Genomic DNA, 71169 nt, shown 5'->3' on the forward strand with positions numbered 1-71169 from the left:
TCTGACTCAGGAAAAAAGATAATCCCCTCACAACACCCCGAGAGTTGTGATGGTCTTAAGAAGGATTGTCACCTTGCTGTGGTGAGGGGGCTTGCGTGTTCCGATGAACCTGTAGGCACAACCACTGGAGTGATGCACTCCCAGGAGTGGCCGCAGGGGAGGTTCCAGACCAAGCACAATCCGAAGACCCAAAGACCTCAACGGCGGAGCAGGCGGAGGATAACATGGTACATGTTACAACGGCTGTGAAGGCGGAAGAAGGCTGCAACAAACTGAGAAGCCACTCTCGTTGTGTTAACCACACCACTGCTGGAACCTCACTCTGTGAAGACTCTGTGTTGACCGGCCGTGCACCGATCTCCACACATTAAAAAAAATCACGCACAGGCGTCTTCCAACAAAAATAAAAACAAACCTACAAAAGTCCCATGGCAATCAGCGAGTGGCGACGGGGGCAGGACTGTGAAATCTGGAAGCCCCTAGTCACAGACTGGCACATGGGCGATGGAAAAGACGGGGTCAGAAACAGCAACTCGAATGGCATCCTGCTTCTCACCAAATGCGGAGAGCACAACCTTGTCATCACCAGCACGCTCTTCCGCCAGAAAAACAAGCTCAAGACATCATGGAAGCACACTCGGTCAAAGCATTGGCACATCTTGGACTATGTTATCACACGTGCCAGAGACCGCCGCGATGTGCTTCTCACAAGAGCCATGACAGGTGCTGATGACTGCTGGACGGACCACAGGTTAATCCGATCCACAATGGCTATCAAGATCGTCCCCAAGCGCAGACTCCAAGGAAGAAAAACAAGGCGCAAAATGAACACCCAAGCCCTTCAGGAGCCCTCCAAACGAGCCCTTCTCCAAACAACACTCAACGATCATCTACCCACAGAATACCCCGAAAATATTGAGGAACATTGGAACAAACTGAAGACCTCCATCATCACAGCCTGCAAAGAAACCATTGGATACCAATCTAAGAAACATCAAGACTGGTTTGATGACAACGACAAAGAGATCCAACAGCTAATTGATAACAAAAGGAAAGTCTCCCAAACATGGCAGAGAGACACCAACTGTGCTGCCAAGAAAAAGATCTATGCCAGTGCAAAAGCTGAGGTCCAAAGAAGGACCAGAGAACTCAAGAACATCTGGTGGACAAAGAAGGCTGAAGAAATCCAATACTTTGCAGAAACCCATGACGCTCAGGGAGTTTTCAAAGCCACAAAGATCATTTACGGACCAAGAAACCATGGCATACAGCCCCTATGCTCATCAGATGGAACCAAAATTCTGAAGGACAAAACATCAATTGCACTACGTTGGAAAAAGCACTACCAGAACCTGCTGAATCACAGCTCCAATGTGGCTGAAGAGACCCTCTCACAAATCCTGCAACAACAAACCAGGGATGAGCTTGCAGCACTGCCTAGTTTGGAAGAAGTCAGCAATGCCATCAGCCAACAAAAAAACAATAAAGCCAGCGGATCTGATGGGATTCCTGCTGAAATCTTCAAAGAGGGTGGACCTGAGCTGATACAACAACTCCACCAGCTCATTGAAAAGGTGTGGATGACCGAGAAAATCCCAGCAGACTTCAAGGATGCCACCATCATCACCCTTTTCAAGAAACGGGACAGAACAGACTGCAGGAACTACCGTGGTATCTCCCTTCTAACCTCCGCCGGGAAAATCCTCGCAAGAATCCTTGCAAACCGCCTTCTCCCTGTCTCAGAAGACATCCTCCCAGAATCCCAGAATGGCTTCCGTCCCTCCAGAGGAACAGTGGACATGATCTTCACTGCATGACAGCTCCAAGAAAAATGCAGGGAACAAAACCAACCTCTGTACATGGTATTCATTGACCTTGCAAAGGCATTTGACACAGTGAATCGCAGTGCTCTCTGGACCATCCTCCAAAAAATCGGATGCCCTGACAAATTTGTGAACATTCTGCGGCTCCTCCACAATGACATGATGGCAACTGTCACGACCCAGGCGGCAGAGGCACCAATAACCATACACAGAGGCCAGAATCTATCTAATATCTTTATTGAAGGAATATATAAAGTTAATAAAAACAAGTATAGAAAATAGTCCAGAATTAGACCCTTCAGGAAAGGTCAGAATTAGTCCAAAAAAGCAATGTCCAATAAGAAATATTAAGGTCCAAAGTTGTAATCCAATAACCGAAACACTCACTTTGACAAGCAAAGTGAGGGGAGATGACAAGGTCCTTTAGTCCATAAAACTTGAGCGTGGCTAGGAAATAACTTGATACTTGAAACAAGGCTTGAACGTGGAACAAGGTAACTAAGAACAAGAACAAGGTCCGTGGAATAACTTGGTAAAATCCGTGAAACAAGGCAAGGATTAGTCCTGGGAAACAAGGCAAAGTCCGTAGGTAAACAAAGGCTGGGAAGCAAGGCGAAGGCTGGATAGCAAGGCAAGGCTTGAGCTGAAGCGAGGCTTGAATCGGAGCGCGCTGTCCAGACACAACTCGCTCCGTAGGCTGACGAATTGACTCCGCGAAGTTGCTACGCGGGCAAAACACCTATATAGAGTCCAACTTTCTCACCAAAGCGGTTCTCTGGGAATCAGAAACGAAAGCTAAACTCTAAGACCAGATGTTAAACTCCTTAAAGATTCTCACGAGAACCAGTGTTAATTGGCTACATTCTTAGCTGCTATCCTCGCACTCCTGCGCGAAGCTGAATCCAAACTTCTCTGTTGTTTACAAAACTCCCGGCGCAAGAACACGGGAGAAGTAGGCTCCGGGGTTGTTTGACCTACTTCTGGGGCACAACTTTCTTGCAGGTGCAAGGTTCCCAGATCTGCCTGGGAAAGATCTGGCTGAGAGGAATCCAGTTCAGACTGGGAAGGTAAAAAACCCAAGTTTTCATCTTCATCCGGAATTACAATGTCCTGAGCAGGACTACAAGGCCCATGGTTCATCACACTATCCCCCTCCTCAGGGCCCCTCCCAAACTGGGATCCTCTCCCCGAGGCGCGAGGTCGTGGTTTGGTGGGATAGGTCAGATGAAAGCGACGGGTTAGATCAGGAGCATGGACTGTGGAGGCGTCTTCCCAAGAGCGTTCCTCAGGGCCAAAACCCACCCAGTCAATGAGATATTGTAGGCGGCGGCGATGAAAGCGAGAATCCAAAATGTCCTCAACCTCGAACTCCTCCTCCCCATTCATCAAAACAGGAGGGGGGGCCGGTTGGTCTGTATCAGGACGCACACCATCCGCCGGAAGGAGCAGGGAACGGTGAAACACTGGGTGGATGCGCATTGAACGCGGAAGTTGGAGTTTGAAAGTCACGGGGTTTAATTGCGCCACCACTGAATAGGGGCCAATGAAACGGGCATCTAACTTCCGGCAAGGGCGGTGGGAGGGCAGAAAGCGAGTGGACAGAAAAACCCGATCTCCTACCTTGATTTCAGGGCCCGGCTGGCGGTGTTTGTCAGCGTGGCGTTTGTAGTCCTCTTTGGCTTGGTCCAGTTGCTGGAGCAAAAGTTGTTGCACCGCTGTGAGTTCCTGCAGCCAATCCTCTGCTGCGGGAACTTCTGAAGTTTCAATGACAGGGGGAAAGAAACGTGGATGGAAACCGTAGTTTGCAAAGAACGGCGTTTCTTTTGTAGAAGCTTGAACTCCATTATTGTAGGCAAACTCAGACAGTGGTAACAGAGAAGCCCAATTGTCCTGTTGGTAGTTTACATAACAGCGAAGATACTGCTCCAAAGTGGCATTGGTGCGCTCCGTTTGCCCATCTGTTTGGGGATGATGAGCTGAAGATAAGCGAGAGTCTATGCCCAGTAGTTTTTGTAGTGCCTTCCAAAACCGAGAGGTGAATTGAGATCCACGGTCTGTGACTAAACTCTTGGGCAATCCATGTAGTCTGAAAACATGCTGAAGAAATAGATCCGCAGTTTCTTTGGCCGTGGGGAGGCCTTCGCAGGGAATGAAATGGGCTAACTTGGTGAATAGGTCCACCACCACTAAGATCGTGGTGAATCCACAGGAAGGTGGTAGGTCAGTGATGAAATCCGCGGAAATTATTTCCCATGGGCGAGATGGGGTAGGAAGGGGGTGTAAAAGCCCTGAGGGCTTCTCCCTTCGTATCTTGGAGCGCTGGCATACTGGGCAAGTGTTGACATATTTTTCCACATCCTTGCGGATCTTGGGCCACCAAAAATCTCTTAGGATCAAATGCATGGTTTTAAATAGTCCGAAGTGTCCTGCTGGTTTGCAGTCATGACACAGACGAAGCGCTTTTTCCCTGCCCGGTCCGGGTGGGATATAAACATGATTTCTATAGCAGAGCAGCCCATCTTTAAGCGAAAAGGGAAAATGCAGACCTTGGCGAAGTTGGTCCTGCGCCCAGGCATCTGCTTGCTGACTAGCCCTGATTTCTTGAGCACAGATGGGTCCTGGAGTAGGGGAAGTTGAACCAATGGGACTGGATTTGGTGTTCCCCACTGTGAGCGTGGCAAAGTTCTCAGGTTGTAGCAGTTGGGATTCAAAGGTCTCCTTGCGTCCTGCAGCGTATTCCGGTTTACGTGACAGGGCGTCTGCTTGCTTGGTTTGAGCTGGGGTCACATAATGGATCTGGAAGTTGAAACGTTCAAAGAATAAAGCCCAACGTTGCTGCCTCTGATTTAGTTTGCGGGCAGTTCTTAGATGTTCTAGATTACGATGATCAGTGTGGACTTCAATGGGGAATTTGGCCCCTTCTAGCCAATGTCTCCAAGTTTCAAAGGCTGCCTTTATGGCCAGTAGTTCTTTTTCCCAAATGGTGTAATTCCTCTCTGGTGTGGTTAGTTGACGAGAATAAAAGGCACAGGGGTGGAGGTGATCTCCCACCGGTTGTAAGAGTACAGCCCCAATTGCCACATCAGAGGCGTCCGCTTGCACCACAAAAGGGGTTCCAGGATTTGGGTGCTGTAGAATTGGCTGGGAGGTGAATAGTTTCTTCAGTTGCTGGAACCCTTTCTCTGCTTGATCAGTCCAGCGGAAAGGCTGCTTTCCACGGATGCAGCTAGTGATGGGGTCGGACCAGCGGGCAAAATCTGGAATGAACTTGCGGTAGTAGTTCGCGAACCCCAAGAAACGCTGCACCTCTTTCTTGTTAGTTGGCGCCCGCCATTCCAATACTGCTGAAACTTTGGCTGGATCCATGGAAAGCCCTAGAGGCGAGATGCGGTAGCCAAGGAAATCTACCTCTTGTAGATCAAAAGCGCATTTTTCTAGCTTGGCATAAAGTCCATGATCCCGCAATCGTTGCAACACCATTTTGACGTGGTTCTCATGTTCTGATTGTGATCTGGAAAACACCAAAAAATCGTCCAGGTAGATTATCAAGAATCTGTCTAGATAGTCCTGAAAAATATCGTTGACAAAATGCTGGAACGTTGCGGGAGCTCCGCATAAACCGAAATTCATAACTCGGGACTCGAATAATCCGAATTTAGTCTGGAAGGCGGTCTTCCACTCGTCCCCTTCTCTGATGCGAACTAGATTATAAGCCCCCCGAAGATCCAGCTTGGTGTAGACCTTGGCTCCTCGAAGTCGGTCCAGTAGATCCGAGATTAAGGGCAGGGGATAGCTGTTCCGCTTGGTGATATTGTTCAATGCTCTGTAGTCCACCACCAAGCGTAATTCCCCTGACTTCTTCTTCACAAACATCACTGGAGAGGCGGCTGGGGATTGAGAGGGTCTGATGAACCCCTTGCGAAGGTTTGTCTCTAAGAATTCCCTGAGAGCTTCTTGCTCTGGTTCAGTCAGGGAGTAGAGATGCCCTCGCGGGATCGGGGCCCCCTCCACCAAGTCAATGGCACAGTCATAAGGTCTATGTGGGGGTAATTTTTCGGCTTCTTTCTCATTGAATACATCCCAATACTCGGAGTACTTCTTTGGCAAGGTGATGATGGGCTCGGAGTCTGTGGCATGGCATACCTTGGCTACGAGGCAATGGTTTTGGCAGTACGGTGAAGCAAACTGCAGTTCTCTGTTGGACCAGGAGATGTTAGGGTCGTGGAGTGTCAGCCATGGAATTCCCAAAATCACAGGGAAATGGGGAACCTCGGTAACAAAGAAGGAAATCTCTTCCATATGTTCCCTTATCCACATCCTGGTGGGTTCCGACCACTGGCTTACGGGGCCCGTCTTGAGGGGACGGCCGTCTATGGCTTGCACCACACGGGCATTCTTGAAATCATGATATTGTAATCCCAGAGAGTCGGCATACTCTCTATCGATGAAATTGTTGGTAGCTCCAGAGTCTATCATGGCGTGGATCATGACGGGTCCCCTTTTTGCTGACCATAATGTGACCACGAGAAGGAACAGGACCCCGGTTGGCGGCTCTTGGATGGATTTTTTGACCGGGTTGGCGAGCCTCTCTACACCCGGTCGTTGGCTTCCCCCGCCGGCTGTGTGCCAGTCGGCTCAGACGCCTTCGACTCCGTGGAGGACGCCGCCGCAAGACGGGCGGCAGGCTTCCCTTTGGCTGGGCACTCTCTGGCGAAGTGGCCCCCGTTCCCGCAGTACCAGCAGAGGTTCAAGCGTTGACGACGGGCCTTCTCGGCGGCATCTAGTCTGGGACGCACATTGCCCAACTGCATCGGCACCTCCTCGCCTCCTCTGGGGTATGGGGTTGGCGGCGGGGGTCTCCACACCGGACGTGGCTGAACACTGGCGGGAGCGGGGGGTTTTGCCCCGGCTCTACCGCCCTGGCCTCGAACCCATTGTTTCCTGTTGGCAATCATGACTTCAGCCCGTAAACATTGATCAATGAGTGCCTCGAGGGTCTGGGGAGGATCCACCTTGGAGATTTCTTCCAGCATTTCAATGTTGAGACCCTCCCGAAATTGTCCTCTGAGGGCTACATCGTTCCAGCCGGTGTTGTGGGCCAGCACGCGGAACTCGGCTATGTACTGAGACATGGGTCTGTCTCCTTGAAGGAGGCGCCGGAGTTTGTGACCGGCTGCCTCCAAATTGTCCTCGATTCCCCAGGTCTCCTTAAGGTGATCCAAGAAGCGTTGTGCTGAACTTAGGTGGGGGGAGGCTTGATCAAACAGGGCCGTCGCCCAGCTAGCCGCTGGTCCGTCTAGAAGACTGTAGACCCACGCCACCTTGATGTCTTCTTGGGGAAACTCGGCATCACGGGCCTCTAGATAAGCTTGACATTGGCGGCGGAAAACATGAACCTTAGCAGCTTCTCCAGAAAACTTGGTAGGCAACGCCATGGCCGGGAGGCGAACTCCGCGCTCCCTCAACCCTTTTATTTCTCCATCCTGCGCGTTGAGTCTGTCACGGATGCGGTCCACTTCGTCCTTGCTGATGGTGTAGCTGAGCGGCTGTCCAGCCGGCGCGGCTCCGGTAGACATCCTGGCCTCGGTTAGTTGGTGCTTATGGTCGGCGGAGTCAAACTGTCACGACCCAGGCGGCAGAGGCACCAATAACCATACACAGAGGCCAGAATCTATCTAATATCTTTATTGAAGGAATATATAAAGTTAATAAAAACAAGTATAGAAAATAGTCCAGAATTAGACCCTTCAGGAAAGGTCAGAATTAGTCCAAAAAAGCAATGTCCAATAAGAAATATTAAGGTCCAAAGTTGTAATCCAATAACCGAAACACTCACTTTGACAAGCAAAGTGAGGGGAGATGACAAGGTCCTTTAGTCCATAAAACTTGAGCGTGGCTAGGAAATAACTTGATACTTGAAACAAGGCTTGAACGTGGAACAAGGTAACTAAGAACAAGAACAAGGTCCGTGGAATAACTTGGTAAAATCCGTGAAACAAGGCAAGGATTAGTCCTGGGAAACAAGGCAAAGTCCGTAGGTAAACAAAGGCTGGGAAGCAAGGCGAAGGCTGGATAGCAAGGCAAGGCTTGAGCTGAAGCGAGGCTTGAATCGGAGCGCGCTGTCCAGACACAACTCGCTCCGTAGGCTGACGAATTGACTCCGCGAAGTTGCTACGCGGGCAAAACACCTATATAGAGTCCAACTTTCTCACCAAAGCGGTTCTCTGGGAATCAGAAACGAAAGCTAAACTCTAAGACCAGATGTTAAACTCCTTAAAGATTCTCACGAGAACCAGTGTTAATTGGCTACATTCTTAGCTGCTATCCTCGCACTCCTGCGCGAAGCTGAATCCAAACTTCTCTGTTGTTTACAAAACTCCCGGCGCAAGAACACGGGAGAAGTAGGCTCCGGGGTTGTTTGACCTACTTCTGGGGCACAACTTTCTTGCAGGTGCAAGGTTCCCAGATCTGCCTGGGAAAGATCTGGCTGAGAGGAATCCAGTTCAGACTGGGAAGGTAAAAAACCCAAGTTTTCATCTTCATCCGGAATTACAATGTCCTGAGCAGGACTACAAGGCCCATGGTTCATCACAGCAACAGTCTTGGACAGCAACGGCTCCCAAAGTGACCCATTTAAGGTGGAATCAGGTGTCAAGCAGGGGTGTGTTATTGCTCCTACCTTATTTTCCATCTTCATCGCTATGATACTTCACCTTGTTGATGGGAAGCTTCCCACCGGAGTGGAAATCATCTATCGGACAGATGGCAAGCTATTTAACCTCAGCAGACTGAAAGCCAAAACCAAGGTCACCACAACATCTGTTATAGAACTCCAATATGCCGATGACAACGTAGTCTGTGCGCATTCAGAAGAAGACCTACAAGCCACTCTAAACACCTTCGCAGAAGCATACGAGAAGCTCGGTCTCTCACTGAACATCGAGAAAACCAAAGTGCTCTTCCAACAGGCACCAGCTAACCCCTCTGCAATGCCAGGAATACAGCTTAACGGTCTAACATTAGGAAACGTTGACCATTTCCGCTACCTTGGCAGCCACCTCTCAACAAAAGTCAACATTGACACTGAAATACAACACCGCTTGAGCTCTGCGAGTGCAGCATTTTCCCGAATGAAGCAGAGAGTGTTTGATGACCGGGACATCCGTAGAGATACCAAGGTACTTGTTTATAAAGCCATTGTCCTCCCAACCCTGCTCTACGCCTGCGAAACGTGGACTGTCTACAGATATCACACCAAACTCCTGGAGCATTTCCATCAGCGTTGCCTCAGGAAAATCCTGCAAATCTCTTGGGAAGACAGGCGGACAAATGTCAGCGTGCTGGAAGAAGCAAAGACCACCAGCATTGAAGCAATGCTCCTACGCCATCAACTCCGCTGGACTGGCCACGTTGTCTGAATGCCCGATCACCGTCTCCCAAAGCAGTTACTCTACTCCGAACTCAAGAATGGGAAGCGGAATGTTGGTGGGCAGGAAAAGAGATTTAAAGATGGGCTTAAAGCCAACCTTAAAAACTGTGGCATAGACACTGAGAACTGGGAGGCCCTGGCCCTTGAGCGCTCCAATTGGAGGTCAGCTGTGACCAGCAGTACTGTGGAGTTTGAAGAGGCACGAACGGAGGGCTTAAGGGAGAAACGTGCCAAGAGGAAGGAGCGTCAAGCTAACCCCGACCGGGACCGCCTTCCACCTGGAAACTGATGTCCTCACTGCGGGAGAATATGCGGGTCAAGAATCGGTCTCTTCAGCCACCTAAGAATCCACCCCCAAGATGGAAGACAATCGTCCTCGAGCTACGAGGGATCGCCTAAGTAAGTAACTTAAGAAGTGACACAGGTTTTTTCCAAGATATTATCTGGTTTATCCCTGGAAACACTTCTCAGTCCCAATCACCAGCTTAGGCCCCTTCTCTTGGAATTTCATGAAGGCTGTGGCAACACCCCAGTACTCATTGTGTGGTCAGCTGAAACTCATTGTCCAGTTCTGAACAGGTGGAAACAGGGCAATCAACCTCATTAACACCAGCCATACCCCACATTACTTTCCTCCAGCACCCCTCTATGGGCAAACCAAGAAACAACCACAAAACTTCAAATGAACCAATTAGTGTTTATTAATTTTCCCATCAAACCTGAAATCCAATCAGCAACACTAATGTCCAGGTGAATACATCTTCTCCAATCACCAATGGATTCAATTCAGCTCTGATCTGGACCTATTTTATTTTATTTTATTTTATTTATTTCCAATATTTATATCCTGCCCGTCTCACCCGAAGGGACTCAGGGTGGCTTACAACACTGGCAACAATTCGATGCCTACACAAAATCAGTATCAAACAATACATAAAATAAATTAAAACTATTAAATGCAATATAAAATTACAATGGATCAGTGGCCGGAGCAGCCAAATCTATTTTGAATAGCTGTTAAAATGCTATATATGCCATCACATCCAGGCACCTTTTTAACACTTTAGGATGTGCTTCTTCCTTTGCCCAGATGAACTGCGGGGGCCTTACTTAGAAGCTCTGGAAATCCCAGTAACCAAAGGCACTTCAAGCAGAACAATCCAACAAAATTTTATTTTACAAAGTCCTTGGCAGACTTGGCACACATAATTCAGGTTGCAAATAAAAACAGTCAACTTATAAACCTTGTAGATGTTCCTTGCTTGCTTTCTCCCTTTCAGTTGCTAGGTTAACTTCCACCAAAGGCAAAGAGGTCCTAAGATCCTCTTCACCCTAGCTCTGAGCTGCTATCAAAAGATCTATAACTATCTTAGCTCAAAGCTAGTTTTTGAGGCGAAGTTGGTAGGGCTTCCTCCAGTGGCAAAGAAATCCGAAGATGTTCTCTGCCCCAGTGCCAAAGCTATTAGAAAGAACTGGTCTTTCTCCTATCTATGCTTGGCACTGGTTTTAAAGGCAGGTCAATTGTTAGTACTTACGATGGCCTTTTCAGAGTTGGCCTGGCTTGGCCACACAAGTACATCTATGCTCTTTCTCCTTCAGTCTAGAAGGCAGAATAGGCTTCTCAAAATGGAGCCTTCTATCCCCAGGAAAAGGGGCGGTCTCCAGAACAAAAAGATACATTTGCAGGCTGCAAGCAGCAAAGACTTGCAAAAAGACTAAACTATCAGACTGCTGCAGAATCTGCAGCAACCCTGGAGCAAATGCAAACAGATGCTATTTCTACAACTATAAAAAATGCAAACCAAACCTCTGGGGGACGGAACACTATAAATAAACCTGTCTATTTTCAATGGCTTTTTGTCAGTCTTTGGAGTGCAGACTCTGATGACATTCACTTTGGCCAAGGTGGATGTTCTTTGTCTTCAACCTGTCCATGTCTCATTTTAATCCTTTGGAATTTGGTATGTCAGGCTCCCAAACCTACAATTCTTGCGGAGCTAAAATCACATATTATTTCTAACTTACATTATACAAGACACCAGATCTTCTGGAGAGTTCCATGACAAAAACTGTTTGGAAACCACTTGGCTAGAAGATCAGCATTAAGACTCTCTAGAAATCTCTCTCTGAAGGCCTGCCCATAAATGTATGAAGCCACAAGGATCCGGAGGAGGGCGACTAAAATGATCAAGGGTCTGGAGAACTAGCCCTATGAGGAGCAGCTGAAAGAGCTGGGCATGTTTAGCCTGCAGAAGAGAAGGCTTGGAGGAGACAGGATGAGGGCTGTGAGGGGAAGTCATAGGGAGGAGGAAGGAAGCTTGTTTTCTGCTGCCCTGGAGACTAGGATGCAGAACAATGGCTTCAAACTACAGGAAAGGAGATTCCACCTGAATATGAGAAAGAACTTCCTCACTGTGAGAGCTGTTCGCAGTGGAACTCTCTGCTCCGGACTGTGGTGGAGACTCCTTCTTTGGAGGCTTTCAAACAAAGGCTGGATGGCCATCTGTCAGGGGTGCTTTGAATGAGATTTTCCTGCTTCTTGGCAGGGGGCTGGACTAGATTCTGTGATTCTATGATTCTACAAGAAAACAATTTTCAGATAGAAAGGTGCCTTCAGAGGAACCTCTGATAAACCCCTGAAAAAGATTTGGCAAGAAACCCCCCATAATAGGTTTGCTCACTACAACAACACACTTATGATATTAATCTGCTACTGACTCTTTCAGAATTAATCTATATGAGATACTTTGTAAAAGGAAGGAGGAAATAAACACTTGCATGAATGGAGGAGGGAGGTTTGAAGACAGAGACTTGAGTAAACTTCCTTGGGGGCTTTTGCAGAAATGAGAAAGTGCCTCACTCCTTCTACACTGCCATATAAAATCCAGATTATCTACTTTGAACTGGATTATATGGCAGCGAAGACTGATATAATCTGGTTCAAAGGAGATAATGTGGATTTTCTGCTTGATAATCTGGATTATATGGCAATTTAGAAGAATAATACTTTTGTATTATTTATGTTTACTCATTAACCCAGTTCAAGTTTGCACTTTCTTAATACACTCAGGACAGAGTACAGTCATTAAAATCATCTGAAAAGAATTTAAAACAAATCCAGAAATAATTTTGAACATTTTAGAAACACTTGTCAAGAACAATTTAACCATTGTATTACAACTATCCCAGTTTAGAGAACAAGAGCTATGGGGTGGGCTTGGCTGCTTTAAGTGAGATTTTAAGACAGCCTTTGTTAAAAATGAATGGGAGTGTTTTGTGGACTGGTACTGGTGAAACCTTCCTTGGAGAAATAAGAAAGGGCATCAGTCAGGCTGGATTTACGCTGCCATATCATCCAGTTTCTGAATCCAGATTATCTGATTTGAACTGGATTATATGTCTACACTGTCATATAATCCAATTCAAGGCAGATAATCTGGATTCAGAAACTGGATTATATGGCAGTGTAGATGGGGCCTTAGTGAGAAATATATTTCAAGTTTTATATTATTTATATTTATTCAATAAAACAGTTCATCTCTCGCAACACACTCAGGGCAGAATACAGTCAATACAGTTATCTTAAAATAATGTAAAATAACATCAGAAACAATTTTCTACATATCAATAACACTTGCTGAGAAGAGTTTCACTACCCTATTGTAACCTTTAGAAAGCAAAGCTTGTGACCAGGCTGCTTTAAAGTGAGACTTTGAGTTGGCCACCTCTACCCACGTTAAAGAATGGGACGACAGTCTCTCCGATGAATGGGACATTTGAGAGTTTGTAGATCTGGTCTCCTGTATCAGCATTGTAAAAAGCCAACTGATTTACATCACAGTTCAGACACACTCTGACTCTCTTGATCTTTCCAGTCAGGGACAGAGCAGAGTTTGAAGGGTGAATGATAGCACGATAGCTTCCTGCCCAGTTGCCCAGAGCCCAGATCCCTTCCTTAGGACTAACGGTAACACGGCCTTTTCTCCTGACAGATTTCTTGGCTACCCCCACAGACCAGCCTCCTTCTGTTTCCACAACAACTTCCCAGAAATGCCTGCCCTTTGTGAAGCCCTCGTGTCCCAACACATAAGCCCGGGGGTTGAATCTCTCCGGATTGTCAGGCACGTCTTGATTCTTGGCTTCCCATCTCACTCTTTGATGATCTTCAGACACAACAAGATAGGAACATGCTGTGTCTGGATCCAGAGAGACATTTGCTGTTGGAGACAGAGAGAGAAAGATGAAGGAAACCAAAGAGAAGGAGCTGAGAGAAGAACTGGCACAGAAAATGGTATCAAAAAATACACACTTCCTCTAACATCCCAATGAAACAGTCTGTTACTTGTGACTACAGTTTATGGAATAAGTACTGTATTTCCATCATGAGAAGGTTCAAGTTCTACTTGTGTAGGTTCTGTCTAGAGAACAGGATTAGCACTTGTCTTTTCTCAGAAAGAAAAGGTCTTTTCTCAGAAAGAAATGTTGGCTTTATTTTACAATTACATAATATTTTGGGTATGATACTACATCAGGATAAGGTTTCTGGGGAGATAAAGGACTTATGTCCCTTCAATGTTTGTGTGGGCATAGAGGGGATAGCAAAATTGCATGTAAAATACTACAAGACAAATGTCATCGTTTCTCCTGCAATGTTAGTCCACTATTGGAAATTTACCTTTCTGAAGCTCTAGCTTGGGTAATAGAGTACCTATAAAATAAAATAAAAGTTTAGTGTCTGCCATTATTTCAAGCAATGTACTCTAAAGCATCAGTTCCATGTGAATTTGAGCAATTTCATCCACATAATGCTGTTTCACTTTGATTGCCATTGTTTCATCCTATGGAATCCCAGGATATGTAGAGTGATATGACATTAGATATCCCTGTGACAGGTTTGCCTTAAGTGTGGATGATGACAGAAAACTAGACTATCTGTTTTCTCACACCACTAGAATATATCAGGAAAATTTCATTTGAATTTTTGATCCTCCAATTTGGAGATTACCAAAGTTCTTCTTGGACCTATATACCATAAGTTGATTTTATCCACAGTCTGATTGTTCACACATGAATCTACATCACACATGCACGAATTAATACCAACTATTGATTCATTCATGCAAATATTGGGGTTAACATATTTATGTCTATCCGGTATTGAATTTTAATGCATGATGTAGAATCATGTGTCAACAATCAGACTGCTACATTTGTTGATCAGTTTATATAGGTCCAAGCAGAACTTTGGTAATTTCCAAATTGGTGGAGGATCAAACATTTCTAATGAAAGTTTTCTCTTTTTTTTTCAAAATAATTTTTATTGTGAGAATAGAATACTGTTTTTTCTATATTAAACACAGGGAATGGGGAAGAAAAGAAAGAAAAGAAAATTGGGTGTAGTCCAGAAAATAAAGTAGCATGCATTAGAAAAAATGCATTAAAAGAAAAAGAGTTAAAAAAGAGTTAAAAAAGGAAAAAATAAAAATAAAAATGGAGCTGACTTCCAATTTTCTCTGTGGGTTTCCACTTGTCTTATTTTCTAATTTTGCTTTGACGCTTTCCCCCTCTTCACGTCTCTTCCTCTAGTAAATGGGTTTTGCTTCAGTACTTAAATTCTTCTATCCAATTCATTTTTTCTTGTTTTGTAAACTGTATAATTAGTGACCAATCTGTTGTGCTTCTTTTCTGTGGTATTTTTTCTGATATATACTAGAAAGATGGGAAAGCAGATAATCTAGTTTTCTAGGAGCATCTCCACTAAAAAGATTGTGAAGGAGGAGTGGATAAATACAAACCTTTGGGTTTTTTTTTAAATCCTGTCAGAAGCGAATTGAGAATGTATTGCAAGTCACTTCTGGTGTGAGAGAATTGGCCGTCTACAGAGATGTTGTTCAGGGCATGCCTGGATGTGTTACTATCCTGTGGGAGGCTTGTGTCCCCCACATGGGAAGCTGGGGCTGACAGATGGGAGCTCACCCCATCTTACATATTTGAACCGCTGACCTTCAGGTCTTCAGCTCAGTAGTTCAGCCAGCACAAAGGTTTAACCCACTGTGCCACCTTTGGTGACAGGTTGCAGTAACATGTCTATAGAAAACAATGCAATTAAGCTTGATATAGAGAACAAGAATATAGTCTATCTGGTATGTATGTAAGTCTGAAAAGGTACATTTTTAAAGTGTAACACCAGCCAAATATATATCTGAATAGCATAGGGAAGTGCTAACACCCCTGTGGTGTTTGTTTTGCTGTCTGTGCCCCTGTTCAGAAAATTTCACCTTACTTTCTGTCCCTGTGAGAATTGGATTTTCAAAAACTTGGCTTGTTGTGGAAACAATGATTGGTGATAAAACTTCAGTGGAGACCGTTTTTTCCCCATGATAACTCTTTCAGGAGCGAATTTCCCTTCGGAAGGTAGATTCCCCTCACTTCCTGTTGTCTCACCCCAAACTTAACTATAAGTCATTTGTATGTCATATGTTTGTAACTTGGGGATTGTCTGAACTTGTAAAACCATTTAAACTAGTTGTTTGATCTCTCTATGTGTATGCACCATTGTCACCTTATTTGCCTGACCCCATCTCACAGTTTTGTCACAAAACAAAACTGTACCTGGGCCCTTCTGGTGGAAAAAAAGAAATTATGTCTGTTCATGGAGAAAGAAGCTTCTGCCCCAAGCTGTGATGCTAACAGAATAAAAACCACCTTCCCATGTTTCCTTTTGGGCCAGTGCAGTGACCGCTATACCTCCTTGCAGACACATTCTTTACCTCGGAATTGCTTCATAACAGCAGATAGACCAGAGTTTAGATCACAAAACTCCCAGACTTTCCATTTCAGCTTTGGAAGGAAAGCCACTCGTTTCTCAAATATTTTCTTCTCTTCACTCCTAATAGAGAAAAACAAGATTAACCCATCAAAAATCCAGTCCAGAATTTCCAAGTAAATTAAAATAAAGGAACTTAAGACGGGAAGTATATTCCACAAGGTTCAGGCAGCACACATTGAGGAAGAGATTCTTGGAACTCAATCATATTCTGCATAGGTTTATAGTCTTCACCAAAGAAATAGAGAGGCAGATGAGTTAGCTTGCATGGAAATTTCTTCCCCCCATTGTCCTCTTTGTCTGCCTCTCTCTTTCTCTCTTGTTGTCTCTTGTTTGTTAGCCTGGTACTTCTCAGGGGCATGTCTCTTTTTATTCAAAGTTTCTAGCCACATGGCAAGTCCCTGTGTCTTCCATTTTGTTCTTCTCCTTTGAGGATAGAGAGGAAAAAAACATGTCTCTGGATAGTTAGACAGACAGTTTGGTCCTAATTTTTCTATAAAGAAATATAGTCATTTCAATAAAGTATTTCATAACATTTAAAACTGGTCTCTGCTCCTATAATTGCTGAAGCTCTTTGCCTCTACTGCTAAGCTCAAAAAGCTTCTGATCTATTAAAACAGCTGTTGTTGCTGCTTTACTTTTTAAAATGCATTTTTCTTTTTGAAATTACCCAATAAGATCATTTCACAGTTTGGCAACCAAAATTCCAAAGCCAGGCACTGGAGGATGAGTAGAACAGAAAGCCTGTGGCCCTAAATGCTTACCAAAGCAATATGAGGAATAGAAAGAAGATGTTCTTGTAGGATCATAGATTCATGAAGTTGGAAGAGATCACAAGGGCCATCCCATCCAACCTCATTCTGCCATGCAGGAACACACAATCAACGTACTCTCAACAGATGGTTATCCATCCTCTGCTTAAAAACCTTCAGACTCCACTATACTCCCAAGCAACGTATTCCACTGTCAGCTCTTAGCATCATGATGTTCTTCCTAATGTTTAGGTGGAATCTCTTTTGCTGCAATTTGAATTCATTGCTCTGTGTCCTAGTCTTTCGGAAGCATCCAAAGACATTTCTAGGTTGCTTCCTCAATGGAGCCCACGAGATGCCATGATACAAGGTAAGGCTACTTCTGGCGGGGTGAGGAAGTATGCTAGGATGCTTCCCAGAGAACATGGGAGGCTTCACGTGTTCTCGCTGGGAAGAGCATGGGGAAGCCGAGTGGGAATGCCAGATTTGTCACACTGCAAGGCGAATCCCCCCGCTGTTGCCTGGCTTTGGACCTCGGTGTGATAAGGTCCTTAGTGTAACCACTTAGTATCCTAACTCTGTTCTCACCTGCCTTAACATATACAAAGTAACCACTCTTGAACAGAATCAAATCACCCCGCATTGCAGCTAGACCATGTGGTTGAACCATTGTCTTTTGATGCTACTGTAACTCTTATTGTGTGAACTGAACTAGTTCTTGTTTGCACCCACGCTGTAATCACCATTAGCTCATCAAACACTTCTAAATTTGCAATAAATCAATCAATAAGCTGCTTCTCTTGATTCATGAAACCTGGTTGGGTTCACAAAGGTCCGTCCGTGAACTCTTTGATCAAAGTCAAGACTGGATCATAAGCTTTTTCTGCTGGCTTAAAGGCAGACCTGACATTCCAGTGTCTGCTCCCTACAAAAGGAGGTCTCCTGAGTATCACTGGAATAACTTTCTTTTCAAAGAATGTTGCTGACATTTGTCAAGAAAAGACTGAAAGATATAGGTGCATGTATGTTTTTACAGGAAAAGTGTGAATGTAGCATTGTCCTGCTTCAGCTTCACTCAGTTTTTCCAGCACTGATGGAAAGGACTGGGGTCCACTTACCTCTGCAAAATGCTTCCCACATCCTAGAGGGAAAAAGAGAAAAACAAGAAGGCCATCATTGCTGATATATCCAATTCTCTGGTAAGTGAGGAGGCTGTGCCAAAGGATGCTTCTGTAACTTAAAAATTGGGAATAGTGCAAAATAGTGCAAAAATTGTGCAAAGGATTATGTGCCCTAAAGGGCAAGAGAGGAGAAAGAGACAGAGTTTGCTGGTGGATTTTCCCCTTGCCTAGTCTGTTGTGTCCATTCCTTGTCTACAGACTAGGCTCTCAGGTCTAAATTCTTTTCTGACCACTTCTCCACAGTATCCCTCCTGAGTGTTAATGGGTTTTCAAAAGAGAAATAGGGGACAGTTGAATCATAGAATCGTAGAGTTGGAAGAGACCTCACGGGCCATCCAGTCCAACCCCCTGCAAGAAGCAGGAAAATCTCATTCAAAGCTCCCCCGACAGATAGCCATCCAGCCTCTGCTTAAAAGCCTCCAAAGAAGGAGCCTCCACTACAGTCCGGGGGAGAGAGTTCCACTGCCGAACAGCTCTCAGTGAGGAAGTTCTTCCTGATGTTCAGGTGGAATCTCCTTTCCTATAGATTGAAGCCATTGAAATTCAGGAAATTCAGACTGGGTTCAGACAAGTTTATGTTCCACCAAAGTTACCCCTTTCATGCATTTCTCTGTAAAATTAACATATTACCCATATTCATAAATTAATTCATGTGCATGTTTTTGTCTTTATGATCAGGTCACACTAAAAATACAGATTTGTTTATTTTCTCTCTCTCTTTGACATCTTTAAATGTTTTTAGTTTTTAATGCCTTTTGTATTGTATTGTTGATGTGATGGTGTTATGATTGAGCCTCATGGCTCTGTTACGGACAGACGTGGGCGTAAGACTCCCCGAGAGTCAGATACTCTCGAGGAGCGAGAGAGAAAAAGACTGCGAGACATATTTGCAGCACCATCTGACGAAGAATCTTTCGAAGGGTTTACGGAGAGAATGGAGGAGGGGCTGGTTAGCTCAGAGGAGGATGAGATGGATTGGACTCGGGTGAGGGAGGAATTGGGTGCCACTGGCCATGATGGGACAGAAGATGAATGGGGACCTTCAGGATTAGACCCATGGCTTAGCTGGAGGGATGGGACGGGATCCACAGCTGGAGATGCTGTTGGGCGTAGTCAGAGGTGTTCCAGCTCTGACGAGGAAAGTGATGAGGAAACGCCCGGGTTAAGGAGGACAGCTGACAGTGATGAAGATTTGTAACTGGCATAAAATGGGGCTTGGGAGCAATTGCAAATTGCGTCGGGCAAGGTAATCTGGGCAAACGCTTGGGATCCGTGTGTGTGTGTGGGACGCTTCCCTGAAGACTTGTGTGCTTTCCTGTGCTGAGACGTAAGTTGATTGGAATCCAGGGTCAGACGGCGGGAGGGATTGTGTGGGCATTTGTTTGTGCAAACCTGTGCTTACTCTTACTAGCTTGACCTTCCGTCGTCTTTCTGACGGACGCCATCTCCTGCTTTGAGAACCCGGATTGAACTGACCACGGCTTGTCTTCCCCCCTTCTTGGACTTGGAAAAACTACAAACGTCTGCTTCTGGCTTTGATCTACGGAACGGAACTGGTCTACTCTACTTCTACAATCCTTGGCTGCGTCTGCTCGTGTTGGAGATCCTGTCTGCTGTGTGTGTGTGTGGGAGCGACGCAAGTTACTCTAAGCACAGTGTTGGCAGTAGAGAGGAATCTGCTGCCAATTAGTTGCATTCTTTGTATCTTTTGTTCTTTGGCTTTCGTTCTGTTAATACCTAGGCTGAAGCAAGCAGTTTGTTTTTAACCGGATTAAACTCCGGTTTAATCCGGTTTATCTTTTGAACATTTACTTTTGTCCCTTTTTTGCTCCTAAAGGCAAAAACTGCCTGGCCCTTGTGTTTTTACGGGCATTTTTGAGTTCTGTAATCTAATAAACTCTGTTACTTTGAATCTTGTGGCGTTCTGTCCTTGACAGATTGCCCGACGCCCATAAAAAGTTTATTGCAGCAATAAACCCGTCAGGAAGACGATGGATGAGTTAAGAGCCAAAGTAGACCAATTGCAAACGGACTTTACCGTAAGCCAAACAGCTTTTGCTGTGAAAGGACATGTTTTGACTCCTGAACGCTTTGACGGGACCAGGTGCAAATTGCCAACCTTTTTGGCACAAGTGGAGCTTTATTTTTCTCAGCTCAGTGCTCATGCTTTTCCTACTGACACTAGCAAGGTGGCTTTTATTTTGAGTTTGTTGACCGGTCCCGCAGGACAATGGGCCACTAATTTAATTTTGGGAAACGACCCAGTCAAAGACAATTTGAATAATTTCAAAAAGTTGTTAACTGATACTTTTGGGGATCCTCTCCGCACGGAGAACGCTGGGTGGGCTCTGTATCGGTTGAAACAGGGAAAGGGGACTGTTTTGGATTACTTAAATAAGTTTAACCTGTATCGCCACCAGCTGGATTGGGGAGAAAATGCATTCATGCTTTTATTTACTGCCGGGTTAAGTGATATGCTCCAGGATGAATTAGCACGCTTGGAGCCGGCTGAAAGCTGGGACGCCTTAGTAGCTAAGGTGCTACGTTTAGACGCAAGGTTCGAGGCTCGTAAACACTCAAAAGCAATGTGTGCGCCACCCATGCATGTAACCAGGGCACCTGTGGTGATGGGGGAAGAGCCCATGGAGCTTGGGGTCTTTAAAAAGCTGTCTACAGAGGAAAAGAGCCGTAGGAGGCAGCTGGGCTTGTGTTTGTACTGTGGGAATGCTGGGCATTTTGCCAAAAATTGTAATGTGAAACCTTCCCAGCTTTCGGGAAAAGGCCAGCCCTAGTGCGACGTGAGTCCAACGCACTAGGGCTCCTCAAGCAGTCAACTGAGGGGAGGAAGCATGTTTTCGTACCCATTACATTATCTGTTGGGGGAAGGGAACTTGTTTCTACTCTGGCACTGCTGGACTCAGGAGCTACGGTCTCCTATGTAGATATTGAGTTTGCTAAGAAGCATGGCATTCCTAGAGTGCGCAAGGCATGCGACGTATGGGTGGAGGGAGCAGATGGGAGACTGCTGGAGACTGGGGTGGTTAACCAGGAAACCTCAGCAGTAACGTGGGAGGTGCAGGGAGTAACGGGAACGTTTGTGTGGGATATTACGAGCTTGCCTAGATATGATGTGATCCTGGGGATGGATTGGCTAGCTGTAGTAAACCCACAAGTGGATTGGGCAACACGTAAAGTGATCTTAAAGAGGCAGGATTGTTGCACTCTAAACGTTACTCATGCTGATATGGAGGGAGTGCCTGCTGAGTATGGGGAATTCTCTGATGTATTTTGTAAAAGAGAAGCGGACAAATTACCACCGCACAGGCCATATGATTGCGCCATCAAGTTGGCAGAAGGTGCGAAACTGCCAGCAGGGAGGCTGTATGCTTTGACTGTACCGGAAAGGCAAGCTTTGCGGGAGTTTTTAGATGAAAATTTAGCCAAGGGGTTTATTCGCCCATCTAGTTCTCCAACTGCGGCACCAGTATTCTTTGTAGCCAAAAAGACTGGGGAACTTAGGCTGGTCTGCGACTATCGGATCCTAAACAAATACACCATTCGGGATAGGTACCCGCTCCCTTTAATCTCGGAACTGTTATCAAGGGTGCAAGGGGCTAAGGTCTTTACCAAGCTTGACCTGCGGGGGGCCTATAACTTAATCCGTATACGGGAAGGGGATGAATGGAAGACGGCATTTAACACGTGTTTCGGATGCCACGAGTTCCGAGTCATGCCTTTTGGGCTTTGTAATGCTCCTGCGGTCTTCCAGAGGTTCATGAACGATGTGTTCAGGGACCTAATTGACCAATTTTTAGTGATTTATTTGGATGATATCTTGATTTTTTCTAAGGACGAGAAAGAACATCGTCAACATGTCAAGCAGGTTCTGCACCGACTGCGGGCTAATGGGCTTTTCGCCAAGGCTTCCAAGTGCGTCTTTCATGTGCCTGAAGTGGAGTTCCTAGGTCATGTAGTGTCAGGTAGGGAACTTAAAATGGACCCACATAAGGTTGACGCCGTCAACTCATGGCAGGAGCTGAAGACTAAGAAGGATGTACAAAGGTTCTTAGGTTTTGCTAATTACTACCGGGAGTTTATTCCGAATTTTGCAAAGCTCACGGTACCTTTGACGCAGCTTCTGCGCAAGAAACAGCCATTTGTGTGGGGGCGGGAAGCTCACGAGGCGTTTCTACAACTTAAGTCTAGTTTTCAATCGGACAACATACTAACCCATCCTGATGTTGACAAACCGTTCGTGGTAGAAGCGGACGCTTCTAGCTACGCGTTGGGGGCTGTATTGTCTCAGAAGGATTCCTCAGGGACCTTGCGTCCCTGTGGATTTTACTCGCGGCAACTAACACCCTTCGAGCAGAACTATACCATATGGGAGAAGGAGTTGTTGGCGATTAAGGTGGCGTTTGAGGTGTGGCGGCACTGGCTTGAAGGGGCACGGCACCAGATCGTGGTCAGATCTGATCACAAGAACTTAGAGCACTTGCAAACAGCAAAGAAGTTAAACCAGCGTCAAATCCGCTGGGCTTTGTTTTTCTCCAGGTTTAACTTCAAGGTGCAGTTCGTAGAGGGGAAGGCAAATTTGCGGGCCGATGCTTTATCCCGCAAGCCGGAGTTTAAGACCAATGAGCAGGTTGTATGTCAGACCATCTTGCCTACTGCCTCTCTGTGTGTTGTAGATAATGAGCTCGGGTTACATGACCAGATCCTTGAGGCTCAGAGGGATGATGTGTGGACACAGGAGCAACTGATGCTGCTCTCAGCAGGTAACCGTACCATACTGCCGCATCTACAAGATCAAGACGGAGTATTGGTACGCAGGGGGCAGGTCTACGTACCGGTGGGGGCCCTCAGGTTGGAGGTGATTAGAGCCCACCATGACGAACCCATGGCTGGGCACTTTGGCAGATTCAAGACCGTGCAGCTCATTACCAGGAGCTATTGGTGGCCAAAAATGCGGCAAGACATTCTGCGCTTTTGTGACAGCTGCGCCGTTTGCCAGCAGAGTAAGACGCCTGTTGGGCGCCCTAGAGGGTTGTTGTCGTCTTTACCTGTTCCGGACAGGCCATGGCAAATCATTTCCATGGATTTTATTTCAGATTTGCCTAAGTCTGGGGGTTATACTTGTATTTGGGTGGTGGTGGATTTATTTAGTAAACTGGCTCATTTTATTCCTTGTTCAACCATTCCGGCGGCCCCTACGTTGGCCTTACTATTTACTAAGCACATCTATCGTTTGCACGGAGCACCCGAGGTGATTATTTCAGATAGGGCTCCGCAATTTGTGTCACGCTTTTGGAAACATTTCCATGAGTGCTTGGGGACTAAGTTAAACGTTTCTTCAGCCTTTCATCCGCAAACGGATGGACAGTCGGAACGGGTTAATGGGCTCTTAGAGCAATATCTGCGTTGTTTTTGTTTAGATCAACCCACGGCTTGGGTGAAGTGGTTACCGGTGGCGGAATTTGCTTACAACAATGCGGTGCACACGTCTAGTCAGCATACGCCATTTGAGCTAACTTATGGTTTTCACCCACGGGGAGGTGTGGCGCCGTCGACCAATGTGGTCTCTTCGGACCCTGTGTACCGTTCTTCGGAAATGGCTGCATTGCATGATGTTGCCCGTCGCTTACTGTTGGAAGCTAAGGCAACGCAGAAGACTCAGGCTGACCGCCACAGGCAGGCAGGGGAGGAATTGGAAGAAGGGGATTTGGTGTGGTTATCTTCCAAACATATTAAACAGGCTGGGGGAAAGTTTGCGCCTCGGTATTTGGGTCCCTTTCCTATCGTTAAAAAGATTTCTTCTGTTGCGTTTCGTTTGCGTTTACCGTCTAGTTTAAAGGTCCATCCAGTCTTTCATCGTTCGCTGTTGAAACTTGATACCTCTAGTCGTCGTGGTGCTATAGCGGAGGGTATCACTGCCACTTCTCCGCCATCGGGGGAGGAGGCCTTTGTGAGAGGGGATAGTGTTATGATTGAGCCTCATGGCTCTGTTACGGACAGACGTGGGCGTAAGACTCCCCGAGAGTCAGATACTCTCGAGGAGCGAGAGAGAAAAAGACTGCGAGACATATTTGCAGCACCATCTGACGAAGAATCTTTCGAAGGGTTTACGGAGAGAATGGAGGAGGGGCTGGTTAGCTCAGAGGAGGATGAGATGGATTGGACTCGGGTGAGGGAGGAATTGGGTGCCACTGGCCATGATGGGACAGAAGATGAATGGGGACCTTCAGGATTAGACCCATGGCTTAGCTGGAGGGATGGGACGGGATCCACAGCTGGAGATGCTGTTGGGCGTAGTCAGAGGTGTTCCAGCTCTGACGAGGAAAGTGATGAGGAAACGCCCGGGTTAAGGAGGACAGCTGACAGTGATGAAGATTTGTAACTGGCATAAAATGGGGCTTGGGAGCAATTGCAAATTGCGTCGGGCAAGGTAATCTGGGCAAACGCTTGGGATCCGTGTGTGTGTGTGGGACGCTTCCCTGAAGACTTGTGTGCTTTCCTGTGCTGAGACGTAAGTTGATTGGAATCCAGGGTCAGACGGCGGGAGGGATTGTGTGGGCATTTGTTTGTGCAAACCTGTGCTTACTCTTACTAGCTTGACCTTCCGTCGTCTTTCTGACGGACGCCATCTCCTGCTTTGAGAACCCGGATTGAACTGACCACGGCTTGTCTTCCCCCCTTCTTGGACTTGGAAAAACTACAAACGTCTGCTTCTGGCTTTGATCTACGGAACGGAACTGGTCTACTCTACTTCTACAATCCTTGGCTGCGTCTGCTCGTGTTGGAGATCCTGTCTGCTGTGTGTGTGTGTGGGAGCGACGCAAGTTACTCTAAGCACAGTGTTGGCAGTAGAGAGGAATCTGCTGCCAATTAGTTGCATTCTTTGTATCTTTTGTTCTTTGGCTTTCGTTCTGTTAATACCTAGGCTGAAGCAAGCAGTTTGTTTTTAACCGGATTAAACTCCGGTTTAATCCGGTTTATCTTTTGAACATTTACTTTTGTCCCTTTTTTGCTCCTAAAGGCAAAAACTGCCTGGCCCTTGTGTTTTTACGGGCATTTTTGAGTTCTGTAATCTAATAAACTCTGTTACTTTGAATCTTGTGGCGTTCTGTCCTTGACAGATGGCACTGTGTTGCCAATTTGTAAACCGCCCTGAGTCCCCCAGGGGAGAAGGACAGGGAAGAAAAACCGGAAATAAATAAATAAATAAATAAATCTTGCTTGGCTTATGGAAACTATCAAATAAGGGACATTTCTGATAACAAAAGACATTGGACAATACTATTCTGCACTCTACAATTATAGTACTTTGCCATCACCTTAATAGCTACACATCCATCCTACAGAATTCTAAAATTTGCATTTCAAACAGTTTATGGTAAGGTGTTTGAAATTGTTTAGTGAGCTCCCATGATCTACAGCAAAGAATTCTCTAGTACATAATTCTAAGTGGATCAGAAAAATACCCAGTACCCCATTGGATAGGGCCATGGAGGTTAAAATGGCATTGAAGCACAATCATTGTGTAATACGGATGCACCCTTAAGTGAGGCAGCTATAGGTAATGCACTCTACTTCTCTGCCTCTTAAATTTCTAACTTCCTTAATTAATTCTCTTCAAAGAACTCAGTATTTAATAGCAATTCCAAGCATCTACAATAGAGTCTCACTTATCCAAGCTAAACGGGCCAGCAGAACCTTGGATAAGCAAATATCTTGGATAATAAGGAGGGATTAAGGAAAAGCCTATTAAACATAAAATTAGGTTATGATTTTACAGATTAAGCACCAAAACATCATGTAATACAACAAATTTGACAGAAAACGTAGTTCAGTATTGAGTAATGTTATGTTGTAATTACTGTATTTACGAATTTAGTACCAAAATATCACGATATATTGAAAACATTAACTACAAAAATGCATTGGATAATCCAGAACCTTGGATAAGCGAGTCTTGGATAAGTGAGACTCTACTGTATTTCTAGAGAAGGGTGATGCTTCTGACATCAAATTTGTAGTAAATCTGCTCCAGTTATTAGTCCATTCTGCAAAAGAGCTGTCTTAGATGCTTAGATAAATTCAGATTATCTAGGGTACATGTATGCACCCAGTGCATATTTGATGCTCCTATATAGAATAGAGCTGCTTTTCAGTACATCCGGCTGTATTCCTTCTGTACCAGTGGTGTTGTGATAGATTTGCAGGGAGTTCTATATCCCTCATCCTAAACTGCAAATCCCAATATTCAATAGGATACTGCAATGGCAGTTAAAATGAAATATAGTGCTATTAATTGTTTGGTGTGAATGGATCCCAGGACAGGTTCTGTAACACCATCAGAGCAGTTTCAAAATGCAGGCAGCTGTAATGATCTAAAACAATGTTTAAATGTTTCCATAAAGACCAGGAGTAGAATTTTGTAATAATTTTGCCCATGCAAGGAAAGCCACGAGGGATAGTTCATTAAATATAGAGTTGTTGAGAATATAAATTTCTCCTCCAGCTATTGTAGATATTGCAGTTCAACTCAGAGGAACTGGGGAGTCCAAGGAGAGGGGCAGCTGGCATCATAGTCCCTTCTCAGCAAAACGTTTTTGGGTTTTAGCTCTGAGAGCCCTGGTTCCACTACACCATGGCTAATACACAAAGCTTTTGTAGCCAGTTTTGCTTTGGCTAGCAGCTAGTTTCTTTTGGCCAGTCTTACCTGCAACAGTTCAACTGGTGGATGCTGACATTTCTCTTTCATCTTCTGGATGAGACTTTCCAGAGAGGAAACTTTCCGGGATAATAGAACCAAGTGCTCATCTCTTTTCCTTGTAATCTGCTTCTTCAGCTCTTCCATCTGGACCTGAATATGTTTCTCTTGTTCTTCTAGAAACTGACGCACTTGTGTGCTTTCTTCTAAGGTTTTTTCCATTTTTTCTTCTATTTGCTTCTGCAATAAGCAGGTAGAAAGAAAAGGAATCTCATGTTAGGACAGATTTGCCAAAGTGAAAAAAAGAGAAGACTGTTGTCTCTTTAATGAGCAAATACAAGACAGAATTTGAAGAGATGTGCTTGACAAAAAAAACCCCTTGTTGTTGTTGCTGTTGGATGTTATCAATTCATTTTCTACTCATGATGACTCTAAGGTGACCTTATCATGGGTTTTTCTCAGCAAGGTGCATTTAGTTGGGAGTTTTCCTTTGCTTTTCTCTAAGGCTGAGAGAGTATTACTCCCATGGTGAAGTGGGGATTCGAACACTGGTCTCCAGAGTTGTAGTTGCTCAAACCACTATACCACACAGCTGTGAAGGAGAGAGAAGTCTTCTCTCACTTTCATTCTAGACCAGTAGTTCTCAACCTGTGGGTCCCCAGGTGTTTTGTCCTATAACTCCCAGAAATCCCAACCAGTTTACCAGCTGTTAAGATTTCTGGGAGTTGAAGGCCAAAACATCTGGGGACCCACAGGTTGAGAACCACTGTTCTAGACAATCTATATTAATCATTTTCATGATTGGTCTTCTTCACAACATCCTAAGGCTTATATTAAAATACATAAAGAAATATTCTTCTATATAAAGTTGCCTTGTATCTCTTGATTTATCTGCATGTGATATTATGTTTTCTACATATTGGTTTAAGAGTTGTTTCTACCCTTGTAACATTTATACCTGTACTTACAAGAAGGGCTTGGGCTTCCTTGTTTGTTTCTGCTTTATATATCAGATTTTTTTCTTTCTCCTTCTCCAGAATATCCTGACGAACACTCATCAACTCCTGAAGAGAAAAACAGATTCAGGTTTGGTTGGAAGGTGATGGTGGAGGAAAGGGAGAAGAAAGAGACACAGAGAGAGGTGTTGAACAATATGCCTGCTCACAGCCATCCATTTTTTGTACAGAACAGAAGTGTGTGTATTTATTGTTTGGAGCATAAAGCAGGTTTAGATTCTACAATTTAAACTAAGTATTTAATATGCAGCACGGAGTGGGCAATACCACATAAATAATACACATGTAAACCTACTTCTATTTACCTCTTCCTTAGAGTTGGGGAACTTCACTTTCCTCTCAGGAAATTCAAGGTTTTTCCACTAGGTGTGCTAAGCATGAGAGATTGGAAACCACCTTAGCTGTGTTTCAAAATGAGTATGCACAGCAATATGAACGGCAGGAAAGGATAGTATTTCAGCCTTCTTTAATGGGTTGCCCTCCAGGTAGATGTAACTTTATTATAATCTACTCAACTGAAAGAGAACCGTTTCAGCTCTGCTGTACTCTTCTTATTCTTATTAGGCGATCCTTCATAGTTCGAGGACGATTGTCTTCCATTTCTGTTGTCTTGGGGATGTGTCCGTAGGTGGCTGAAGAGACCTATTCTTGATCTGCATGTTCTACCACAGTGAGGACATCAGTTTCCAGGTGGAAGGCGGTCCCGGTCAGGGTTGGCTTGACGCTCCTTCGTCTTGGCACGTTTCTCCCTTAAGCCCTCCATTTGTGCCTCTTCAAACTCCGCAGCACTGCTGGTCACAGCTGACCTCCAATTAGAGCGCTCAAGGGCCAGGGCTTCCCAGTTCTCAGTGTCTATGCCACAGTTTTTAAGGTTTTAAGCTTACATTTCCCATTCTTGAGTTCGGAGTAGAGAAACTGCTTTGGGAGACAGTGATCGGGCATTCAGACAACATGGCCAGTCCAGCGGAGTTGATGGCATAGGAGAATTGCTTCAATGCTGGTTGTCTTTGCTTCCTCAAGCATGCTGACATTTGTCCGCCTGTCTTCCCAAGAGATTTGCAGGATTTTTCTGAGGCAACGCTGATGGAAACGCTCCAGGAATTTGGTGTGACGTCTGTAGACCATCCATGTTTCGCAGGCGTAGAGCAGGGTTGGGAGGACAATGGCTTTATAAACAAGCACCTTGGTATCTCTACGGATGTTCCGGTCATCAAACACTCTCTGCTTCATTCTGAAAAATGCTGCACTCAGAGAGCTCAGGCGGTGTTGTATTTCAGTGTCAATGTTGACTTTTGTGGAGAGGTGGCTGCCAAGGTAGCGGAAATGGTCAACATTTTCTAATGTTGCACTATTAAGCTGTAATCCTGGCATTGCAGAGGAAGTAGCTGGTGCCTATTGGAAGAGCACTTTGGTTTTCTCGATGTTCAGTGAGAGACCGAGCTTCTCGTATGCTTCTGCGAAGGTGTTTAGAGTGGCTTGTAGGTCTTCTTCTGAATGCACACAGACTACGTTGTCATCGGCATATTGGAGTTCTATAACAGATGTTGTGGTGACCTTGGTTTTGGTTCTTAGTCTGCTGAGGTTAAATAGCTTGCCATCTGTCCGATAGATGATTTCCACACCGGTGGGAAGCTTCCCATCAACAAGGTCATAGCGATGAAGATGAAAAATAAGGTGGGGGCAATAACACACCCCTGCTTGACACCTGATTCCACCTTAAATGGGTCACTTTGGGAGCCATTGCTGTCCAAGTCTGTTGCCATCATGTCATCGTGGAGGAGCCACAGGATGTTCACAAATTTGTCAGGGCACCCAATTTTTTGGAGGATGGTCCAGAGAGCGCTGCGATTCACTGTGTCAAATGCCTTTGCAAGGTCAATGAATGCCATGTACAGAGGTTGGTTTTGTTCCCTGCATTATTCTTGGAGCTGTCGTGCAGTGAAGATCATGTCCACTGTTCCACTGGAGGGGCGGAAGCCATTGTGGGATTCTGGGAGGGTGTCTTCTGAAACAGGGAGAAGGCGGTTTGCAAGGATTCTTGCGAGGATTTTCCCAGCAGAGGTTAGAAGGGAGATACCATGATAGTTTCCGAGTCTGTTCTGTCCCCTTTCTTGAAAAGGGTGATGACATCCTTGAAGTCTGCTGGGATTTTCTCGGTCACCCAAACTTTTTCAATGAGCTGGTGGAGTTGTTGTATCAGCTAAGGTCCACCTTCTTTGAAGATTTCAGCAGGGATCCGATCAGGTCAGCTGGCTTTGTTGTTTTTTTGTTGGCTGATGGCATTGCTGATTTCTTCCAAACTAGGCAGTACTGCAAGCTCATCCCTGGTTTGTTGTTGCGGGATTTGTGAGAGGGCCTCTTCAGCCACATTGGAGCTGCAATTCAGCAGGTTCTGGTAGTGCTCTTTCCAACGTAGTGCAATTGATGTTTTGTCCTGCAGAAGTTTGGTTCCATCTGATGAGTGTAGAGGCTGTATGCCATGGTTTTTTGGTCCATAGATGATCTTTGTGGCTTTGAAAAATCCCTGAGCATCATGGGTGTCTGCAAAGTATTGGATTTCTTCAGCCTTCTTTGTCCACGAGATGTTCTTGAGTTCTCTGGTCCTTCTTTGGACCTCAGCTTTTGTACTGGCATAGATCTTTTTCTTAGCAGCACAGCTGGTGTCTCTCTGCCATGTTTGGAAAGCTTTCCTTTTGTTATCAATTAACTGTTGGATCTCTTTGTCATTATCGTCAAACCAGTCTTGATGTTTCTTAGTTTGATATCCAATGGTTTCTTCACAGGCTGTGATAATGGAGGTCTTCAGTTTGTTCCAGTGTTCCTCAACATTTTCGGGGTGTTCTGTGGGTAGATGATCCTTGAGTGTTGTTTGGAGAAGGGCTCGTTTGGAGGGCTCCTGAAGGGCTTGGGTGTTCATTTTACGCCTTATTTTTCTTTCTTAGAGTCTGCGTTTGGGGGCGATCTTGATAGCCATCGTGGATCAGATTAACCTGTGGTCTGTCCAGCAGTCATCAGCACCTGTCATGGCTCTTGTGAGAAGCACATCGCGGCGGTCTCTGGCACGTGTAATTACATAGTCCAAGAGGTGCCAATGTTTTGACTGGGGGTGCTTCCATGATGTCTTGAGCTTGTTTTTCTGGTGGAAGAGCGTGTTGGTGATGACAAGGTTGTGCTCTTCACATTTGGTGAGAAGCAAGATGTCATTCGAGTTGCTGTTTCCGACCCCATCTTTTCCTATGATCCCTGGCCACAGGGATCCCTTCCGACTCTTGCATTAAAGTCCCCCAGGAGGATGATTTTGTCCTCCTTAGGTATCTCCAATAGGACGGTGTCCAGCTGACAATAAAAATTTTCCTTGATGTCTTCATCAGCATCTAGTGTTGGTGCATAGGCACATATGATGGTAGCCTGCTGGTTTTTGGCAAAGTTAATTTGGAGGGTTGAGAGTCATTCGTTAATGCCAATGGGTGCTTCAGTCAGGTGCTTCACCAGGTCATTTCTGATAGCAAATCCAACTCCATGTATTCTTCGCTCTTCTTCAGGCAGTCCCTTCCAGAAGAAGGTGTAGCCTCCCTTTTCTTCCTTCAGCTGCCCCTCTCCTGCTCTCCGGGTCTCCTGAAGGGCTGCTATGTCAATCTTAAAGTGTCCCAGCTCCCTTGCAATGATAGCAGTCCTGCGTTCGGGGCGCTCGCTGTCAGTGTTGTCTAACAATGTCCGTACGTTCCATGTTCCAAAGTTCATTTTTCTTTTTTGGCCGCAGAGTGGTGACCCCTCTGGACGCGGCAGTCCCGTCAGGGTAGGAGAGGCAGACTATGTTTAGGGCACCTTTTCTAGCCCCTTCCCCGTGTGGGGTGAGCAGAGCGGATCCTAAAAAGGGCTGCTCAGTCATGGATACAGCTGCCGGACTACTCAACTGCCTCGGTCCTTGAGGTAGAACGACTGAGTCCATATCCACCGCCCATGTGCCAGTCTGTGACTAGGGGCTTCCAGATTTCACAGTCCTGCCCCCGTCGCCACTCGCTGATCACCATGGGACTTTTGTAGGTTTGTTTTTATTTTTCTGGTAAGATGCCTGTGTGTGATTTTTTTTAATGTGTGGAGGTCGGTGCACGGCCTGTCAACACACAGTCTTCACAGAGTGAGGTCCCAGCAGTGGTGTGATTAACACAACGAGAGTGGCTTCTCAGTCTGTTGCAGCCTTCTTCCGCCTTCACAGCCATTGTAACATGTACCACGTTGTCCTCTGCCTGCTCCGCCGTTGGGGTCTTTGGGTCTTCGGATTGTGCTTGGTCTGGATCCTCCCCTGCGGCCACTCCTGGGAGTGCATGACTCCAATGGTTGTGCCCACAGGTTCACTGGAACACAGCAAGGTGACAATCCCATCGAGGGGGTGGGCAAAAGTATATCAGTAATAAATTCATACCCATTTCTATTTACCTCTGCATTTGAAAATGAAAACTTCTCTTTTCATGGAGATATTTAAGGTTTTCCCTCTCGGTGTAAGAGACTGGCAGCCAGTTCAGCAGTGTTTCAAGGCAACTACAAGGTAGCATGAACAGCAGGGAGAGATATTTTTTCAGACTTTTCCAACCAGTTCCCTCCAGGTCAATATATGCGCATAATCTTATAATAAAGATTCTACTAGACTGAAAGAAATAGTCTCAGGTTTGCTGCACTACTGTTGTAGTGTTGACTGCAACAATAGTATATTCATTTGAACAGTGTTCTTGTCATGTGCCTTTTAAATCAACTCTGACATATGTCGATCTATGATGTGGGGGTTTTTTGCTGCAAGATTTCTTCAGAGGGGGCTGTCACTGCCTTCCTCTGACGCTGAGTGTATGTGACTTGCCTTCAGTCACCCAGTGGGATTCCATGGCTGAGGGGATATTCCAACCCATCTCCAAGAGTCATAATCCAGTACTAAAACTATGGTAACACACTGGAAAGGAAAACTTTTCTGACTTTGTGAATACTTACTTTAGGATGCTGTATCCTAAACTTCAATCACTACATGAAAATTTCTCTTACCTCTTCAGCTAGCATTTGATGATGATAAAGATAAAGATAATGATGATGATGAGTGTGATGATGATGAAGGGACTTGTAAGAAATATGAGTGCAATCTGCATTTTGCCATCCTAAGACATGGCCCAAAGAGGCTAACATGGGACTCCTTTTAACCCTGTCTAGTTTTTTTTAGAGGAGGCCTTGCCACAGCCTCCTTCATGTGTGTTGGGACCCTGCCTTGATGTAAAAAGGCATCAATCACTGTCCTTCAACCAGTCAGCCAGTCCCTTTCTGGGCTGTTTATTGTACCAGGAAGGACAAATGCCTAACATAACTGTAGTAGCTCTACCTACCCCTCCCCCCCCCCCCCCCGGCGATCCTGTCCACAGCCTCAGGCTGCACAAATTGAAAGTATACAGCAACACTGGACAAGCAGGAGCCAAAATGACATCTACAAGAACTATATCTAGCTCAGTTGTAAGGATTTATAATAAGATCTCTTAGGAGATCTACTAGGGGGCATCCACAGATATCCCCTTCCTTTATCAAATTGCACATTTTTTCTTCACCTTGTATTCTTGAGCAGCCTCCTCCACGGGGATCACTGTATGATCTTTGTGCTCCTTGGATCTGTCACACACGCAACAAATGGGAGTTCCATCATCTTTACAGAAAAGCTTCAGGGGCTCCTGGTGTTTCCCACAGACTCTCTCCTGGTCTTCTGCCCTTTTCTGCCCCTGTGGTCGTTTCTTGGTGATTTCTATAATGTTGGCTAGGTACCAATTTGACTTGAGGTTCCTTTGTTGAACCTTTTCCCTGCACTGAGGACAGGAGGTCTCCTGAGTGTCTGACTTCTCCCAGTATTGGGTGACGCAAGATTGGCAGAAGTTGTGCCCACATTCTAAGGTCACTGGATCCTTGAAATACTCCAGGCAAACAGAACAAGTGATTTCATACCCAGTGGGATCTTTAGCAGCAGAAGAAGCCAAGTCCACCTAAGAACAAACACAGTTATTTATTTTTTTACTTTCTTTTCATTTAAAAAGTAAAGCATTTCACTCAGCATGATGGTCATTATGACATAATGCCAGATATGTACAGACATTCGTCTTCATTTTGTTAATAAAAAGCAAACACTATCTTTAGTAAATAAAGTTAGGAAGAGTCATGTTGAATAAGACTTATCCAATTCAACATGCTGTTCATGCAATGCAGGCCATGTGCCCCATTAGGAAGCCCATGAGAAGGACATGGGCAGAAAAGTTGCTCCTCACCAATTTACATTCTTTGCTATTAGAGGATGAAAAGAAGAAAAGAAGAAAAGTGCAATGACATCAATGGCATCAGAAAACAATGTTTTGGTGTAAGAACGTTATCAGAGATAGGAAAGAATTCAGTACTGTACACCCAAACTGATGGAAAAGTCCCAGTTTTTTTTTCTATTCTTTCTCTTTAAAAACAACAAAAAGTAAAACCACCTCATTTCTTTACAGTCCATTCTACTGGTAAACCGTTCGTCTTAAGATTGAGTCAGGAACACTTTTTTTTTTAGTCAGAAGCTCATTTCTGGTCATTTCAATCTTATGCATTATCTTCTGTTTCTAAGGATATCCTTTAACCAGAGCCTAGAGCAGGGGTCCCCAAACTAAGGCCCGGGGGCCGAATGCGGCCCATCGAAGCCATTTATCCGGCCCCCACGGCACAAGGGCAGAAGGGGGTTGGGCTAAATGACCCAAGGGGTCTCTTCTTCTCTTACAACCCTTATTATTATTATTATTATTATTATTAACATTGAGGCTGGGTGGACATCTGTCAGGGGCAATACTAATGGCTTTTGGTGCACAAAGGCAGAAGGGGATAGAACTAAATGGCCCAAGGGGTCTCTTCCAACCCTCTTTATTATTATTATTATTATTATTATTATTATTATTATTATTATTATTAACATTGAGGCTGGGTGGCCATCTGTCAGGGATGCTTTGCTTGTGCTTTCGGTGCACAAAGGCAGAAAGGGATTGGACTCAATGGCCCAAGGGGTCTCTTCCAACCCTCATTATTATTATTATTATTATTATTATTATTATTATTATTATTATTATTATTATTAACATTGAGGCTGGGTGGCCATCTGTCAGGGATGCTTTGCTTGTGCTTTTGGTGCACAAAGGCAGAAGGGGATTGGACTCAATGGCCCAAAGGGTCTCTTCCAACCCTCTTTTTTATTATTATTGTTGTTATTATTATTAATTATTATTATTGCTCGGTGGCCAACTATAGTCCGGCCCTCCAACGGTCCGAAAGATCATGAACTGGCCCCCTGTTTAAAAAGTTTGGGGACCCCTGGCCTAGAGCATTAGGTTGAAACTGGATTTTTCAGTGTTGTAAAGAGGAAAATATATAACTGTCATTAACACAAGACATTGTGAAATAATGAAATAAGCAAAAACTAAATTCGTGGCCATTGAGCTACAGACATCACACTCAACTCCTGGAATGATTTCATCAGCGTTGCCTCTGAAAAATCCTGCAAATCTCTTGGGAAGACAGGCAGACACATGTCAGCGTGTGGGAAGAAGCAAAGACCACTAGCATTGAAGCAATGCTCCTACACCATCAACTTTGCTGGACTGGCCACATTGTCCAAATGCCCGATCACCATCACCCAAAGCAGTTACTATACCCCCAACTCAAGAATGGAAAATGGAATATTTGGGGACAGGAAAAGAGATGGGCTTAAAGCTCACCTTAAAAAATGTGGCACAGACACCAAGAACTGGGAAGCCCTGGCCCTTGAGCACTCTAACTGGAGGTCAGCTGTGACCAGCAGTGTTGTGGAATTTGAAGAGGCATGAATGGAGAGCGAAAGGAAGAAACATGCCAAGAGGAAGGCATATCAAGCCACCCCTGATCAGGACTGCCTTCCATCTGGAAACCGATGCTCTCACTGTGGAAAGACATGCAGGTCAAGAGTAGGGCTCCACAGTCACCTGTGTATCCACCGCCAAGACACTGTGCTTGGAAGGCTATCATACTCAGACAACAAGGGATCACCTATGTAAGTATTGAGCTATTTGTAATTTGAGATTAGAAAGTGGGATTCTTGAAGGATAAGGAGGACAGATACAGATACTATTGTCCCACTTGACTGATCTTTACAGCACCGCGTCCTGTTCCATGAACTTTTCAGGATTTCACCCTTTCCCCTCAACTTACTTTAGTTAAAGAAATCTGAGTTCAGGAGGGGGAGAGAATATAGGATTGTATATTGGATGTTTTATTCATTGAAATTGTGTTACAGAATCTACATTGCTTTTATTGCTAGCAAAATCAGAAAATGGGGGTTTGATTTAATGAAAATTCAATTACTTTACTATAAAAGGTGTTTTTGGTTTTGATAAAATAATTACTTGGTAAAAGGATTGCTTGTCCTTAACGACAAGGAATCAGTTTTGAAACGTGTGTGTGTGTGTGTGTGTCTGTGTAGTGAGAAGAGGTGAAAGAAACCCTAACAGAAGAAACCGTTCATAGTACATTGCCTCTGTTCCTTGGAGAAAGGCCAAGGCGAACATATAACCGATAATTATATTCTGATAACAACAGCCTCTGAAGCAAAGTTCACATTGTGAAGAGCCAAGGTGGCTTTATGTTCACCATTTGTGCTGGTTATAGCTGTCCTTTGAACTGCTAGTTGATTAAGGACCTCTTCACATGGCCCATGGGGGCCGTGCCATTGCACTGGCAGTCGCCGGCAAAAGGGAAGGCGTGTGGGGTGCCTCGTAGCACCCTACTCACCCTCCCTCCTTCCCCCATGGTATGGTTGGTACGTTGGTGCCCTATCCCTCTCCCCATCAGATGGGAGAAAGGGTGGCAACACACATTGCCCTTGTCGAAGGCTTTCATGGCCGGGATCACAGGGTTGTTGTATGTTTTCCGGGCTGTATGGCCATGTTCTAGAAGAATTCTCTCCTGACATTTCGCCCACATCTATGGCAGGCATCCTCAGAGGTTGTGAGGTATGCCATAGATGTGGGCGAAGCGTCAGGAGATAATTCTTCTAGAACATGGCCACACAGCCCGGAAAACATACAACAACACATTGCCCTGTCTCCCTTTCCCCCATTGTACGGGGAAAGGGGCAGGAAAGTGCGAGTAGCTCAGTCGGAACTACCCGAAAAATAGTTTTCTCCCCATGGTGGAGGAGGAAGTGCCTTCTGACACTTCCCTTCCACATTGGAAGGAATGTGGGCTGGGCCTGCTAAGCATTTTCTGATTTCGGTGGGCAGGCCCTGCCCAAGCCCCGGCCAAAAGCACCAAAAAGGGCTATTTAGTTCCGCGTGAAGAAGTCCTTAGTCCCAACAAGAAAAGATGGATAGAATTGTGAAAAGGTGGACAAAGAACATGTGATGACAACTGACCATTGCCATCACAGAAGATGGAAAAGCCAAGGACCTCGGTGGTAGGGAACAGAAGAAGACGGTCCCCTCTACTTTTCCCTGCCCCTCCCCTCATGTGATGAGGTCTTATCTTTAAAACAAAAAACAAAATAAAAAATCAGAATCCCCAAATGTCCTGGTCAGCTCAGTTTAACTATAGAGCTTGACATTTCATCAGTAACCCATTTCTAATATTTGATTCTTATACGTACGTGCTCTGAATTTTCTTCCTTTCTACAAGTGCCCTTTAATTAGGACCTGGAACATAAGGTTCAACAGTTAATTGATCAATGTATTGGTCGTTAGAAAGAGGGAAATGTATGCATTTTCACTGACACTGAGAGGTCGCAAAAGAATGAAATACTAAGGGAAAATTATATTTGTGGCCATTCATTAAGTTAGTCATTCGAGATTATAAAGATGAACCCATTGCTAACCTGTGGGAAGCAAAGGTGACTAACTTCCAGTTTACCATCACATTCACCTAGTTCAAAGGGTCCTTTTGGTGACAATGGATTTTTCTTCCACTGAATGCAAGCAATTGCTATTTTGAGCCTAGCCATAAGAACTTCAAATAGAAGTGCATCCTAGGAAACATTCACAGGTATTGCCTCATCAAACTTTACAACAGGTTTTTTTTTACCTTGTAGTCTCGAGCAGCTGGCCCCAGAGGAATCTTTCTGTTATCCCGAAGCTCCTTGGATCTGTCACACACCACACAAATAAAGGTTCCATCGTCTTCACAGAAAACGTTGAGGGGCTCCTGGTGTTTCTCACAGACCCTTTCCCTGCCTTCTGCTCTCCTAGGCCCCTGAAGGCTGAGTTCCTTAGCTATTTTGACAATATTGGCTAGTGACGGATTTGGTCTGAGGTTGCTTTGCAGAACTCTTTCCTTGCACTGAGGACAAAAGGTCTCTGTGGTGCCTGATTTCTCCCAGCACTGGGTCACACAATCTCGGCAGAAGTTGTGCCTGCATTCTAAGGACACAGGATCCTTGAAATATTCCAGGCAAATAGAGCAAGTGGCTTCCTCACAGAGATCCTTCACAGGATCCCGAGCAGCAGAATCAGCAGCCATGTCTGTCTTAAAGAGAATACAGTTCCTTTCACTTTCCTTGCATAAAATGACAGAGCAATTCCTTCTCAGTAAATGATTCACTCAGCATAACTGTATGTGACAAAGATAAAACAACTACATGAACAGTTTCTAAATTAAAAAAAAACATGCTATGCTAATTTCCTTCCTGGTATGAGAAGAAAGATAGTTAAAAGGGGGGAACAATTAAAGAAAGAGTGCCACAAATGATGCAAAGAGCTTTTATTTTAATATACTTTGAGGAACCTTAGCATTTCTACATCTGATTGACCTTAAAATTCTGCATAGGTAGAGGATGCAGCAGTGAGGTGTCTGCCTTACTTTCCCATCTCATTGCTGGTCAGTACATGGCTACTTGCCCATATTATCCTTAGGCCCTATATTGCCATATAATGCAGTTTGAACTGTCATTTACATGGTCAGTGTGTAGACTCATATAATGCAGTTCAATGCAGTTAAACTTTCTGTAGTCCTTTCTGCAGACTTCAATTACTTTCTTAACTTTTTGAACATGACTCAGTTCAACCTAAGCAAATGTATTCAGACGCTATAGCTAGGGTCAACTGCTTCACCAAATAATCATTATAGTTGCAATTCCTTCATTTTTTTTAAGAGAGCTGAATTCCAAAAAATGAAGGAATTACTGAGCAGCATTCCATGGACACCAATATTAAAAAACAAGGGAGCTAAGGATGGATGGGAGTTTTTCAAAAGTGAAATACTCAAGGCGCAAATGCAAACAGTGCCAACAAAGAAGAAAAATAAGACAAGTGCAAAGAAGCCAGAATGGATGTCCAAAGAACTTCTAACTGAGCTAAAGCTCAAAAGTGACATGCACAAGAAGTGGAAAAGGGGAGAAATCACCAAAGAAGAATTCAAACGTATAGCCAACACCTGTAGGGAAAAGGTTCGCAAGGCTAAAGCGCAAAATGAGCTCAGGCTTGCCAGGGACATTAAAAACAACAAAAAAGGCTTTTTTGCTTACGTTGGTAGAAAAAGGAAGAACAAGGAGGCGATAGGGCCACTGCAAGGAGAAGATGGGGTGATGGCGACAGGGAAAAGGCAGAACTGCTCAATGCCTTCTTTGCCTTCTCACAAAAAGAGAGCTGTTCGACAGTGGAACTCTCTCCTCCGGGCCGTGGTGGAGGCTCCTTCTTTGGAGGCTTTTAAACAGAGGCTGGATGGCCATCTGTCGGGGGTGCTTTGAATGCGATTTCCTGCTTCTTAGCGGGGGGTTGGACTGGATGGCCCATGAGGTCTCTTCCAACTCTACTATTCTATGATTCTATGATTTTATTTTATTTTTGCAATATATAATTTGGCAACTATAATGCAGGAGCCCCCAGATGGCGTAGTGGACTAAGTGACTTGAAGGTTGGGTTGCAGACCTGAAAGCTGCTAGGTTCGAATCCTACCCGGGGATGTTGTCGACCGCACTTTAGGGGATCGGGCCCTTTAGGAGAGACCCGACCCGGTCCTGAGGGAACGGACCTTGGCGAAGCCAAAAGGAGAATATAAGCCGCAATACAACCTGAAGCCTGAAATGAAGAAGGTCCGCCAAGGGTGAAGGAAAATCCGCCAAGGAGTCTTTATTGAGCAATTCAGCTGAAAAGGACGCTAATAGCGATCATTCAGTCTACTAGCGTAACATATGTTTCAAATAAAGCCATATTTATACAATGTTTCGGTCTGACAGCCCTTTGAATTTCCCGCCCTGCTCCCCCGCCCATCTGATCGCTGATAGGCTGGGAGGTTGAACGAGGCGGGCTTTCGTTTCCCGCCTTGCTCTGCTGGCCCAATGGGGAGCCGCTTTTTGTCCCCGCTCGGGCCAATCAGAGAGGAGGAGGCGGGAGCTATTGAAACAATGAGGTGACAGGACAGGAAATATCAGATTAATCCTGGCCCAGCCAATTTCTAAAGGAATTAATGGCACCCATCAAGGATGTCCGGGGTCCTGTCACGTTCGCAGATTTTAGATATGTCTTGGGGTGTCAGACGGGAAGTGAAGAAGGGTGGTGATGAGCCGTCATTGACGGGCTCCACAGGAGGTGCCCTGGCCTGGGATATGACAATGTTTGCCTTGGGGGCGAGTCACCTTTAGGAATCTGGTGACTCAAACCCTATATTGTCCATGCGATCGGAATGAGATTGGATTAAACTGTGGCAGATTATCCTTTTGTTTTTGGGAAGGGAGGTTTGGGTCATAGGGCTAAGGTTCACGTTGGGGTCATAATATTTCCCATTTGATTTCATGATTTGACAATTATATGGGATAGAACGAAAAATAAAATAAAGTTGGAACATAAACCCTGCTGGGAAGAATACATATTTTCCGGGGATCCCAAAGAGTACAAATACATATAGGCAGATAGATAGATTTCAAGGAAATAAAGGAGAATCCATAAAGGTGGGTGACATTGTATAAAGGGGAATCATGAATGATATAAACAATAGAAAACATTTGATACAACATCTGGGGAGAAGTGGAGTTCTGGCAGCATGATTTCACAATTCATGAAGTTAGCCCAATGGTTAGAAGTTCATACAACAGCGAGTCATGAGAGTGTCCAAGTACATAGAATATGAAAATTCATGGATACATGAGGAAAAAGAGTTCATCTGTGATGGGAGGAATTCGTAGAGATGGCATGGGGAAAGGGGCACATGCGGGTTGCAGTCTTTGGAAGTATAGGATTTCATAAGTCCAGGGGTAGGTCTGGGGAAGAGTGTTCTTCTCCTTCATAAAATCATGAAAGTATGAATGACATGTGGAGGGCACCCGTCCGGGCACCCCCTGGCAGCTGTAGAGAGGGTAAGGGTTCTTGGAGAACTATGTTTCCCCAGCGAGAGAGCGATCCCCCCCCATCCCCAGTTCACAGAAAAGGGGCTAGGGATCTCTTAAAACCATTCCGCGGGCTGCGGGGAGAGGAAAGTCCGGGATAAGGCAGCAGTTTAGCTTGAAAGGAGCCGTCGGTCCCGTTTGACAGTCAGCTGTTGAGGTGCCGAAAACTGGACCGATTCCGGTTCTGCTGGTTGTCTTCGAGTCAGGAGCCCTAGAAAGGGTTAGGACTAAAAGAGGAGCGCTCTAGGGGTAATTTTGATAGAGATATGAGCCAATTTATATCGTCCGCCATGTTAATCTATGGCGGAGAAAACCTCAGCCGGAGTTAAAGGGACGAGAGAGAGAGAGAAATTGCATGCGGAGGAAGGAGTCAGAGAAAGACACAAAATAACCAGATAGAGAGTGTTATTGTTAAAATGAATGCTACTTTTATTGGAGGGTTTTGTTACATAGATCAGGGAAGGGGAAAATGAAGAAAGAAAAAAGTCTTTTAATAATAGTCTGCTGCGGTCCCGCTTCGTTCCCTTGGTGAGTGATCTACGGAACTCTCCGCTGCGTTTTCAAATCAATTCGAAAGCTGGGGTGACGGTCATCATATTCCCCACTCGGTAAGGGCGGGGCGAAGTGGGAGGAGCCCATTTCGCCCCTGCCCTACCGCATAAGCATTATAACCTCTCAGCGGCAGCATGGCCATCTGCTGAGAGGGGTTCGAATGGTTCTTTTTCTGCCAATTTGGCACAGAGCGGGCAAATGCGACCAGCAGCAGCCTATTATTAGAAGGAAAAGGACTATAACTAAAAAAGAGGAGAAATCCTTTGCAAAACCGGGCTAGAATTGACAGGGAGGGTTAGAGAAGAAATGAGAATTAGGGTTAGCATTTTCTAGGGTTAGCACGCTGGACAGCTCCCAGGGGTGAAGGATAGGAAAAGAACAGGGTGAGAAAAATAGAGTGAAAATTAGAACTCACGGCTCCTGATTCAGAACGCTGGACAGCTCCCAGCGGGGACCCGCAGTGTCGGCTCCTCCGAGCGGGGGGGGGGGGGGTTGAAGTGAGGGCCGATTTGACAGCTGTCAAAGTGAGCTGTCAAATGTTTGTAAGTCCAAATAGGGGTGTTCCCGCGGTGCTAGGGGGATGGGATTTGGAGGGATCCTCGGAGGGGGTCTTGTGCTTCCGTCTCTGGCGTTTGGTCTTTCTCCGGACCTCGAGAGGGTGTAGGTCAGGACGGCTTGCGGTCGGCGGGCCCTGAGGAGGTGTTTTCCGGAACAACACCTTCAGGTCGTCTCCCGGCTCAGCAGTCCACAGGTCTTTGTCTTCCTCACCGCTGGTGGGGGCTGGTTCTGGTTCAGGAGCACTCTTGATGGATCCTGGCATGGATTCCAGCACCTTGCAAGCGATGTAGGAGGTCAGGAGGGCTTCGAGGAGGTTGTGATGCCATCTTCACCAGGCGCCTCCTAGTGTCCACAGCCAGGTCCAGCCCTCCCACCCGGGAGGAGGTCCGAGGGGTGGAGAATGCCTCAAGACAGCAAAGAAAAGAGATCACGTGTCCCATCCCCCTTCCCCTTCCCCCAAGACCCTAAGTGTGGAGGGTTAGTTTTATAAGGAGGAATAAAAGGAGAGAAAAAAAAATGGAAATAAATCATTCATACCTTCTGGGACATCTTCAATACTGAAGGTTCCTCTGGCACCCTCGCAGCCATGTTAGGGCTCCCCACTCGCGCCTGACCCAGCGACCAACAGCGAGGGTCCTGTTCGTGGCTCCATGGGGACGCACCCTTAGCCTCTGCCGCCTCTTCTTAGGTGAGGGGGGTCGCCCTTACCTGCCAGCCTTCTCCTGGTCTCGTGGGGGCGCCCTCTCCTCCCTGCAGTTGAAGGGGGATGTTCTTCTGCTCAGGGTCAGCCTTACGATCGGAGCCAGCTTGTGGGTGGGGGCCTCATCACCGTGATGGCACCCCACTGGTTGCTCTTGCCTTATCTGAGCTGGGTTTCTCAGAGTCCCTTTATAGCCACAGGAGCGGATGATGGTCCTGGTAGTCCAGGTCGGAGTGGGGTGCCTTCCATGTGGGGTGCTAGGATTCCCATTCTACAATTCCCAACGGTCCCTTTTTATACTGAGAGAGTGTTAGTAAAACCCCTAACCCATTGTATACACAGTCATTCAAGAAATGGCAAACAAGAGAGAGAGAGAGAGAGAGAGAGGGGGGGGGAACAGAAAGGATAGCTCAAGGAGGAAAACCATGAGGAAGAGGAACAAAACTTGGTTCCCCACATTTAAAGGACAGACAAAGCTCCGAAGTCAAGGCAACAAACAAAGAATACTACTCAGAGAACAGGGAAGCCCCAGGCAGGACTCAGCTAGTCTCTGAAGATGGAAGGTTTTCCAAAGATACACAATATCCCCCAGAGAGAAGGGGGGGCTGAGAGGGAGATTCAAAAAAAAGGGGAGGGGTTTTGCAGGGTTGCCCAAAGGGATTGGGTGAAGAAAAAGGAAAAAAGGGAAAGGAGTCTTTGAGGGCACAGGATCCTTTAGTTTGAGCAAATTTCAAGGTGTGACCTGACGATTTGGAAAGAATGCCAGATCAAAGGTCCCACTTACAAATTGTAACCAACAAAAATGCAAATTGACGGTCTAAAAATTTATGTTCCTCTGGGATCTTTGGGGAGTTTCTGGAGTTTTTGGGTAAAGTTTTGAAAGCAAACAGGAAAGAAGAGGGAAAAAGGGGATTGAACTGTGACTCAAAAAAATTCAAAAACAGATAGCTTTTTAAAGGAGGGAGAGAGGGGAAAATGATTCTTTGGAAAACTATTGACCCAATATTCAGGAACAGTGTTTTGGATCGAGTGTGTTTTTAGGATGCGAGGGGAGGGGGCTGGGAGCCCTCCTCCACGTTAGACTGGCTGTACTCCTTGGAGGGGAATTTCTTGGGGGGGGGATCCCTGAAATAAGGGTTCCCTTGGAAGGCCAATTTGGGAGTCCAGGATCAGTGTAGGACTCAGGGTGAGGAGAGAAGGTGGGGATGGGGATTGGAGGAGGGGGCTGATGGGGTGGGGAGAAGGCAAGCAAATGTGTCCAGAAAATCCTCTGGAGGAGGGGGTAAGGGGAAAAGGGTCTAGGGGGGGAATCTTTGGGGGGTTGTTTTTGGAGCCCAAATCTCTGCATGGGAAGACGTGGACCCCCCTCCCCCCCTCCGATTCTCTCCCTGGCTTAGGGCCATGAACATTGCGGCATAAGCAAGCTGGAACCACCTGCCCTCCCCATGGTGAGTCACCTTAGGTCAACACTCCGAATTCGGCGACTCAAGCGGGGGGGGGGGGGCAAGCTGTTCCCCCTTCAAGGGCCACGAGGGGCCACTTATGCGCGCTGAGTTAGCCCAACCTGGCCTGCACCATGTTTTTCGATGCAAAGCCCACCCCAATTGGCCAGGATCTTGCCCAATGGAGAATCCCTGGGGATGTCTACTGGGGTGGGACACCCTAGACGTGCTGAACAAACACCCATCCTTGGCTCAGCCCCTGCCCAGTACCTGACAGTTAATGGAGTAACGACTCACCCACCGGCCGGATGCAACTCGTCCTTTCAAGAGTTTCCCTACACCAAGGCTGAATGGCTGGCGTTCGTGGAATCCGCAGGTGCCCCGGGAACACAATCGTTCCCCTACCCCGCGATCCTTGAACCTGTAATCTTACAAGCCAGACTGTTCTCACACGCCCCCCGGGTGCCAGATGTTCCCGCGTTTCACCAGGAATTTGTTACCGAGCCCTGATCCGAAGTGCAATACCTCCAGAGCTCCGCCCACCTGGGTCTCAACAACGGGGCCGGTTCCCTTTTATTTTTTTCCAGGGCGTCCCCTGTTTCACGTTGGCGCCTTTCCTTCGAGGAGCTAAAAATCTGCTTCCTCCTATCTGGCTCCTTTGTTCAGTACCCTGAACCAGATCTAGAGAAAGAAAGGGACTGCCAGAGAAATTTGGATGTGAAATGAGGTCAAATTGTTGGTCGGAGGGCCCTCCTTGCAGCCGTTTCTCTCCCCAACCTGTTCCAGAATATCTGGACCAAGGTCGCCGCTTGGAATTTTAGCCTAATAAATTGATTTTTGGAACTTCCAAGCAAGTCCCTTCGTGGTAAAGCCAAATTATGTTGTCGACCGCACTTTAGGGGATCGGGCCCTTTAGGAGAGACCCGACCCGGTCCTGAGGGAACGGACCTTGGCGAAGCCAAAAGGAGAATATAAGCCGCAATACAACCTGAAGCCTGAAATGAAGAAGGTCCGCCAAGGGTGAAGGAAAATCCGCCAAGGAGTCTTTATTGAGCAATTCAGCTGAAAAGGACGCTAATAGCGATCATTCAGTCTACTAGCGTAACATATGTTTCAAATAAAGCCATATTTATACAATGTTTCGGTCTGACAGCCCTTTGAATTTCCCGCCCTGCTCCCCCGCCCATCTGATCGCGGATAGGCTGGGAGGTTGAACGAGGCGGGCTTTCGTTTCCCGCCTTGCTCTGCTGGCCCAATGGGGAGCCGCTTTTTGTCCCCGCTCGGGCCAATCAGAGAGGAGGAGGCGGGAGCTATTGAAACAATGAGGTGACAGGACAGGAAATATCAGATTAATCCTGGCCCAGCCGATTTCTAAAGGAATTAATGGCACCCATCAAGGATGTCCGGGGTCCTGTCACGTTCGCAGATTTTAGATATGTCTTGGGGTGTCAGACGGGAAGTGAAGAAGGGTGGTGATGAGCCGTCATTGACGGGCTCCACAGGAGGTGCCCTGGCCTGGGATATGACAATGTTTGCCTTGGGGGCGAGTCACCTTTAGGAATCTGGTGACTCAAACCCTATATTGTCCATGCGATCGGAATGAGATTGGATTAAACTGTGGCAGATTATCCTTTTGTTTTTGGGAAGGGAGGTTTGGGTCATAGGGCTAAGGTTCACGTTGGGGTCATAATATTTCCCATTTGATTTCATGATTTGACAATTATATGGGATAGAACGAAAAATAAAATAAAGTTGGAACATAAACCCTGCTGGGAAGAATACATATTTTCCGGGGATCCCAAAGAGTACAAATACATATAGGCAGATAGATAGATTTCAAGGAAATAAAGGAGAATCCATAAAGGTGGGTGACATTGTATAAAGGGGAATCATGAATGATATAAACAATAGAAAACATTTGATACAACATCTGGGGAGAAGTGGAGTTCTGGCAGCATGATTTCACAATTCATGAAGTTAGCCCAATGGTTAGAAGTTCATACAACAGCGAGTCATGAGAGTGTCCAAGTACATAGAATATGAAAATTCATGGATACATGAGGAAAAAGAGTTCATCTGTGATGGGAGGAATTCGTAGAGATGGCATGGGGAAAGGGGCACATGCGGGTTGCAGTCTTTGGAAGTATAGGATTTCATAAGTCCAGGGGTAGGTCTGGGGAAGAGTGTTCTTCTCCTTCATAAAATCATGAAAGTATGAATGACATGTGGAGGGCACCCGTCCGGGCACCCCCTGGCAGCTGTAGAGAGGGTAAGGGTTCTTGGAGAACTATGTTTCCCCAGCGAGAGAGCGATCCCCCCCCCATCCCCAGTTCACAGAAAAGGGGCTAGGGATCTCTTAAAACCATTCCGCGGGCTGCGGGGAGAGGAAAGTCCGGGATAAGGCAGCAGTTTAGCTTGAAAGGAGCCGTCGGTCCCGTTTGACAGTCAGCTGTTGAGGTGCCGAAAACTGGACCGATTCCGGTTCTGCTGGTTGTCTTCGAGTCAGGAGCCCTAGAAAGGGTTAGGACTAAAAGAGGAGCGCTCTAGGGGTAATTTTGATAGAGATATGAGCCAATTTATATCATCCGCCATGTTAATCTATGGCGGAGAAAACCTCAGCCGGAGTTAAAGGGACGAGAGAGAGAGAGAAATTGCATGCGGAGGAAGGAGTCAGAGAAAGACACAAAATAACCAGATAGAGAGTGTTATTGTTAAAATGAATGCTACTTTTATTGGAGGGTTTTGTTACATAGATCAGGGAAGGGGAAAATGAAGAAAGAAAAAAGTCTTTTAATAATAGTCTGCTGCGGTCCCGCTTCGTTCCCTTGGTGAGTGATCTACGGAACTCTCCGCTGCGTTTTCAAATCAATTCGAAAGCTGGGGTGACGGTCATCATGGAGAGTACAGATGAGCTCCCTCTATCAGCTCCAGCTCCATGCAGGGACATGAGAGAAGCCTCCTACAAGGATGGTAAAAACATCAAAAACATCCGGGCGTCCCCTGGGCAACGTCCTTGCAAGATGGCCAATTCTCTCACTCCAGAAGCGACTCAAGTTGCTCCTGACACGAAAAAAAATCCTATAATGCAGCAGTGTAAAAGAACTATATCACTAAAATACAGAAGCACTATACTGTATCTCTAAAAAAGAGAGAGAGAGAGAAGTATAAGAAGGAGATGATGCTTTTGGGGTCCCAATTCTCATTAAAAAGAACCGAACTCAAGGATGGGAATAAATTATTGCAGCTGTTGTGGGAAAGGCCAGAATGTATTCTAGAAAAACTGGAAGCTAGATTTGGATATTAAAACCAGAGGAACTACAGATACACAAGTCACAATTTCAAGCAACATCATGAAACATTTGCCTCATCTGGAGGAACCTTTGCAAGAAGAAATGAGCAAAAATATCCATAAAACTGAGACAGCCAATGGATCTGACCCAGTGGGTGCAAGAAGTTTGCATCCTCCCTCTGGTTCAGTGACATCCATGCACAGTTTGTAAAACTTTTAAAATGCCCATTAAAATCCCCAATGTTTGTACCAGTTTTGTCAGGATGTGTCTGTACCAGCTTGGAACGAGTTGGTCCGTTCACCCCATGACATGGTTGTTGAGAGGGGGCGGCTGGGAGAATGGATATGAACACATATGAGATAAGGCCCATCTGGACTGGTGGATAGTGCTGGTGAGAGTGGAATGTAGCTACTGGAAGGGGCATGGGTTAGCAAAATGATATACACAGAAATTGGCAGGAACTATTTAGAGCTGTCTTCCTATTGCCAATGGCAAGACGGAAAATAAAGCTGTATCCAAGGATTTGCCTTTGTGAGTGTGCTTTTATTCCAAGAGCTTCCAGGTTCTTAAATTAAGACAGCTCTCCCATCCTATGCTCTTCCCGTACTGTCTACACTGTCTGGTGAGAGCATCATTTCTTTGAGAGACCAAGAATCTGCTGAAACCCCAAGGCATGGAGCATCTGGAGATGAGCCAGTGGAGATTTTTTGCTTTTCCTTAATCTGAAGGTAGGTTTGTATCCACTCCCCTAATTACACAATTTATAAAACTTTTGAAATGCTCATTAAGTTGCCCTGTTTTTGTACCAGTTTGTTGTTTTGTGGCAGGGCCATCTAGTCAGATCCAATTTCCCAGGTTTCCCTCATGTGGCAATACAGCTGCCTTATCTCTGCCCAACCTGGGGATCACAACCAGACATGCCCTTGTGCTTTGCTACTCTGCTGCTGAATACACATGCCCAGTGTGGAATTCATCTCACCATGTTAAAACAGTGGATGTGGCTCTTAATGAGACAAGCCGCATTATCACAGGATGCCTACGCCCTACACCACTGGAGAAATTTTACTGTTTACAGCAATGAAAGGACCAAGGCAGTGACATCTCCAGCCCATCTTCTGTTCATATATCAGCCAGCACACCAATGCCTTTAATCAAGAAATAGTTTCTAAGATCTACAGAGATACTCTCAAGAACACCTCAGCATGTGAGAGTCCAAAAGTGACAGGCTAAAACTCAGAACCTCAATCAGTGGCTGATGCCGGATGAGAGACTCCCTCCTGGGCACACAGAAGACTGGGCAACTTGGAAGGCACTAAACAGACTGTGCTCTGGCACCACAAGATGCAGAGCCAACCTCAAGAAATGGGGCCACAAAGTGGAGTCCACGACATGCAAGTGTGGAGAAGAGCAAACCACAGTCACCTACTACAATGCAGGCTGAGCCCTGCCACATGCACAATGGAGGACCTTCTTATAGCAACACCAGAGGCACTACAAGTGGCCAGCTACTGCTCAAAGGACATTGAGTATAATGCCAAGTTTTTAAAACTTTGTGGTTTCAGATACATTACAACTTGTACCCTCGGTTTGCTTCTGACACAGTAAATAAATAAATTAAACCTCTGCCTTTAAAAATTCCCAGTATTTCCTCTGTGTCCATAAAAATGCATACTTTTGCATCAGGCTGCCCTCTTGTGGCAGGGAATCAAAATCTGACTCTATGAACCTAGGCTTCCTCTTGTGGCAATGCTGTAGTACTGCAGCACCTTAGCTCTGTGTGCATTAAGAGACCAAATTCTTGTTCCAGAAATGGAAATGTTAAAGAGAAAAAAGGTAAGATTGTTATTTGAGGATATGTGTTTTGGTCCTGGGTTAAAGAAGACTCAGTGTTCCAGGGTTAGAAGATCAAAGGGTTAGCGTTCGTTTCCAGGTTTGGTTCCTACTCAAGGCAACAAGACTCAGAAGACAGGGAAACAATCAGGGCCAGTTAACACCTCCCAACAAAGGACTCCCCCAGGCAGGAAGAAGCCAGGCTTTGAAGCTGCAAGGCTATTCAATGCAAATCAAGGTGTCCAATTGCAACATTCACACTAACCTCAGGAAGACAAGAGTTCTTTCTCCCACCTTGGACATTATTCCACAGATATATAAACCCACTTGCCTAATTTCCAAGAGACCTCACAACCTCTGAGGATGCCTGCCACAGATGTAGGTGAAACATCAGAAAGAATGCTTCTGGAATATGGCCATACAGCCCGGAAAACTCACAGCAACCCATTATATATACAGTAGAGTCTCACTTATCCAACATAAACGGGACAGCAGAATGTTGGATAAGCGAATATGTTGGATAATAAGGAGAGATTAAGGAGAAGCCTATTAAACATCAAATTAGGTTATGATTTTACAAATTAAGCATCAAAACATCATGTTATACAACAAATTTGACAGAAAAAGTAGTTCAATATGCAGTAATGCTACATAGTAATTTCTGTATTTATGAATTTAGCACCAAAATATCACGATGTATTGAACACATTGACTCCAAAAATAATCCAGAACGTTGGATAAGCGAATGTTGGATAAGTGAGACTCTACTGTACATACACATACACACATCTCTCAAAGAATTTAATTAGAAATTAATGGAGGGTTTATATCTATGATATATATAGATATAATTATATTGGAATACACACATGCATATAAAAGAAGCAATTATTATTACAATTAATATAGTATATATGTATTTTAGAATATAGTATATATGTATAGTATACATAGAGAAAAAGAAGCATTTATCTTCCATGTGTGGGTATACACATATACCATTAATACATCTATACACTGTAGAGCAGCAAATGCAGTTTGGAGGTCTCCTCTGCTAGATCTACTTAATCCCTGTCAGCTGCTCTTAGCTCTGCCCAAGAGGCAACCAATCGCCAATGCAGTCCTCTCCTGGCAACCAATCAGAACTTAGAAGCTGAGTAACCCTATCAGGAGATCCTGCAGAAAGGCTGATGGGATTTGTAGTCCTCTCCTTGGCTGCAGCTATTGCTCCAACCTGCTCATGCGGTTCATCAAGAGGGATTATGGTTGCAGTGAACCAAGGGAACATTTAGTTACAGTATCAGGAATAAGAAAAAAGACTCTAGTGAGGAAACAACGTGGGAAACAATTCTGCAACATTTAATACCTCCCTTTAACCTAGAAACATTAACTTCCTTGATCTCTGCATATTTTAGAGTTAGAAGTTGTGAAATAGGTTGTTGTTTTTTTTTTTTGCAATAGTTTTGAATGATCATCAGCTACTTGCAGAGATGAACTTAGTTCTTGGTTAATGGGTGAGCAGAGTTTTCATCTCTGGTTTGCGAGGAAGAAAGACCTGCACCTGAAGACTATTTAAAATCTGGGGCTGGGAAACATATTAGGAAGCTCTTAAGAGGCTTTGGGTCTCCTCCTTCTGCCTTCTTTGAGAAGATTTATCAATGGCACTGGTGAGTTTATGGAATTAGTTTTTGGTTAATCCTTTTTTGGGGCTCTTACAACGGAAAATTCAAAAAATGATTGTTGTGATTGTTCTATCTATCACTGTTTTTAGCTGTTTTGTTTTTTCATGTGTCCTGCTGCTGTAAAGTTTAAGCAACAATATAAATACATATTTGAAAATATAAATAGCCCACCTAGTACAGTAGAATCTCACTTATCCAACATAAATGGGCCGGCAGAACGTTGGATAAGTGAATATGTTGGATAATAAAGAGAGATTAAGGAAAAGCCTATTAAACATCAAAATAGGTTATGATTTTACAAATTAAGCACCAAAACATCATGTTATACAACAAATTTGACAGAAAAGGTAGTTCAATATGCAGTAATTCTATGTAGTAATTACTGTATTTATGAATTTAGCACCAAAATATCATGATGTTTTGAAAACATTGACTACAAAAATGTGTTGGATAATCCAGAACGTTGGATAAGTGAGACTACTGTATGACTTTCTCCAAAAGATATTCATAGCCTGTTCATAATCATATCTTATTGAATGGGGTAGAATCTTCTCCTATGTGACACCTTAAAGGCTCCAGAGCCCCTTGATCTTGGAAGCTAAGCAGGGTTCTCCCTGGTTAGGACTTGGGTGGGAGGCCACCAATGATGCTGCAGGCTCTGTTTCAAAGGAAGGAACAGGAAAAACCACCTCTTGCCTAAAAAAACCCCAAATAAATTCAGTAAGTAAGTCAACAGGTGTTTTCAAGACCTGTAGACACACTTCAGAGGCTGACCTTTGAAAGTTTCTATTACGTGGCCAAAAAAAGAAAGAAAAGCAAAAGGGTGTGAACAGAAACTACCTAATGCTATTATGATATGAATGGGGAACATGTATTTTACTTGCACTTTTTTGTATTACAATTTATGGTGCATCTACACTGCAGAATTAATGTAGTTTGGCAGCACTTTAACTGCCTTGTTCAGTGTTGTGGAGTCCTGGGGCCCTTCCAAACAGCCATATAATCCAGAATATCAAGGCAGAAAATCCCACAGTATCTGTTTTCAATTTGAATATATTCCAGTTCAAAGCAGATATTGTGGGATTTTCTGCCTTGATATTCTGGCTGTGTGGAAGGGCTCTGAGTCCACATTGTCATATATTCCAGTTCAAAACAGAAAAATTGGAATTTTATTCAGCTGTGTGGAAGGGGCCCTGGAGGGCAAAAAGGCCTGATTTATGTATCTTAGAAACTAACAAACAGATATTATTATGGCACAAATGATAAATTAACATTCACTTTTTAATTAGAATTTTGTTTTAAGATGGTATTTTGTTTTAAAATACACCCTTGTTTCGGAATGCAGATGATTTGCTTTGAACTGGATTAAATAACAATAATAATAATAAACAACTCTATTCTTATACACCGCCACCATCTCTCAAACGGGACTCAGGGTGGCTTACATATGGGACAAAAAGCCCATAGACACAATATAAACAATCCATCATATAAACATCTCTTTAAAAAATAGGGTGTGTCTTAAAATGACAAATAAAAATTATTAGTAGTAATAGAATAAATAAGTAAAATAATAAAGACATGTAAGTATAATAATAATAGGTATAACAATAAAGTACGGTAAGTACTTACAGTAAGTACTTATTATTATTTTATTGTATGACACAGCAAACAAGATAGACATGCTGGATTTCATATTATTATTATTGTTTATAATTATTATTATTATTATTAAGTGAAATAATAAGTAAAATACACAATAATAATAATATGTAGGTATATTAACTATAAAGTAGATAAAATAATAATAAAGTATATAATCTAATACTAATAATTATAATAATAACACTATGTAATAACATTTGAATTTTCTGTTCCTGGTTTGAAAGTGTTATTTCTTGTTTAATTGTTCCGTACCTACTTTGAAAGTATGAGTCTACACTGTCATATAATCCACTTCAAAGCAGATAATCTGGATTCAGAAACTGGATCATATGGCAGTGTAGATGGGGCCTAAGTCTAACACAATTGCATTGTGTTTATATATGTAGAAAACAATAAAAAAGTTTCCTGATGGCTTCTCTGCTCTTATATCTGTCCTTCCCTTTTTAGAAACTGTTGCTCCACTCCAAGATAAAGTCTGGGGAATGCATCAAAGTGAAAGGCAAAGTGTCACCTGAAGCCACAAGGTTTGTTTTCATGGGGTCATGGGTTTTAGTAAAAGAGAACATAGGTGAAATGACAATTTCCTGGTTCAGTGATTTCAGAGTATAGTTTTCCCTCCACGTTTGTGGGTTGGACTCTTGCAGCTTTGATTATTCATGGATTTGATTCTATGTTCAGCTTTCGCTAGTTATGCTGGAGAACCTAGAGATCCCTAGTGAGAACAACTTTCAAGGAGTGGTCAATTCTGTGGTCAACTTCCTGCGAAACCTGGCCGTAATGTTGTGCTGGAAGACCTAAACATTTATATGGAGACATTCCCTCATGTTGTCATGTTATGCCATGTCCCAATTAAACAAACAACAGAAGATTCAAACAAAGTCCCAGTATTAACACATAGCCCAGAGCCAAATCCTCACAGACTTATGGTTTTAGCACACACTAGCCATTAGGAGTGAGATAAACTCCCAAGTTCAGAGTCCAAATTATCGTGATCAGTCCAAAAGAATTACAAAGTGTATGCAACAACAAACAGCAACCAGAATTCCAATCAAAAGTCAACAAAGCTAGCAGTTCAAAGATGGCAGAGAGCGCAGTTGGAGTCAGAATCGAAAACACAAAAGCCAAGGTCCAGTCCAGAGTAAGGAAGGTTGAGAATCCAGAGAGTCCAGAGTTACATGAAGCAAAGACGTTGCCACCTGTAACAATACTGAAACCTTGAGAACCTTTTCTCCTATATTCTCCTATATATTGTTTGTATAGAGCCTGTTTCTCTGCTAATTGGGCAGATCTATGGGTTGCAGAACACTCTCTTCTGTATTCCAAAAGGGACAAAATGTGAGAGTGTGACAAGCTTTGAAGCTTTGGAGCACAGAAGAATTGACACTTTGAGACTTCAGTAAAAGCAAACATATAGCTTTACTGAGTAGAGCAAATATACAGCACTCCAACCTAACATCCAACCTAACAGACAGAAACAAGACAAAAGACACTGAAGTAAGAGGAAGGAACGAAATCTTATCTCTGAATCCTCCCTACATGTTCCAGGCACACTCAGGGTCACATCTTCACACTTCATTAGAGGCTTGACTGATTAACCCTTTCAGTGTCAATACACTCTCTGCTGATGCGATCAGGTTACATTCACAAGCATTGCACAAAATTACATTTAAACATTCACATTACATTAATCTTACATTAACACAAAACACTTAACCCTTCATCAGCCTGCCCCCTTTTTATCAGGTCAGAAGCAAATTGAGGCAAGTTGCTTCTGGTGTAAGAGAATCAGCAGTCTTCAAAGACATTACTCAGGGGATGGCTGGATGTGTTACCATCTTGTAGGGGACTTCTCCCATGTCCTTGCATGGGAAGCTAGGGCTGACAAATGGGAGCTCACCCATCTCGCAGATTTTAACCACCAGCCTTCAGGTCAGCAGTTCAGCTAACACAAGGGTTTAACCCATTGTGCCACTGTGGCCTGCGCTGATGTACTGCTTGCTTGCCAATAAATTATTTTAAATACAGGCGATCCCCAAATTACCAAAAAGATAGGTTCTGTAGGTTTGTTCTTACATTGCATTTGTATGTAAGTTGGAACAGGTAATTTTTGAAGTGTGACTCCAGCCATATGCGCGTGCGCGCACACACACACACACACACACACACACACACGGTGTATGAAAAAGAACTCCCTAGTTTTAAGTATAAATAAATGGTGACTAGGGAGTTCTTTTTCAAACACCCTGTATATTCACTTTGGGTTGCACAGGTAAGGGTTAACACCCTTATGGTGTTTGTTTTGCTGTCTGATGTTCAGAAGATTTCACCTCACTTTCTGCCCTTGTGATAATTGGATTTTGAAAAATGTGGCTTATTGTTGAAATAAGGATTGGAGATCATCATCGGCGATTGCTCATGTCTAAGTAGGATGGCCTTCCAAGCAGAAGGTCTTGGTGGTGGGTCCATAGGTGAATGTAGAGGCTTATTCTTGACCTGCATGTTCTTCCGCAGTGAGGACATAGATATTCATATGGAAGGCAGTCCCAGTCAGGGTTGGCTTGACATGCCTTCCTCTTGATGCGTTTCTCCCTTTTGCCCTCCATTCGTGCCTCTTCAAATTCCACAGCATTGTTGGTAACAGCTGACCTCCAGTTAGAGCACTCAAGGGCCAGGGCTTCCCAGTTCTCGTTATCTATGTCACAGTTTTTAAGGTTACCTTTAAGCCCATCTTTAAATCTCTTTTCCTGTCCACCAACCCTCAGTTTTCCTCTCTTCAGTTGGGAGTAGAGTAACTGCTTTGGAAGATGGCGATCAGGCATTTGGACAACATGGTCAGTCCAGCAGAGCTGATGATAGGGGATCATCACTTCAATGTTGGTTGTCTTTGCTTCTCCCTACACACTGACATTTGTCTGCCTATCTTTACTGGAGATAAAGCTTCAGTGGAGTTACCTTTTCCACGTGATAACTCTTTCAGGAGTGAATTTCCCTTCTAAGGGGTAGATTTTCTTTCATTTCCTGTTGTCTCACCCCTGTTCTTAACTATGAGTTGTTTGTAAAGCGGATGCCTGTATTGTAAAAATGACCTTCAGGCTAGGTGAAACAACATGCATGTTGTTGATTTGCATTAGGAAAATTGTATTATTATTAAGCTCTCTTTGCTTCAGCTTTTCCATCAATCTGGGCTGGGATGAGACCAACCTGATCCTTCACTTCAACCCTCGATTTGACCTCCATGGAGACACCAGGACCATTGTGTGTAACTCCAGGAGGGAAGGAGAGTGGGGTGAGGAACTGCGGGTGTCAGAGTTCCCCTTCCAGCAGGGAGAGGAAACCAAGGTGAGGAAGAGAGACACTCTGTGGAAAGGGTCAAGGGATTGGCGTTGGAAAGAGAGCTATCATGGTCTAATGCAGTGGTTCTCAACCTGTGGATCCCCAGGTGTTTTGGTCTACAACTCCCAGAAATCCCAGCCAGTTTACCAGCTGTTCGGATTCATGGGAGTTGAAGGCCAAAACACCTGGGGACCCACAGGTTGAGAACCACTGGTCTAATGGTTTGAGCATTGAGCTATGACTCTGGAGACCAGGGCTCAAATCCCAACTCAGACATGGAAACCCACTGGGTGGCCTTGGGCAAGTTTTCCAACCTCAGAAAGCCACATGATAGGTTTGCCTTAGAGCTCGCCATATCAGAAATAAAATGAAGACAACAATGAGAATGTAGGATCCACAGCCTTCCCAAGACATTTTGTCACTGAAATGTAGTACATAACTCTTTTCAAGGTGTATATTTATTTACACATGTATTTAGGAATTCACTTGTTTGTACAGTAGAAGAATTTGTGGGGTATTTCATGCTGTACCATGATTCTTATGGTATTTTAAAATACTTTCCTACTGTTTTAAATCAGAGGTGTTTTAACGGAATACAGTATGATCCCTTATGGATATCCAAAGTTTCACTTACCCATACTCCAAAAAACATTCCCTTCCAGATGTTTTTGTGGGCCTCTCTAGATCTTTCAGTAAGATTCTGTGGTGTGCTTCCTGCCCAAAGATAGTCAAAATATAGGATTTGCTATTGCCCATGGTTTCAGATATCCACAGGGAGTATTATAGTTCATCTGTACTTTAGAATGAATGCAGTTTGACACCTTGTTAATGGCTACAGCTCAATACTATGAGATCATGGGAGTTGTGGTTTTACTAGGTCTTTAGCCATCTCTCCTAAAGAGTATTAATGCCATCACCAAACTACAAATCCCAAGATTTAATAACATGGAGCTATGGCAGTTAAAGTGGTGTCAAACTGTATTCATTCAATAGTATAGGTAAACCCTTCCTTGTGGGATACTGTAGTGTGTGTAATCATCAAATTGTTTTCCAGATTATTGTTGCATGTAGCTTTAATTTATTTTGCAAGTAGTTTGGGGTCCTATTATCAAGAGAAAGGTGAGATATAAATCAAAATTAAACAAAGCCTGCAACCAAATTTCCTGGACTTGCATTAGAAAATTAACTCAATCAAGGATATCAGCCGAGAGACCTATGTATGTACATACTCTTTATATGTAAATATTTATATTCCTCCCCTCTGTATAAGACAAAATCTTACATAATCTGTGTCCATTAAAATCAGCCAGAAACAATAAATGACCAATGGTCAAGTATTAATGGGTATTAGTATAAGCAGCCTTCCTCATTCACATATAGTCGCAGAACCTCTATAAAAGTGAGGAAATTACCACCCCAAAAAATTATTTGCTATCCAATTTCTTTTTTTTCCCTGCCCCACCCCCAAAAGTCCCATAGCAATGGCCCAATCAAAGTGTCAAAACTCCAAATGGGAATACTCTTCCTGGAATAGCTCTGATTATTTTTATCTTTCTTCCAGATCTGTGTTTCCTTTGATGCTGAAGAAGTTATTGTAAAGCTGCCTGAAGGGCAGGAACTTAAATTCCCAAACCGGCTGGGGCTGGAGACTGCGGAGTACTTTTCTGTTGTTGGAGACCTTGATATTAAATCTATCAAATTTGACTGACCATCCTTGCATCCTTGCATGAGCCAAATAAGAACATGATTTGACTCTTTCATTTTTTCGTGATTACGAATTGCTCTAATTCTCTATAGATTCAGTGCCATGTCTATTTAGACTGTTTCAAAGCTTGTTCCCCCTTAAAATAGAATCACAAGAGTCTTGCAATATTTCATTTCTGAAAGCATACATTGGAATATAGCTGGGAGCTCTGGAAAAAGCAGATATGCAAAGCTCACATCACATTGTTGGAGAAAGGCAGCTCCTAGTTTATACAACCAAATGCATGTATTTATCTCACTGAAATATCCCCTTCTTTCTGTTTACCCAACTCCATTTGTTTGTTGTTTTCTTGTTGCATCTACACCAAAGGTGACATTGCAAGCTTCAAGAGGCAAATATTTGTTTTATTAGACTCCATTTAAACCATGCATAGAATGATGCAAATAGCTTAACATTTTTTAAAAATATTTTTATTCATTTTAAAAATCAGATTATATAAGTAGTGGGTCCTTAGCATCCACTGACATTTGAGTCCAAGCCCCCAGTGAATATCAAAATCTGTGTATGTTGAAGACCCATTGGTGCAGTAAAATGGTGTCTGTTATATACAATGGTAAAAATATTCTTCGGATTTTAAAAAACATTTTCAAGCTATAGTGGTTGAATTATTGGGTGCAGAATTTATGAACATCAAGGGCTGACTGTAAGCATGCCAGTGATGGACAGACTCATGTTGACTTGGCTTCAGCACAATGGCTGCTTCACAGGAGTCCATAGATCATAAGAAGACACAGGGTTTTCATTCCTGCAAAGGGTAAAAGGGCTGGGCTCCTTTGCTGCTTTCCACCAGGTGCATTCCACCAGACTTTCACCTGGCAATGTAATCCCTGGCTTCTATCTATAATAATCTTTACTGGCTTCCATCCATAGAGATCCACTGGGTCATCCTATTCACTCAGACACAGCCAGACATATAGACAGACACATGCTTGCCTCAACCACATTCTTCACCCCACTCCTATATGCATGAATACACATCCTAGCCCAGGTGACGTCCCCAAAGGGACCTAAAGCCTGGGATTATTTTTGGGGAAAAGTTCATTGTGTTTCCTGAGTATCTATGGATTCTGTACTCCATCTGGAGTCTGGGGCTGGGCTAAGGATTCATTTGAACTCATTATGTGATGAGGAAAACAAAGGGAAGCTGTCAGTGCCACCCGACTGGGGGTTGTTTCCCGTTTCTGGAGCTGAGTGTGGTAACTGGATGTTATTTCAAGCTTTATGGAGTCCTGGGTTCAGACAACACATCCACTCTCCTTCCATGCACAGACACAACCCAGCTTCAATTCACAGATATCCATCTGCTCTCATCAGCTGGCTTCCGAAGGGGAACTTCCACTAGCTTATATAAATCTGCAAACATCCGCCAGCTTCCGAATGCAAAGTCCACTAACTTCTATCCACCAACTTCCACCAGGTCCATCAGCCAACTTCAGCCAGGTTCAGGCTCTCGACCTCCACCAGCTACAAACTCCCCTCCCACTTTGCAAAACTTCTAGAAGAACCCATATCTGCTCAAGTTTATCAAGAAGACTTATGAGAACAGCCATGGAGACAATTTTGGGTCTCTTGACAACCCTATATTGTCTTTCTCAATGTAGTGTAACCAGGCATTTACAGCTAAGCAAAAGCAAAGAATTAAGGCAGCTTGACGCTACTTAAATTCCCGTGGCTCAATGCTATGAAAATGTGGGATTTGTAGTCTGGTGAGGCACCAGCACTCTGGCACAAAAGACTCAAGACCTTGTCAAATGACAACTCTATTGCACTGGGCCATGGCAATTAAAGTAATGTTAAAGCTGGTAGAAATTGCTAGAAATAAAGTTGCCAGACATAAGCCTGGAGATACATCTGGTTGAAGCTGGCAGAAAGCAGCAGATGACCCTTTGCAGTTTCGCTTTGTAGGAAATAAAAGCTTTGCTTTCAGTTATAACCCAAACCTATTGTCTTTGACTATGTAAACATGAGTTGTTTGCACCCATAATTCTCAGTTCAGGGTTTTTCTCTCATCAGCATTGTTCTTGCCAAAGTTGATGAACTTTGTAATTCTTCACCTCCTTTGCTCTCCCATAATACAGTTTTCAAGTCACTTTTTAGGATGCTATCTTCAGTCTTATCAGGGCTTAGTAACTCACAGCCAGACCCCAGGCATACAATTCGTCCAATCCATTCATTCCATCTGCATCGGCTGATTTAATCATCCATGACTTGAGCTTTGTCTCCCATTATTATCAAAGGACTCCTGTGATACAGCCATCTCCCTGGGGCTAAACTGGTTTCAGTTTCTCTGGCTAAACTGGTTTGATTGATATTGTCCGGGGGGAGGGGGGGGAGTATCATGAGATGTATGGTAGAATATAAGTATTTAATTTTTCTTTAAATGATAATGGCCCATATGGGTTGTTTATAGTAAGGATTTCTGTGATCATAGAATCATAGAGTTGGAAGAGATCTTGTGGTCTCCTCCAACCCCCTACCAAGAAGAAAATCACATTCAAATCACACCCGACAGATGGCCATCCAGCCTCTGCTTAAAAGCCTCCAAAGAAGGAGCCTCCACCCCACTCTGGGGCAGAGAGTTCCACTGCTGAACAGCTCTCACAGTTAGTGTTATCGACCGCGTTTGGGGGATTGGGCCCCTTTAGAAGGAAGCCGATCCGGTCCTGAGGGAACGGACCCTGGCGAAGCCAAAAGAGGAATATAAGCCGCAATACAACCTGAAGCCGAAATGAAGAAGGTCCGCCAAGTTGAAGGAAAAATCCGCCAAGGAGTTTTTATTGAGCGATTCAGCTGAATGGACACTAGTAGCGATCATTCAATCTACTAGCGTAACATATGTTTCAAATAAAGCCATATTTATACAATGTTTCGGTCTGACAGCCCTTTGAATCTCCCGCCCCGCTTCCCTGCCCATCTGATCGCGGATAGGCTGAGAGGTTGAACGAGGCGGGCTTTCGTTTCCCGCCTTGCTCTGCTGGCCCAATGGGGAGCCGCTTTTTGTCCCCTCTCGGGCCAATCAGAGAGGAGGAGGCGGGAGCTATTGAGACAATGGGGTGACCGGACAGGAAATATCTGATTAATTCTGGCCCAGCCGATTTCTAAAGGAATTAATGACACCCATCAAGGATGTCCGGGGTCCTGTCACGTTCACAGATTTTAGATATGTCTTTGGGGTGCCAGACGGGAAGTGGTGATTTGATGAGCCATCATTGACGGCCCCACAGGGTGCCTTCCTGCGGCGTCCTGGCCTGAGATGTGACAATGTTTGCCTTGGGGGCGAATCACCTTTAGTTTGGTGACTCGCCCTATATTGTCCTAGATGGGATTAAACTGTGGCAGATTATCCTTTTGTTTTTGGGAAGGGGAGGTCTGAGTCATGGGGCTAGAGTTCAGGTTGGGGTCGTAATATTTCCCATTTGATTTCATGATCTGACAATTATATGGGATAAAATGAAAATTATAAATAAAGTCGGAACATAAACCCAGCAGGGAAAAACACATATTTTCCGGGGATCCCAAAGAGTGTAAATACATATAGGCAGATAGGTAGATAAAGGAGAAACCATAAAGGTGGGTGACATTGCATAAAGGGGAATCATGAATGATATAAACAATATAAATGAGCAATAGAAAACATTTGATAGGAACGAAGTTCACAACATCTGGGGAATCCAACATAGAAGTAGGGTTCAAGCAGCATGATTTCACAATCCATGGAGTTTGCCCAACAATTTGAAATTCATACAACAGTGAGTCATGTACATAGAATATGAAAATTCACAAATACATGAGGGGAAAGAGTTCATAAGGAATTCATAGAGATGGCATGGGGAAGGGGCACATATGGGTTAGTAAGTCTTTGGAGGTATAGGATTTCATAAGTCCAAGGGGTAGGCGTGGGGAAGAGTGTTCTTCTCTTTCATAAAATTATGAAATTATGAATGAAACGTGGAGAGCCCCCGTCCGGGCATCCCTTGGCAGCCGTAGAGGGTGAGGGTCCTCGGTGAACTATGTCTCCCCCGCGAGAGAGCGATCCCCCCATCCCCATTTCACAGAAAGGGGCCAGGGAGAACCATTCCGCGAGTCGCGGGGAGAGAAAAACCCGGGATAAAGCAGCAACTTGGCTTGGAAAGAAACGCGGTTCCGTTTGACAGTCAGCTGTTGAGATGCCGAAAACTGGACCGATTTCGGGTCTGCTGGTTGTCTTCGAGTCAGGAGCCTTAGAAAGGGTTAAGACTAAAAGAGGAGCGTTCTAGGGGTAATTTTGATAGAGATATGAGCCAATTTATATCGTCCGCCATGTTAATCTATGGCGGAGAACCTCAGCCGGAGTTAAAGGACGGGAGGGAGAGAAACCGCATGCAAAAAGGAAGGAGTCAGAGGGAGATACAAAATAACCAGATAGAGAGTGTTACTGTTAAAATAAATGCTACTTTTATTGGGGGGATTTGTTACATAGTTCAGGGAAAGGGAAAATGAAGAAAAAAAGATCTTTTAATAATGGTCTGTTGCGGTCCCGCTCCGTTCTCTCGGAGAGTAATCTATGGAACTCTCTGCTGCGTTTTCAAATCAATCTGAAAGCGGGGGCGACGGTTATCATACCCCCACTCGGGAGGGCGGGGCGAGATGGGCGGAGCCTATTTCGCCCCTGCCCTACCGCATAAGCGTTATAACCTCTTAGCGGCAGCATGGCCATCTGCTGAGAGGGGTTCGAATGGTTCTTTTTGCGACAAATTTGGAACAGAGCGGGCAAATGCGACCAGCAACAGCTTATTATTAGAAGAAAAAGGATTACAGCTAGAAAGAGGAGAAAACCTTTCCTCAACCAGTCTAAAGAAGGGAGCCAGTCGGTTAGAAAACTAAGGTCGAATCCAGTCGTCTCCTTAATTCCTGAGGCCAAATCATTCAAACCCTCGATGGATTTACGAATCATAGGAGTCTGGTCTGTCAAATTAAAGCAGCACATGTGCCTTACACTCTCACAGCCATAGTGGTTTTTCAATAGGAGGAAATCAATAGCTGCCCTGTTATCTAATACAGCCTCCCGCAGCTCATGCATTTCCTTTGCCACTGATGCCAAGGCTTGAGAGGTATAATTGATGTTTTTGACCAGAGCGCAGGCCAGATGCTTTATGGCCCTATAATTCATGGCTGAGGCCACTCCAGGAGTGAACAATGCAGCCGCCACAAATTGTGGGATGCCTTTTAATACCACTGAGGGATCACAATTCGGGTCCAAGTTCTGAATGGATCTTGCCTTCCGACCCAAAGAGTGTGCCAACTCTAAGTCGTTCTTGGAGGGCATAAAAAGAGACAGCCTACCCAATGCACAATTCCCCATGGAGGTATTGGCAGGTAGATAACCATAGGCTGTCTGTCCACACAGGAAAAACCATCCTGGGGGCAGGACCAAATGGGCATTCAAATGAGACAGTTTTTCTATATGTGTACAATTTAGAGAGTTGTCAATGGGAAGCTGATGGCACTCACCGATGCAGGTGGGTATTTGAAAACAATTTTCTGCTTGAGGAACATGGGCAAGGCGGATGGTAGCCATGCCAGGCAACCTATCCATGGAGACTCTTCCCCAGTTAGAGAGGTCTCTGTAAGACATATCCTTTGGGATGTCTTGGAACATGGTATAATTTCTAAAAATTTCCAGAGGTTCTGGAATGCCAATTAAACAGGTGGAAAACAGGTCTGTGGCTGAGGCTCCACTGGACAGGCAAAAATCTGAGACATTTAAGGCTTTTGTGGCCAACTGTTGCCAGAAGTTTACCTTAGAAGAAAGCCACTCATACAATACCGGGCTAGAACTGGCAGGGAAAGTCAGAGAAAAGATGAGAGTGAGGGTTAGCATTTTCTAGGGTTAAGTACCTTGGACAGCTACCAGCAAGGGGAATAGGAAAGAGCAGGGAGAGGAAAATAGGGGGAAAATTAGAACTCACGGCTCCCGATTCAGCACGCTGGATAGCTCCCAGTCGCGGCGTTAATTCTTCCGAGGGGGGGGGGGTTGAAGTGAGGGCCGATTTGACAGCTGTCAAAGCGAGCTGTCAAATGTTTGTAGGTCCAAATGGGGGTGTTCCCGTGGTGCTAGAAGGATGGAATTTGGAGAGGTCCTTGGAGAGGGTCTTGTGCTTTGGTCTCTGGCTTTTGGTCTTTCTCCGAGCCTCGGGAGGGTGTGGGTCAGGACAGTTTGCGGGCGGCGGTCCCTGAGGAGGTGTTTTCCGGAACAACACCTTCAGGTCGTCTCCCAGCTCAGCTGTCCACAGATCTTTGTCTTCCTCACCGCTGGTGGGGGCTGGCTCAGGTTCAGGAGCGCTCTTAAGCCTGGTGTGATGGATCCAGGCACGGATTCCCGCTACCTTGCAAGCGGTGTAGGAGGTCAGGAGGACTTGGTGAGGTCCGACCCACTTCTCAGTCAGAGGCTCCGGTCGCCACGTCCGCACGAAGACCCAATCTCCAATGGAAAAGTCGTGGACTGGAGCATCCAAGGGGACAGGAAGGTGGGAGAGTAGGTACCTGTTTAGAGAAGAGAGGACAGAGGTAAGAGAAGACAGCCTAGCTCTAAGGCTTTCGGAGCCCACCTCATGTAGGTGTTCAGCCTTCAAGGGAACCTGGGAAGAAGGAAAAGGTCTACCATAAAGAATCTCAAAAGGACTTAATTTTAACTTGCCCCTAGGGGCAGCCCTGACTCGAGTGAGAGCGAGTGGAAGAGCCTCTGGCCAAGGTAGGTTAGCCTGCTGACAGATTTTCGCCACTTGTCTCTTAAGGGTTTGGTTCATCCTTTCAACCTTGCCGCTTGCTTCTGGGTGCCAGCTGGAGTGCAAGTCCCACCGGATCTGGAGGACCCGAGAGACCTGTTGGGTGACCTTGGAGATGAAAGAACTCCCGTTGTCCGAAGAAATGCAGAGGGGCAGGCCGAAACGCGGGATGATGTCATGGAGGAGGGCTTGAGTGACCTCTTTGGCCGTACAAGTATAGCAGGCGAAAGCTTCAGGCCACCCGCTGTAGCAATCCACGAACACCAGCAGGTATTTGTACTTCTTACTGGAGGGCAATTCAGCAAAATCCACCTGCCATACCTGTCCTGGCTGCAGTCCTGCCCTGAGATGCCCCACTTCTGGCTTCTTCTGGATCTTGGGGTTGTTCTTTAGGCAGAGGAGACATCGCTTACAGGCCCAGATAGACTGTTGGGCCATGCGTGGTCCAATGAAGAAGGATCTGAGGTGTTCCAGCATGGCATCATGACCCCAGTGGGTGCTTTTGTGAAGGCGGAGGGCCACTTCACGCATCAGGGGATCTGTGAGGAGCAGACGGCCTTGGCTGTCCTTCCACCAACCCCCATCCTGTGTCAGTCCTTCCTTCCTAGCAAACTCATCGTCCACGGTTCCATACAGAGGGAGGCTGGTGATGGTGGTGTCCGGGATGAGGGCTCCCTGGAAGGTGGGCGTTTTGTTGGCGGCCCCCTTAGCCGCAGCATCTGCTCTCCTGTTTCCCCTGGCAGCGTCCTGGTCTCCTACCTGGTGTCCCCGACAGTGGATGACAGCAATAGCAGTGGGCTTGCAGACAGCGTCCAACAGCCTCAGGATTTCTGCCTGGTGCTTGACTGGGCTGCCTGCAGTGGTCAGCAGTCCCCTCTCCTTCCAGATGGCTCCGTGGGCGTGCAGGACATTGAAGGCAAACTTAGAGTCTGTGTAGATGTTGACAGTCCTTCCTGCTGCCAGCTCCAGAGCTCTGGTGAGGGCGATGAGTTCTGCTTTTTGGGCGGAGGTACCGGCTGGCAATGGCTCTGCCTCTATGGTGTCCCACAGAGTAACAACTGCATAGCCCGCCTTCCTCACGCCCTGATGGACACTGCTCGACCCATCAGTGTAGTATTCCAAGTCTGCCTGGGGAAGTGGTTGGTCCTTGAGGTCCGGCCGGCTGGAGTAGACTTCTTCAATGGTGGCGATGCAATCATGTGGCCCCTGGTCGTCCCCTTCGGCTGATTCGATGGGCATCAGGGTGGCTGGGTTGAGGCAGTTGGTGGTGGCCAGGGTGAGGTCTCCCTGGTCGATGAGCGAAGCCTGGTAGCGAGTGAGCCGTCCTGCTGACAGCCAGTTGGTCCCCTTAGCATCCAGGACTGCCAGGACGCTATGGGGCACATAGACAGTCATTGGTTGGCCCAATGTCAGCTTCCGGGCCTCCTCAGCCAGCATAGCAGTGGCGGCCACGGCACGAAGACAGGCTGGCCACCCGAGGCTGGTGGGGTCCAGTCGCTTAGAGAAGTAGGCGACTGGCCTTTTGGCGCTGCCCAGAGGTTGGGTCAGCACCCCCGCTGCCACCCCCCGACGTTCGTGAACATAAAGGAAGAAGGGCTTGGTCATGTCAGGGAGTCCCAAGGCTGGTGCAGACATGAGGGCTTTCTTGATGGCATCGAAGGCTGTCCTGCATTCCGCGGTCCAGGTGAGGAAAGTCTCCGGTCCGGTGGTTGCCTCATAAAGAGGCCTGGCGAGCAGTCCGAAGTTGGGCACCCAGATTCTGCAGAAGCCAGCCATGCCCAAAAAACCCCGCAGTTGCTTCTTGGTCTTGGGCTCTCGGACCTTACAGATAGCTTCCTTCCGCTCCGGCCCCAGAGCCCGCTGTCCTTGAGAGACATCAAACCCCAAGTAACGCACAGTGTCCTTGCAGATTTGAGCTTTCTTTTTGGAGACCTTGAAGCCAGCCTCTCCCAGGAAGTTGAGGAGACTGATGGTAAGTCTTTCACAGGTAGGTACATCCTCACAACAAAGCAATAGATCGTCAATGTATTGCAGAAGGACCCCCTGGTCCCGATCCGGCCACCTGTCCAGCTCCGAAGCAAGGCTTTGGCTGAAGATCGTAGGAGAACAGGTGAAACCTTGCGGAAGAACCTGCCAGCAGAGCTGTACCTTCCTGGCCGAGTCCACATGCTCCCACTCAAAGGCAAATATGTCTTGGCTATCTATGTGCAGAGGGATAGAAAAAAAAGCATCTTTTAAGTCCAGAACAGTAAAGCAAGAGCAGGAAGGAGGGATAGTGGAAAGAAGAGTATAGGGGTTAGGCACCACGGGATGAATGTCCACCACAACAGCATTGATGGCTCTGAGGTCCTGCACAAAGCGATATTCGTCTGAGTTGGGCTTCTTGACTGGCAACACAGGTGTGTTATAAGGGGAGGCGCACTCTCTCAGCAGAGAGTGCTTCAGAAAATTTTCAATGATGGGCTGGAGGCCCTTTTTGGCTTCGAGGGGGATGCGGTATTGGGGAATCCTAGGGGGCCTGATGTCTGGTTTGAGGGCAATTTTGACTGGGGCAACGTTCTTGGCCCTCCCTGGAATCCCATCGGCCCACACAACAGGGTCGACTTGTTCCAGAATGGCCAAAGGGATCAGGTCAGCCTCGGGGCTGGGCTGATGAAGCAGGAGAGCCTGTATCCTCCACCCCTCCTCCTCTGGGACAGCCAAGATGATCTTCTCTGGCCCAAAGGTGACCTGCGCCCTGATTTTGCAAAGGATGTCTCGGCCCAGAAGGGGAACTGGACACTCAGGCATGTACAGGAACTCATGAGACAGAGTCTTTCCTCCCACCTCGCACTCCATGGGCTTGAGAAAAGACCTCTCTGCCTCTTTCCCTGAGACTCCCACTACCTGAGTCTTCCTAGCTCCCATGTCTGTTCCCCGAAACCCTTCGGTGACCACTGAATGGGTGGCCCCACTGTCTAGAAGGAAATCCACAGTTCTTTTTCCTAACTTCAATGGCACCAACGGGTCACTGGGAGCCAAGACGATCCGCTGCCCTAGTCACATGACCCGGCTCTCTGGTCCCTTATCCTTGAGATCGGGACATTCTCTCTTGAAGTGCCCCCTCTGCTGGCAGTAATAACAACGGAATTCCCTTGGTGGTTCTCTTCCTTGCCCCCTGTCCCTCCAAACTGGCCTTTCTCTGTTCTCCCCAACTCCCCGTCCCCTGTCCCGTTCTGCCAGTGCAGCCACCATACTGGCTGCTTGGACCTGTGCTTGAGCCTCTCGGTCATCTTCTTCCTTCTGGGCTGCTGCATCCTCCCGGTTGTGGAACACCTTAAAAGCAATGTTGATTAACTGGGAGATGGGCATGCCTGCTCCCCCTTCCAGTTTCTGGAGTTTTAGCCGAATGTCCCTGCAAGACCTGCCAATGAACAGGGAATTTAGAGAGGATTCATTTCGGGGGTCAGAGGGGTCAATGTGTGTCCACTGTTTTGCAGTGCGACATAACCGATCATAAAAATCAGAGGGGCTTTCCTCCGGAGTCTGTTTTATGTCATAGTATTTAGAAAGGTTTATGGGGCGAGGATAGACCAACGGCAGGCCGGCCAAGATGGCACGATGGAAGGCCTTTAGAGACATCATACCAGCGTTGGTATTGTAGTCCCAACTGGGGTCTTCCTTTGTTGGAAAAATAATTTCAGCATCTCTACCGTCATCTACATCGGCCTTCATGATTTCAGCCTGAGCTGCGGCCAGTAGGCGGCGCTTCTCCTCTTGAGTAAGGAGAGAGCCCAAGAGAGTCATAACATCTGCCCAGGAGGGGCGATGGGTTAGAAAAATAGTTCTAAAAAGTTCGGTCATTTCTGAGGGGTCCTGGGAAAGTGGTGCAGTTGTCTTCTTCCAGGTAATGAGGTCTGTGGTACTGAAAGGGACATGAATTAGGACCGGGTCTCCCCTTGCCCCGACCACCTCCCGTAGAGGGGCCATTACAGTGGCGGGGCGGGTCCGCAGGCTATTTTTGGTGATGAGGGGCTCAAAGGGATCCTCTGGCGTTTGGGAAACCCTTTGAGGGGGGAGGGATGAGGTTCCTGACGAAGGAGTGGAAGGGGGAAAGTTGGGGCTGGGTCTTTTGGGCGCTAGGGGGACTGGTGGGGTGGTTTGAGAAGCTGGGGGTGCTGAAGAGACGGGGGAGGTCCCCGCAGGAGGCGCAGAGGGGAGCAATAGAGGGTGGAAAGTCTGAGAGACGAGAGGGTCTGGGATCGGGAAAGGTGATCCTCTAGGTAGCGTGTATGGAAGATAGCCATTAAAGAATGGAAAAGGAAATTGGGAAGGAGAGGGAGAAGAGGATTGGAGAATGGGGGGGTTGGGAGGAGGAGAGAGAAGGGAGGATTGGGGGGGCTGAGGGGGAATGGGAGGTTGGGAAACGGAGGGGAGATGGGGCTGGGAGTAAGGAGAGGGCTGGGGAGCGGAAGGAGGATGGGGCGAGAGGGTAGGGGGCTGGGAGAGTGAGTCTAGGAGAGTGGGAATCCCGGGAAGCAGAGGTTCCCTAGAAGGGTCACTTTGGGGGCTCTGGATCGGTGCAGGGCTCAAAACGGGGGGAGGGGGCGCGGGATGAGGTGGGATGAGGGATGGGGGTCTGGGTTGGTAAGGTGGGGGGTAAGCAAATGTCTCCAGAAGTTCCTCTTCTGGTGGAGGCGGGAGGGGAAGTAGGTCTAGAGAGGAGCTTCTGAGGAGAGTGGGTTTGGAGCCCACGTCCCTGCATGGGAAGACTTGGACCCCCTCTCCCCTTCCACTCTCCCTCTGGCTTAAGGCCATGAACATTGCAGCATAAGCAAGTTGGGTCCACTTGCCCTCCCCATGGCAATGGCTCTGGAGTTTCAAAATGAGACTCTCATCCTCACTGCCATGTGGAGGCCAAGCGACTCCCCCTTCAAGGGCCACGAGGGGCCACTTACGCTTGCAGAGTTGGACCAACCTGGCCTGCACCATGTTTTTCGATGCAAACCCACCCCAATCGGCCAGGATCTTGCCCAATGGAGAATCCCTGGGGATGTCTGCTGGGGTGGGACACCCTGGACGTGCTGAACAAGCACCCATTCTTGGCTCAACCTCTGCCCAGTACCTGACAGTTAACGGAGTAACGACTCACCCAACCGGCCAGGTCAGCTCGTCCTACCGAGAGTTCCCTTCACCAAGACTGGATGGCTGGCGTTCGTGGAATCCGCAGGTGCCCCGGGAACGCAACCGTTCCCCTACCCTGCGATTCTTGAACCTGTAATCTTACAAGCCAGACTGTCCTCACACGCCCCCCGAGCGCCAGATGTTCCCGCGTTTCACCAGGAATTTGTTACCGAGCCCTGATCCGAAGTGCAATACCTCCAAGGCTCCGCCCACCTGGGTCTCAACAACGGGGCCGGTTCCCTTTTATTTTTACAGGGCGTCCCCTGTTTCACGTTGGCGCCTTTCCTTCGAGGAGCTAAAAATCTGCTTCCTCCTATCTGGCTCCTTTGTTCAGTACCCTGAATCAGATCTAGAGAGAGAAAGGGGCTGCCAGAGAAATTTGGATGTGAAATGAGGTCAAATTGTTGGTCGGAGGGCCCTCCTTGCAGCCGTTTCTCTCCCCAACCTGTCCCAGAATATCTGGACCAAGGTCGCCGCTTGGAATTTTAGCCTAAAAAATTGATTTTTGGAACTTCCAAGCGAGTCCCTTCGTGGTAAAGCCAAATTATGTTATCGACCGCGTTTGGGGGATTGGGCCCCTTTAGAAGGAAGCCGATCCGGTCCTGAGGGAACGGACCCTGGCGAAGCCAAAAGAGGAATATAAGCCGCAATACAACCTGAAGCCGAAATGAAGAAGGTCCGCCAAGTTGAAGGAAAAATCCGCCAAGGAGTTTTTATTGAGCGATTCAGCTGAATGGACACTAGTAGCGATCATTCAATCTACTAGCGTAACATATGTTTCAAATAAAGCCATATTTATACAATGTTTCGGTCTGACAGCCCTTTGAATCTCCCGCCCCGCTTCCCTGCCCATCTGATCGCGGATAGGCTGAGAGGTTGAACGAGGCGGGCTTTCGTTTCCCGCCTTGCTCTGCTGGCCCAATGGGGAGCCGCTTTTTGTCCCCTCTCGGGCCAATCAGAGAGGAGGAGGCGGGAGCTATTGAGACAATGGGGTGACCGGACAGGAAATATCTGATTAATTCTGGCCCAGCCGATTTCTAAAGGAATTAATGACACCCATCAAGGATGTCCGGGGTCCTGTCACGTTCACAGATTTTAGATATGTCTTTGGGGTGCCAGACGGGAAGTGGTGATTTGATGAGCCATCATTGACGGCCCCACAGGGTGCCTTCCTGCGGCGTCCTGGCCTGAGATGTGACAATGTTTGCCTTGGGGGCGAATCACCTTTAGTTTGGTGACTCGCCCTATATTGTCCTAGATGGGATTAAACTGTGGCAGATTATCCTTTTGTTTTTGGGAAGGGG

The 71169-nt window shown here is 45.7% G+C and overlaps 2 protein-coding genes across 2 annotated transcripts; one reads left to right on the forward strand and one right to left on the reverse strand.

The window, feature by feature from the left end:
* Positions 1-11528: 11528 nt before the first annotated feature.
* On the reverse strand, positions 11529-38314 carry LOC100567059 (E3 ubiquitin-protein ligase TRIM7). Its single transcript, XM_008105654.3, has 8 exons — positions 37827-38314; positions 33320-33745; positions 27693-27788; positions 26734-26964; positions 17949-17971; positions 16023-16141; positions 13928-13960; positions 11529-13469 (listed from the first exon to the last, which is right to left on the reverse strand). Exons 1-8 carry the CDS (start codon positions 38259-38261, stop codon positions 12952-12954), a joined length of 1881 nt encoding a protein of 626 aa, XP_008103861.1. The 5' UTR covers positions 38262-38314; the 3' UTR covers positions 11529-12951.
* A 12377-nt stretch (positions 38315-50691) lies between these two features.
* LOC100566290 (16 kDa beta-galactoside-binding lectin) lies at positions 50692-57882 on the forward strand. Its single transcript, XM_003217970.4, has 4 exons — positions 50692-51160; positions 53288-53364; positions 56008-56179; positions 57735-57882. Exons 1-4 carry the CDS (start codon positions 51152-51154, stop codon positions 57879-57881), a joined length of 405 nt encoding a protein of 134 aa, XP_003218018.1. The 5' UTR covers positions 50692-51151; the 3' UTR covers position 57882.
* Positions 57883-71169: the final 13287 nt, after the last annotated feature.

This window comes from Anolis carolinensis, chromosome 2, assembly GCF_035594765.1.
Source record: "Anolis carolinensis isolate JA03-04 chromosome 2, rAnoCar3.1.pri, whole genome shotgun sequence".
Taxonomy (NCBI): Eukaryota; Metazoa; Chordata; class Lepidosauria; order Squamata; family Dactyloidae; genus Anolis; species Anolis carolinensis.

Excerpts from the sequence above, each read along its gene's own strand:
- LOC100567059 (XM_008105654.3), bottom strand. The coding sequence starts at position 38,261 with ATGGCTGCTGATTCTGCTGCTCGGGATCCTGTGAAGGATCTCTGTGAG. Across the intron at positions 26,965-27,692 it reads AGGAAGCCCAAGCCCTTCTT|AAGCAAATAGAAGAAAAAAT; the intron begins GTAAGTACAGGT and ends TGCTTATTGCAG. Across the intron at positions 16,142-17,948 it reads GTGGGAAGCATTTTGCAGAG|GAGTGAAGAGAAGAAAATAT; the intron begins GTAAGTGGACCC and ends TTTCTCTATTAG.
- LOC100566290 (XM_003217970.4), top strand. Across the intron at positions 53,365-56,007 it reads GTGTCACCTGAAGCCACAAG|CTTTTCCATCAATCTGGGCT; the intron begins GTTTGTTTTCAT and ends TCTTTGCTTCAG. Across the intron at positions 56,180-57,734 it reads AGCAGGGAGAGGAAACCAAG|ATCTGTGTTTCCTTTGATGC; the intron begins GTGAGGAAGAGA and ends TCTTTCTTCCAG.